At 35.4% G+C, this 72,089-nt stretch overlaps 1 protein-coding gene across 1 annotated transcript; it reads right to left on the minus strand.

The window, feature by feature from the left end:
• Nucleotides 1-13,929: 13,929 nt before the first annotated feature.
• Nucleotides 13,930-46,507, minus strand: LOC131144881 (histone-lysine N-methyltransferase, H3 lysine-9 specific SUVH4-like). The gene is made up of 16 exons (XM_058093809.1): nt 45,726-46,507; nt 44,120-44,179; nt 43,914-43,967; nt 43,159-43,227; nt 37,748-37,802; nt 26,278-26,387; nt 25,530-25,709; nt 24,900-24,998; nt 22,904-23,002; nt 21,613-21,662; nt 21,424-21,512; nt 20,518-20,674; nt 18,648-18,753; nt 18,387-18,569; nt 15,856-16,098; nt 13,930-14,333 (listed from the first exon to the last, which is right to left on the minus strand). Exons 1-16 carry the CDS (start codon nt 46,347-46,349, stop codon nt 14,220-14,222), a joined length of 2,292 nt encoding a protein of 763 aa, XP_057949792.1. The 5' UTR covers nt 46,350-46,507; the 3' UTR covers nt 13,930-14,219.
• Nucleotides 46,508-72,089: the final 25,582 nt, after the last annotated feature.

A 72,089-nucleotide genomic window follows, 5' to 3' on the forward strand; every position in this document is an offset into this window, starting at 1 on the left:
CTAGGAGATTACAACTATTCAAAATTCTCCTAAAACCATTCACATTTTAAAACTAAAAACTCTATCTATCTTACGTTACACTATACAAATAAAAACTACACAATATTTCATTCACTTGATTGGCTAAACTCCACTGAATAAGTGCGGATATCTCTGGCGCATCTGATCCTCTAGTTCCCAAGAAGCCTCCTCAATGGCATGGTTGCGCCACAGAACTTTTACCAGTGGAATCTTCTTCGTACGTAACTCTTGTACCTTCCAGTCAAGAATCTGCACTGGCACTTCCTCATAAACTAAAGTATCACCCAATTCCAGTGCTTCATATCTAATCACATGAGAGGGGTCTGGGACGTATTTCCTCAACATAGAAACATGGAATACGTCATGGATCCTAAATAGGACCGGTGGTAATGCCAAACGATAGGCAACTGGACCCACTCTCTCAAGAATCTCGAATGGTCCAATATACCTAGGGCTCAGCTTACCCTTCCTCCCGAACCTCATAACACCCTTCAGCGGTGCCACCTTCAGGAACACGTGATCTCCTGTGTCAAACTCCAATTCTCGCCGACGAGTATCAGCATAACTCTTCTGCCGGCTCTGCGCTGTCCTAATCCTGTCTCTGATGAGTCTGACTTTATCCTGAGTCTGCTGTATCAACTTTGGCCCCAATACCTGTCTCTCTCCAACCTCATCCCAGTACAACGGGGATCGGCACCTCCTGCCATACAGTGCCTCATACGGTGCCATCCCAATGCTGGCCTGGTAGCTGTTGTTATACGCAAACTCAACCAGTGGCAAATACTGCATCCAACGACCTCCAAAATCCAGCACACATGCTCGTAGCATATCCTCCAAAATCTGTATCGTCCTCTCTGTCTGTCCATCTGTCTGAGGATGAAAAGCTGTGCTGAACGACAACTGAGAACCCATGGTCCCTTGCAGACTTTTCCAAAAACGAGATGTAAACCGTGGGTCTCTATCTGAAACTATGGACACTGGGACGCCGTGGAGTCTAACTATCTCTTGGATGTATAACTCAGCCAATCTGTCCATGGAGTAGCTAACTCTAATCGGCAAAAAGTGGGCAGTCTTCGTCAATCGATCCACCACTACCCAAATAGCGTCCTGTCCATGCAATGCTGGCGGTAATCCTGAGACGAAATCCATCGCTATATGCTCCCACTTCCACTCAGGAATGTGGAGTGGCTGCAACGATCCCGCCGGTCTCTGATGCTCAGCCTTCACTTGCTGGCACGTCAAACACTGACCCACAAACTGAGCTATCTCCCTCTTCATGTTGCTCCACCAGAAGGAATCTCGGAGATCCCTGTACATTTTAGTGCTACCCGGATGTACAGTATATAGGGATCGATGTGCTTCCTCCAGAATGACTTTCTTGATCTCAGGATCGGCAGGAACACATAACCTGGTATGGAACCTCAGGGCTCCATCATCTGAAATGCTGAACTCTGATTCCTGACCATCCTGTACCTTTTCCATAAGCTCTACTAGTTCTGCATCATTCCTCTGAGCTGCTTTAATCCTCTCCTGTAGAGTCGGCTGCAAAACCAAGTCAGCAATGAACACCTGGTGATCGCCCTCTACCAGCTCCACACCAAGCCTCTCCAAATCCATCTGAATCGGATGCTGAATCTCCCTTGCAGATACAGATGATTCCACTGATTTCCGACTCAAAGCATCAGCAACCACATTAGCCTTTCCCGGGTGGTAGCTAATAGTGCAGTCGTAATCCTTTATTAGCTCCAACCATCTCCTCTGCCTCATATTCAATTCCTTCTGCGTGAAGAAATATTTTAAACTCTTATGGTCAGTAAATATCTCACACCTACCCCCATATAGATAATGCCTCCAAATCTTCAGCGCGTAAACAATCGCCGCCAACTCCAGATCGTGGGTAGGGTAGTTCTTCTCATATTCTTTCAACTGTCGTGAGGCATAGGCTATCACTCTCCCCCGCTGCATCAACACGCATCCGAGCCCTTTATGGGACGCATCACTGTAAATTACGAACCCCTCTTCTCCTGAAGGAATCGTCAACACAGGCGTAGTGATGAGTCGCTGCTTCAACTCCTGGAAGCTCTGCTCACATTCATCAGACCACTCAAACTTCGCTCCTTTCCTAGTCAATCTAGTCAACGGACCTGACAATCGAGAAAAGCCCTCAACAAACCTGCGGTAGTACCCAGCCAATCCTAGGAAACTCCTGATCTCGTGCACATTCTTTGGTCGTACCCAGTCAACTACCGCCTCAATCTTACTCGGATCAACAGAAATACCACCCTTGGATACAACGTGTCCAAGGAAGGTAACCTGTTCTAGCCAGAACTCACACTTCTTGAGTTTTGCATATAGCTTCTTCTCTCGCAGCACCTGCAACACTATACTCAAATGCTCCTCATGCTCCTCTGCACTCTTCGAATATACCAGTATATCATCAATAAATACTACCACAAACTGATCCAAATACTGGTGAAAAACCCTGTTCATAAGATCCATAAACACCGCAGGAGCATTCGTCAACCCAAACGGCATAACTAGAAATTCATAGTGACCATACCGTGTTCTAAATGCCGTCTTCAGAACATCTTCCGCCCTGACTTTCACCTGATGGTACCCGGAGCGTAAATCTATCTTCGAAAAGATCTGTGTCCCCTGTAACTGGTCAAACAAATCATCAATACGCGGGAGCGGGTATTTATTCTTGATAGTTACTTTATTTATTTCTCGATAGTCGATGCACAATCTCATCGAGCCATCCTTCTTCCTCACAAACAAAACTGGTGCTCCCCAGGGTGACACACTGGGCCGAATGAATCCCTTATCTAACAGCTCCTGCAACTGCTCTTTCAATTCTTTTAGCATCTACCGGTGCCATTCTATACGGCGCCTTCGAAATCGGTGTTGTCCCCGGAACCAGATCAATAACAAACTCTACCTCACGATCAGGAGTAGTCCCGGCAAATCCTCTGGAAATACATCAGGGAAATCTCTCACCACTGGGATATCCTCCACCCTCAGTTCACCTTCTGATACACAGGCCTTCACATAGGCTAAATATCCCCTGACACCTTCTGATAGCAATCTACACGCCTGGATAGCCGATAATAACTGAGGTGGTGGTGCGCTCATGTGATCCCACAAATCTGTACTCCTGTCCCTCTGGAGGTCTAAACACTACCACTCTCTGACGGCAATCAATGCTAGCATAGTGGGCAGCTAGCCAATCCATGCCCAAGATCACCTCAAACCCCTGCATGGCTAAAATCACCAAATTAGCTAACAATACCTCCCTTGAATATCCACTGGACAGTCCCTGAGTACCTTCCTACATACCCCTACGGTTCCAGTTGGCGTAGCAACAGACAAACTAATTTCTAACTGCTGAGGCTCAAACCACACAATTTAACATAATCCCAGGCGATAAATGAATGCGTCGCCTCAGAATCAAACAAAACAGTAGCTTTAATGACAGTATTGAAACAGTACCTGTCACCACATCTCCTGCCGCCTCAGCATCACCCGGTGTCAAAGCAAAAACTCTAGCTGGGCCGTATTCCTCTTGGCTGGCCTCCTCGTGGTGCCTGGTAACCTCCTCGTGCAGGTCTAGGAACAGTACCAATCTGTGTCGGACACTCCCTCATCATATGTCCCGGCTCCCCGCACCTGTAGCAGACACCACGCCCAGCACGACACTCTCCCAGGTGTTTCTTCCCGCAAGATGGGCAAGCGGGAGATGGCTGTGCACCCTGGAAACCGCGATTCCCGGTCTTCTGTCTCCGGTCCCTATAATAGCCACCTCTCTTCCACGCGGCACGGTCGGCTCCCTGTTGGAAATCAGAAGGTATGGATCTCTTCTTCTGCCTCTGCTCCTCAGCCTTCAATTGCTCACCAATCTCTGCTATAGTGGCTCTATCCACTAGTTCAGCAAAATCCTGTAACTTCAGAATCGATACTTGCTTGTATATTTCTCTCCTCATGCCTCTTTCAAACTGTCGTACCTTCTTTACCTCATTTGGAATAATGTACGGGGCGAAGCGAGATAGTTGATGAACCTCGCTGCGTACTGCTGTTCTGACAGCTGTCCCCGCTTAGATTCAGGAACTTCGCAATTTTAGCCTCCCTAGAAGAGACTGAAAAATACCTATCGAAGAATATTTCTTTAAACCGCTCCCACGTCATCTCCACAGGTATAGTCCTCTGCTGCTCTAACAATCTCACCACCGACCACCATCTCTCGGCCCTCTCCAGTCAATCTGTAGGTGGCGAACAGCACCTTCTGCTCCTCTAAAACACTGCAGCACTGCAAAAAATTTCTCCATCTCCTGCACCCAATTCTCAGCGACTGCAGGATCCGTTCCCCCCCTGAGAAAGCTGGAGGCTTCATCTTTATGAACTTCTCGATCGTCAACCGTGGCCTACAGACGGACCACCTTGTTCTCTCGAACTCCTGGCAATTTCTGCCATAACCTGCTGTTGCTACGCTGCGTAGACGCATCTGAATCACTACCCGCCAGCGCCTGAGGGTCCAGCGCCCTCACTCCCACTAGCGTGGGCACTATTCCCCGTGGTCCCATCCTGAAAAGAAAGAAATAACTTAACTCAAAACCTCTTTTCCTACGTGTATCCCCCAACTCATATAGTATATTCTCCTAATTAACTTCTCACTCCTAATCTCAATTCAAGGTTCAATCCTGCAACCTAGATACCCGACCCGACGATATAGTTTACAATGAATTTCCTGAAATCGTCACCCCAGGAAAATCATACAAACCACCACGGAAGTCCTGCATCTAGACAACAAAACCAGACCTCAATCCTTTTATCCTATACTCTGGTATTATTACTGCCTGCACCTCATAGAGTCTACAGAACCTAGTACCTAGGTTCTGATACCAAATGGAACGTCCCTCAATTTCTTTAAATAAAGATCACAGAATAAATAAAATGGTCAACCCGAACCCGTGGGTAGCGGGGACACCTGTCATACACAGCGGAAAACCTAGCAGCAGTACACATAAAATCTCACAACATCCAGTCATAAAATATAATACCAGAGCTTTCTATAACATTATGATACTTGTACTACTATACATCCTCATGTACATCAAATATCTCTAGGGTCAACACAAAATAATTCTAACCCTAGTACAAAATCTTACCCCTCCTCACAGGGTAATCTCACTAATCTCAACGGCGGTCTTGACCCGCCGTCTCTCAGGGACTCCTGAAAAATGTAATAATATTGGGGGTGAGACACTTCTCAGTAAGGGAAAATAAACTAAATACAGCTGTGTGGCAACATGAATATTTAAAGCATTTATACGTATATAGTACATTTCATAACTCCATAAACATCATCATATCGTACTGGGTAAACATATATTTTCACATCTGTTAATAATTCATATCATACATAAAATCATTTGTTATAACTGTAGTACTAAAAATAAACACAGGATGAATAGCTAGCTTTAGTGTCATGTATACCTACCCCCCATGAACGGGTTGTGCAGCCCGAAGGCGGGACCCGACAATGGCTGCCGACCACTCTCCGAATCAAATCTGTCTGTAAGTACGATGAGCCCGCACAACCCTGTCCCCCACCCCCCCCCCCGTACTGCCAGGGTGGACGCCACACTCTACTTAAATCCACATCGACTATCCATCTCCCATCCCCATTCTGGACACGTTAGCACTAATATCCCTCGTGCCAAAATGAACTCCATAGCTACGGTACCGGGAGCTCCTGGTCTAACTTCAACTACCTCCTGGTTTGAAAACATATATACTGATGCATACATATATCATTACGGGCCTCGTGCCGAAAACATAATATACGGCCTCGCGCCGAAATCATACATATGGCTCGCGCCAAAATCTATTAAATGACGGCCTCGCGCCAATAATATAAATACGCACGCGCCTCGTTCCGATAGCATAGATTCGGTCCCGGCCGATCACATAAATACAATGGCCTCAGCGCAATAACATAATACGGCCTCGTGCCGATAACATAAATATCTGGCCTCGCGACAAAATTTGTTTCGTTTCAGTATATATATAGCTGAAATACATCATTTATCACAAACATAACTCAATTTTCATAAATGCCTGAAATCATGCTTGGTTTCGTAAAATCTGTCAATCCTTCACATCATAATAACTTTTCACAATAAAATAATATTCATGGCACACATATGCTGTTAAAAGTCATACTTCATATTCAAAAACTGTGAATTATTTACATCTCATACATACATATACATTTTAATCATCAATAGCATATTTTTCCCAATCGTACATTTCATGCGTATACACAATATAACATATGCTTTTCTGAAAATAAATTTACTCATAATCAATAATAATTTGTATGAAAAATTACTGCTTTAGTTTATTCCCTTACCTGACTATTAAGAAATTCCTTAGGACCCAAAATTTCACGCCCTTGGCGTCCGAAATTTAATTCCTGCAATTTACATTTTTCCCCAGATTAATTAATCTATTTCTCCAAAATAATATTCATCTAGCCTTCCTTAGGCTCCATATACCTCAAATTAATATTTCAACTATTATTTAATATCCCTACTTAATTTTTCAAATTTTGCTTGCGGGTCCCAAAATTACACCCGCGGCGCTCACCCAAGCCCTAAATTTCGGAAATCCTATTTCAGTCGCAGATGCTTAATATTTTAGCATTTCTAAATTAATGCTAATTAATTAAAAATAAGCCCCTTAATAATCGCCGCACCCCAAATTTGGAGTTTTGGCCCGACACCCCCATGAGAATTCCGTCCCACTAGACTTGTAGAGAATCATCCCTAGATTCTCGTGGTGGTGTCCGTTCGTCAATTGGGCTTATATTTTGCAAGAAATTAAAGAAAAAGGGGGAAATGGCTTACCCCAGGGAATATGCCTACGCCGCTCCTATCACCGATCCGCTTCGGTAGAAATGACGGCAGCAGCGAATGGAGTCCAGTGGTATCTTCGGATTTTCGATCGGGCGAAAATCCGTCACGAAATCGAGGAGAGAGGGAGAGAGAACGTGAGGAGAGAGAGAGAGTGATTGCAGGTTGCAGATCAAAAGATAAATAAATAAATAAAGAAGAAGAAGAAGAAGAAGAAGAAGAATAGTATGAATTAAATTGGCGCGTGAATTAACTTTAGGAATCCACCTGAAGCTTCAAGAAGCTTCAGGTGGTTAACATATATATATATATATATATAAAATAATATTTAATTAATATTAATAATAATAATATATTTTATTAATAAAAATAAAAATAAATTTTAATTAATTAATTAATTTTTTTTTAATTAATTTTTTTTTCTTTTAAATCCGATTAATTAATTAGTTAATTAATTAAATATTTAATCATTTATTTATTTATTTATTTTATTATTTTATTATTTTTATTATTTTTTTTTTAATTTTTTAATTTTTTAATTTTTTTTTTTTTTTTTTTTTTTGGGTTTTTACAAAAACCATATCTTTCACTGTATAATACCATAAAAACCATCAGGTTTAATTATACAAAAATAATAAACATTCTCATGCCACACGATTTGAGTAATATATCATAATATAACAAACTGCCCCTTAGGAAAATATACTTTGCTAAAAATAAAGGTATGATCATCTCTAGGGTTTAGTTTAACTCAGTACATATGTTTTTCAGGAAAAGGAGATGATCACCCCACTCACTTTAGTTTTCCTCAAATATGTATAATAACCAAAACCCTCATTTCATATGTCTGATTCATTTAGAAAATCATATATAATATTCCTGTACCCATATACTTCAGTTTAATCGGTTCAAATTTCAAAAATAACTAACATAATCTAATCCCCTTACCTATTCTAAAAAATTTTCCATACAACTTTTGGAGGAAAACCTAACTTCTTAACCTAGCCGAGGAGTGAGGATGGGCAAGCTGAGAGGAGAGGGATAGGATCGAAGAACATGTGTGGAGTGCCTTTGGGCTAGAGAGAGAGTGAGAGACTCGGTTTAGGGAAAAGGAGAGAGAGAGAGAGAGAGAGAGAGAGAGAGAGAGAGAGAGAGTGAAAGCCCTAGTAGAGAGAGAGAGAGTTAAAATGAAAAGAAATAATAGATTTCCTTTTATAGACCCCCTAGCCCGTAGGAAACTGTTGACGGTTTTCTTGAAATCATTGATGGTTTGGTCTCTTATCAAACCAATTTTCTTATATTCTTATATAAAAACTCTCGGTAGTTTGAAACTGTCGACGGTTTCTTTGAGATTTCTGAAACCATAGACGGTTTGGTCTTATTCCAAACCGTTGCCCCACTAAACCATCGATGGTTTTCCTGCGATTCCTTAAATCATCGACGGTGTGGTCTTATACCAAAATAGGTCCTTACAACTATCCTTCACCACAATCCCTTCACCACAAGCCCTTCATCAAGTGAAATTTCATCAGTGACCATTTTCTTTGATGAAAACCCAGCAATGCACTTGTTACCTCTACCAAATTCAGGGTTTCTTTACCCCATGTTAGAGTCATAAAGTTTTCATACGCGTGAGATATTGGTAGGGAATTCAATAGCATCAGCGTCTTGTCATCTTCTTTGAATTTTACATTGACTCGTATTAAATCACTTATGATTTGATTGAATGCATTAATGTGTTGGTTTAAATCCGAACCTTCATCCATCTTAAGCGAATATAACTTTTGCTTAATTAATAATTTATTCGTAAGATACTTAGACATGTACCGGTTTTCGCGTTTCTGCCAAACGAACGTAAGAGAATCCTCTTCCATGACATGATACAGCACATCATCAGCCAAATACAATCTGATAGTCGCCTTAGCCTTTGCTTCCAATTCCTTCCAATTTGTATCATTCATGCCTTCTAGTTGAACCCCGTATAAGACCTTCACCATACCTTACTGCACTAATAGATCCTTCACCCTCCTCTTCCATAAACCGAGGTTTTTGATTCCATTAAACTTGACAACGTCAAATTTTGCAAACAAAGTTCCTGAAGCCATTACAACAATGCTCTGATACCAATTTTTTTTTTTTTGTGAAAATCAAATGCACAGTGGAATAACATGATCTTACAACGCAGAGCATTTAATAGTGAATAATACAGAAACAACACAATCACGCAAATTATATGAAAGCAATAACAAAGACACAAGGAATTACGTGGTTCGGCAATGCTTACATCCACGGGAGCAATTGATAATGATTTCTTACTATCTTGTGTCAAATACACAAATAACCATCCAAATACAAGGTTTCCCGGAGGCTTTCCCTCCAAACCCTAACCAGCCTAATGTCCCAATTTGAATTTGAAAATATGCATTGGGTTTCGAGCCAAACCGTCGACAGTTTAATACCGAGAGCAAGAACTCTATGAATTCTAGACTGAATCGTCAACGGATACAGGGCAAATTGTCAACAATTTCCTCAGCAAAGGCCAACATACTATTTTCACCATGTTTTCTCTTTATGCAAGCCTTCCACCCACTATATGAGCCACATATCACAACAAAATTAGAGGTAAATGAAAGAGTGAAAAGATGAAAAATATATTTGTGTGTTTTAATAAAGTTAAAAGCTTTTAAAAAATATTTCTCTACTTTTCTCGCAACCTGCTTTATTCGATGCTACAGACAAAATGCTATCACAACTAAAATTGACGGAGAATTTATTATTAAAAATAAAAATAAAAATAAAAAATTATAAAAAATCAAATATTAAGAAATGCAAGGGCCAAAAACTTATACTTTTTTGAGTAATATTAAGAACCAATCATTTGCCATAAACCATGAATTTTTTTTTAAGTGCTTTAAAGGTACTCTTCCATCAATGGTGGAAAGAATCACCAGTCTTCCAATTATTCGAAATTGCAAAAAGCACCCTCTTTTGATTCCTACTTTATCCCTTTGAAGAAAAAATAATTAAACAAAAATGAACATTATCTAGATGGGGAATTGCAAGATTTTGTTTGGGCACCTTGGCAGCTTCTGAATTTGCCTGCACCAAAGGCAACAACCCCTTTGTGAATTGAAGCAGCAAGAATTGACATGACAGCCTTCCATGCCCCTGCAACTTTCTGCGTCTCTGCCTTTCTCATGCACTTTCATGTTCCCTTAATAATTTACCCAAAAAAGGAAAACCTAAACCCAAACACGCCCTTCCTTGGATTTTTTTTAATTTTTTATTTTCATGTTCAATTAGTACATCATCTCCATGTTCTACCTTGTAACTCATAAATTCAACTTATTGAATTTATAGAAATAAAAATAGAAGACACTCACATTTTTAAGATTCGACAAAAAGATAGAAACTTTTCTTAAAATTATAAAATTTTCATAAATCTTTTTTTAAAGTTTCAAAAATATTACAGATCTATTATAAGATTTATCAAAAAGGCATAGATCTTTCTAAATTTTTTTTTTTTTAAGATATAAAAAGAGAGATGTGTCTTTTTTCGCAAATATCTGGGGAGACCTTTAAAATTTTTGAAACCTTAAGGAGAGTTCCTGAAATTTTTGAAATCTCAGTGGAAGTCATTATCCTTTTACTAAACCTCAGGAAAGGTTAGTATCTTTTATACTAAAAATTATATATATTGACTGAGTAACTGGGTCGTGCTAAAATTTTGTTTTCCTTAATATGAGGAGATTCAAGAGTCAAAAAAAAAAAAAAAAGTGAGATAAACACATTTGATCACTTAATTCAAATATTTTTAGCTTAATATTTGACTTGGGCTTTCTTAATTTTATAATTGTTGAATTACAACTCAGCTTGATGTTGATTCTGAAAATTTCATCTAGTTTGATTTTCAAATAATATTAAATATGAGTATATAAAATATATCGTATCTAATACTAAATCTTCATATAAAGTAGATAGCGTACAACATATAAAATATAAAAAATTTAAAAGAAAGAAAATTCAACAAAGGTAGTCTAAGTTTGTTAATTGTATTAAGGAACTTAAATATAGCCAATCAAGTTATTCAAGTAGATCTAATTTGAACTCAAACTCAAATAAAATAAAATCAAATAGAATTATAATGAAGAGATCAGGTAAAATTTGCGTGAGTTAGAAGTCAACTTACTAAACCCCTTGACTATTCCAATGAACATTTCCACACAAATTATGCTCTGGCCTCCTCAAGGGCACCCCTTAATCAATGCTAATGGAGAGCCATCAAATGTGGCCGGGCACTGAGGGAGGACCTTAGGCATAATGGTTTTGACAAATGCTGAATAGTCTCATGCACAAACTGCAATAGTGAAGTCTTCAAGAGAAAAATAATAGAAAAATGAACATCTATGGTTGTGGAAGGATACCCTACACTAAGTACCCTAGGGCTTAGAGTGTGGCTGGGTTCCTTTTTCTTGCACATAATTGCGTTTTGCTTTTGTTTAATCATCCACTTGAGGTTTGGGTCCATGAACTTTAGAATTTCAGTGGCAGACAAAGACTAATGTATCTTCCAAGAATAGATCAATCCATTGATTGTTTTCGATCCTTGACCTTTGCCCACCATGGAAAAACGCCAATGTCCTACTTCTACCATTGTTAGCAGAAACAAACACAGGAACCCCATTTTCTCTTTATTTTTTTTTAAAATTTTTTTTCCCAATTTTAACTATAAATATTGATCCTACTGAGAATGAGAAAAATGCAATGCTTAGTTCATTAGAAGGAATTGGATTGGCACTACAATGAATTGAAAATTTATATGATAAAAATGCAAAAAATATATTGATGCATTCTTGTACACCAAAAAACTTGTAAAAGAACACTTTGTTCCTTGTGTTTTGCTCATTTTATGTTTGGAATTGGGAGTTTAGAGTATAGATCTTTAAGGATTTGAGTGAAAAATATAAAAGAAAATGTGTTTTGTGCGTTTTGCTCATCCTATATTTGGGAATTAGGAGTTTGAAGTTTAGACCTTTGAGGGTTTGATTGAAAATATTAAAGAAAATATATTTGGTGTGTTTTGCTCATTCTATATTTAGTAATGGGGAATCTAGAGTTTAGATCTTCGAGGGTTTGAGTGAAAAATGTAGCATCAAATCATTGCCAGTTTTGTCCAAATCCATAAATTTAAATCCTTTTTAAAATCCATGCTTTCAAAAAACTCAAACGCTGTCTTAGAGAATTCTTTAGTTAGGAGTTTGGTTTAAGAATCATAAATCATTTATGGAAACAAGATACTATGAAACACATGCGACAAAAGAGATATATGGAAATATTTTGTAAAAGTAATAAATTTTCAAGAATACTACATACCATTATATAGGACTTTTGAGTCAAATAAAATGTGAGCATTGAGATTTTCCAGCTCACACTTAAAAAAATTCTCAAAGATCTCCCAATCAAGTCACCAGCGGTAATTTTCAAAAAAATATATTCAAAATTTTTGAAAATCTTTAATGATTTTAAAAAAAATGTGACCAAGGAATCTTTTATGTTTACATTTCAAGAATCATAGGTGGTGGGCATTTATGAATTTCTTAATAATTTAAAATACTCACCAAACATTCTCTTTTTTTTTTTTTTTTGAATTTATTATACTTTAACATGTGATTCCTTAAAAGAATGGCGTCCTAATTATCAAATATACAAATTTTGGATCCATTTTGTAAATCAACATGCACATAATTATACAAGTAAAAGCATATTTGGCAGCAAATTAGAGGCACCTCCTAAATGGGAGGTGTTTCCAGATGCTGCTGCTAGGCAGGATTTGGCTGTTTCCCTTTCCTTTTTCTTGTCTTTAAGATGTGGCTTTTGGTGATCTCATTTGTAGTTTTGTACTTTTCCAAGTAACAAAATGAAATAAATAGAATAAAGATTCCAGCTAGAAGCCATTTAATTCAATATTACACTAAAATTTAAAGTCTTCTCCTCCCTTTTTGGCGGAACTTTCTTTTTTGAGCCTATGCTGCATTCACTACAGGGTGGGTTCTTCAGCTGTACGCATGCAGTTTGAGATTTTAAACGCTCTTTGACTTTGTTAAGAGGTTCTATCGCCTCGTTTTGTAATTTTCCATTGGGCCTTAGGGCCTGACTCCTGCCCCTGGGTTTGGACTTTGAACTTTTTGAAGACTGTAGGATGTGTAGCTTCTAACACAAAGAGGTGGAGTTGTACGACTTTAAAATTTGAGCAAAAGATACGTATCTCTTTTCAAGTTAGTTTGACAAATAAAAACACTGATCTATTCTAAAATTTCAAAAAATTTAAAAACTTCCCCTTGAGTTTCAAAATAACTACAGACACACCTCTCGAATAAGTTTTAGAAAACCCAAGGAAAGATAAATGTTTTCTTGACAAACCTTAGAGAGATTTGTGAAATTCTTAAAATCTCAGAGAGAAGGTTCCTAATCTCTTAAAATTTCAGAAGAGATCATCATCTTTATGCTAAACCTCTAAGAGGTTGGTGTTATTTGCCCTAAAAAAAATTACAAAGTTCAACTTATATGTGCATGTGCATATGTACATGAACATCTATTTAAAAATTTAAACCAAAATTGTATGAATCAAATTATATACAATTTTTTATTGTATAAATCTCACACAACTCCAAATTCAAGATTTTAATCCATCGCAACACAATGTAAGGAAAAAGTCAACCCCAAACTAAAGGTACCTTATTTCAAATGGCTTGAAGCTAATCCACTAAACTTGTCACCTCCCCCAGGCTGCTAGCGTAGCTCCACTGCCAGTCTCCGTAATTGTTTGGGCAACAGACCTGCAGCCATTGCTAGCCCTAGGTTTCCCTCGGCGCACTTGTAATCTTCAAAGGGCATCTTTAAAACTGATGTTAGGACAGATTTTGAAGTTCAACTTGCATATCACACTTCGTAATAACTATTAAGAATTGATTTTAAACAAGACAATACTTACAATAAGTGCCAGATAAAATAACATTTGACATTAATGGTTTCTACATCTGCAATAACAACAGCTTGTGTTTTCACTTGCGACACCTTTTCCATGATACACATCTATTGCGTCCGATACTGTCAGCACACGATAGACAACATTTAAAATACAACACTGAAGATTACAACTAGTAAATTTTATGTAGCTGGATTCTTGTTTTCCAGAATCAAAAAAGGCAAAATTCATTATAAACACTTCTTTTCTCAAGCCGATAGAGTTGCGCTGATGTCGGTTGAAAAACTTGGAACTTCATCTAACTAGTACAGGCGTTTCCGACAGCCTTCTGCACCACAGAAGCATGGCAGCTCTTTTATCTTGCCATCAGGTCCTACTACACTATTGAGGGCGTAGCCATAGTCATATGTAAGTTCCTGTTATAACAAAAGAACAACAGCTTGTTATTCCGAACATGCAGCATGAGCTCAATCTAATCTAATAATTGAAGAAGAAAACGTCAACCTCAGTTAGATACCCGTTCACATGACTTCACTAGTAGCAAATATTGTCAAATTATTAGGAGGCATCAATTGAGAAAACTCAAAATGCAAGGAGAAAAATGAGGCTGAAGGAGAGTTGGGAATCTATTTCAAGAGGGTAGAAGTGATAATCCAGAAATATAGTATTGTATTATACTTCCGGAAAAACCTACCCTCTGTACGAAGCTTTCAATACACCTATAAGTTATACGGGATTAGGAATTGGTGTGATAATAACATAAAAAATCTTGATTTCCAGGGCGTGTGATGACGTTAGGAAAATCTTAAGGCCCATTCTGTGGTCGAAAACATTTTCTGTTTTTTATGTTTTAGTTTTTCAAAAAATTATAAAAGTTTTAGCTTGTTTTTTAGTTTTAAAAAACTTGTATTAAAAGGACAAAAAATAAGGTGCAAAACAATTTTTCATTTTGTATTTTCCAAGTTTCCAAAAATTATATAAGGGTAATACCTAAGATAACGGATTTTGGGGCTTAAATTTTGAATTTATGTGGATTTAAAAGAAACTCTATATCCATGCAAATTAAAGTCTAAGATCCAAATTTCTTACTCTCATATGCAAGTATGAGTTAGAAATCTAAAAAAATAATAAAAATTGTTTTCTAACTTTTCTATAAATTCGAAAATAGGAAAACAAGGTGGGATTGACATAATTATTTGAAAAATTAGAAATGAAAAATAGAACTAATTACACAAGCAAATGGTGTCAAAACTGTTTATTGTTTATCTAAGTCATACAATTTTTGAAAAAATAAAAAAATAGTTGATTTTTTTGCACTTATCAGAACACTAAAATGGAAAGTAAAAATTGTTATCCAGTACTGTGATATAGACCAGGGTTAAATGATTAGATGTGGGGAACTGTTTCAATTTCAATAGTCAACATACAAAAAGTGCATTGCAATATTACATTAAAAAAATTCTTTCTGCAGAACTTGCTATTCTGGTGCTTATAAACAGGCTGCTACATCTTACTACAAGTGGAGACAGCCAGGAAGCACAAAATTGAAAGTTAGCTTATGTAAAATTTTTCTTTCGTAAAATATAAAAATGTTGGTATTAAAGCTTGATATACATTGTTGGCTCACAACCTAACAGTTTAGGCTTTTAGGTGAAGTAATAATATAACATGATATCAAAGCTGATTACCAAGAGGTCCTAGGTTCTAGTCTTGTTGCCCGCATTTACTTTGAGGTGTTTAAAGAAATTATTGTATTCCCTGTAACAGGTGTTATTAATCGAGTTTATCTCGCACACTATCGGGCTTCACGTAGTGGGGAGTGTTAAAAGCTTGATATACATTATTGACCCAACAGTTGGTATAGACTGCTAAAATTAGAAACACATCACAAAGACAAACCAAATCTGAACATGAGAAAAAAGGAGATCAAAACGCTACCTGCATGGGAGGTATATTGTCTGCAGCAAATAGAACCACTCGAGCTAGTCTGATGTCATGGTGAGCGCTCAAAATGCACTGAACAAAGAGATTGGGCTCACAACTGTGATTGATAAATCTAGCAACATTTCCAGTGGAGCCAGCATCTATGCAAAAATCAGATTCAGGAATATTTTCTGATAAATTGTCATCACTTTTCTCCAAATGATTATTTGCAGGTATGGACATATCTTGTGAACGCCTCTGATATTATTTTACAGGGGGGAAACAATAATATCAGATGGTTAAATAGGCAATTTGTGAAATATTGGAAACAATGCAGGAATACAAAGCTAAACACCAAATAAACCTGATAAAGTAAATAAGTGGTGGTAAGTATTACAAACCTAATATGAGTTCTAAGATTTTTCTAAATGCAAAAGCTGACTATTTAAAGAGAACTATTCTACTCTGGCAAATGAATTTTTGAAAGAATGTTGCTTCAACAATTTTATTTTCAATTTAGTAAAGGACATAACAGAACAGAAGTAGGCAACAAGGGGAAGGTATAATGCACTTCACACTAGAGTTATGTTTTGGAAGGAAATTAGGTTGTTGTGATATCAACAACCATGAAGACATCATATTATATAATAACACAAGCATAGTTGTCAAATCAAGATTCGAATTGTGAATCGAAATTCCACTTTTGGGAATCAAGAATCGACATTTGAATCAAATCATAAGATTCAGTAAATTTTCCAAAATCAATTCTAAATGACATGCATATATTGATCTACAAACAAGCAGCAAAATAATTAAATACATTTAAATTATGATAATAAATGAATCATATTTCATGTGTATGCTTTCCCTAAACAAATGAAAGGTAGGAGAATGACTAAGAAAATATTACAAAAATAATGAACTTTCTGCTGTTAAGAGAACGAATCAAGAGAAAATAATATATAAATGAACTTTTGGTGTTTATCAACAATTTAAAAAATAATATTTCATGCATAATATTTCTTGAATTAAAATGAAAAAAAATAATTAACCTAAAAAAATGATTATAATTGAACAAACTACTAAAAGACCTAACTTTTGAATCTTAACAACACAATGAAACATGGATACCACCTTAGCTTGTTAGTGTTCTGCTCCTCAATGGTAGAGCACTATGCCCCTAAAGCGAAGAATGGTTTTGTTACGGCAAGATAAGACCTAAAGTTCTATTTTCTCCTCTTTTTAAGCATAAAACTGACATAGACAAGAAATGGAAGGTAATCGTGTAAAAATAAAAGCAATAAAAAAGCAAGGAATGTTGTTTTTTGGGTTTTAAAACTAGTCGGGTTTGTCAGGATATGATAGGTCTAGAATCGTGTGAATCGATAGAGTCGGATCGATTCGATAGATTCACGAGGTGAATTGATAGATTTGGCAGCGATTCAGTTGATTTCTGATTCTCTAGTAAGATTCAAATCGATTTGGTGCAGAATTGATACGGATCATATGAATCGAATCATGTATCGTAAGATTCTAACAACTATGGATACAAGTGTCAGCATTAGAGATACAGGATTGAAAATATTGACCTATACAAAAATATAAATTTATAAGAAATTCCTGTAGCCCAATGACAAAATCAAGGTTAGCAACAAAGACATCCACAACATGTAGCCTACACGTGCTTCACCTTAGGCATTGGCTTAACCAAGTGTGACTTGGTGGCATCGCAGTGCCAAGGATTGATGAAAAAATTTGCACCTTGTGACAACATCCATGGGTCACGCAAATTGAACTAGTAAAAAAAGATAAAAAATAAGTGGACAATTGTGTACAAAACATGACAAGAACAAGAGAGAAACTCCCAGAAATAGGGTTTGGAAGAGGAAAGAGCCAATAGCCATTGGTGAACAAAAGGAGACAGGAGCCGCAAAAGGGCACATGGCTCTTCAATAGTTTCCACTTACTGAAAAATTCATATCCTCATGTTGTACAACACTAATTTTAGCCTTTATATGGGCTTTAAAATTAATTCTAGAACACTAATTAAACCCTAGAAAATAATCATAATAATTTTAATAATAAAATATACATGTGTGTGTTGATTATAAGATTTATGGATATATTAACAAAAAAGACATATAACTTGAAGTGGCAAATTATGAACATAGAGCATATAAGTAAGTGATCTGGTGAAAATAAAATATAACTAACAGCTCAGTAACAAAATCAGAACTATGAATCCCCTAGCAGAGAGTCCAAGATTTAGATAATGGGGCATTGAGGTTGGAGATCCCAGGATTGGGAAAGGGGATGGCCTACAATCTTTCTGCCGTGCAAGAGTAGTGGGCCTTTAAAGGAACTGAAAGACCAGTAAAAGGAAAAGAGAGAGCGAGAGAGAGAGAGAGAGAGAACAATAAAAGATATAAATATGCATGTATCTACTAATTTGAGGACTCTTTGTTCATAAATCTAGATTGTTCAGCTAGAAGAAACAAGGATGTGTATTCTGAAAATTTTGAATTCCCAAATAACAATAATGGTACCTCTCTGCCCCCAAGTCCATTCATAGTGTGCCAGCAATCAATCTCAAATATGTAGTCATTCTCAGAAACATGATCCAACTCATCATTTCTCTTAAGAACTCCAGTGTACTCACATACTGGAGCACCTGAAGGAATGAAGTCCCAAGACCTAACAGCCCAACCTTTTTTTGGAGTGCGGAAGACCTGATCAAATATAAGAATAGAATGTTAAACCTACAAAATAATGTAACATGGAATTGTAGTGGCTTCCAGCTAATTGACCTCAAGTTGATACTTCAGTTCCCTTTGAGATGTACGATTGACACAACTAGGTCCACAACCACAATTTGGCCCGCATTCGTACACAACATCCTTCGCTTCAATTAATCTGCAAAAAGCAATTACAAGTGAGCGTTCATTGAGCATTGAACTGCTTTCATGGTTATTCTTTGTTTCACTTTGGGGTGTGAAGACTTAAACAAATTATAAACTTGAGATGAGCTATTCTTTTCTTTGGAGAAGCTTCCAATAAAATCCGACCAAAGTGAGTCAATATCCTTGGGAAAAAGGGATGGCATAATTTTATCGCAAGTATTTTTGGCCACCCTTTTCACATTTGGAACTTCTTTGGGAGCAAAAGTAAAGTTGAAAATCACATGGAATATTATGGACAGATTTGACAAGAATCCAGCCATAGAAGAGACATCATTGTTCTAAGGCTGAAATGTCCACACCTATAAAAAGTACCTTGTTCAACCTTCCTATTTATCTTACGTCTAGTTTCCTTACTCACATGGCAAAAAGACTAGAAGATGCTCCAAAAATTAGGGAGGGAATGGATGAGGTATTAATGTTGGTGAGGAGCTCAAATTTTACTTAAACTTTAGCAGCTTAGGCATAAACCCTCCAACTCAGTTTAATAAAGCCCTCCTGGTAAGTGGTTGTGCATCATCTTGGAAAATTATTTTTTTGATAGAAACGTGTTGGAAAATTATCACCTTTGGATGATTATTGTTACAAAACATGCTCACAGGATAGTGGCTGGATTCCTAAAAACAGAAGATCCACTTGAAGTGGTGTATCCGATCATAAATGGGAAGGAAATTTTTTATTTTTTTGGTTGCATGCGCATTCATGAGAGCAATGTGAGTTCTTTTTCAGCATCATCATAGGCAGCATGAGGAATCATCTATGACACTGCAATTTGGAATTTGTTCTTGCTAAGTAGGGACAAGGATGCTTTTGTGCGATACTGTCTGCTCTTTGAAATGGAAGGATGAATTGATGTGTAGCTTTTGTAAGGCATGCACCAGTTCAGGAACCAAAGTCCTCTTGCACTTTTGATATAATATAGATCAAGCTCTTAGAGTTGCCGGAAATAAATAAATTTAAAAATAATAATAATAATAAAAATAAATTAATAAATAATAATATATATATATATATATATATATTTATATAAAAGAGCTCACCTCTTCAGGTTGCTGTTAAGTCATATTCCCACGTGATAGTGAAGGACAATACAAAAGATGGTAAGGCTACAATCCCAACAACTGTTTTTTAAGCCTATAAGATGTGGTAGAAAATTTGACAAATAATAACCTGTAGTGAAAGGGGAATCTCATGGCTGAATAGGCGATATCTTTGTAAAAAGGTGGATGCATCATCCAAGATCTCCTATTCAAGGTCATTGGACTAGGCATCTCTGGCTCTTTTGGTTTCGGGTACTTCTTGGTTTACTTACGATGCTGCTGGAAAAAAAAAATGATGTTTGGGCTTGGATGGATGCAAATGCTTGAATAGGGAATTTCAGGTAGACTAAAGAAAATGAATAGCATGGCCATTGAGGTGAGAAAATATCTCTCGTGATTGTTAAAGATATGTTTGCTTGAAACCAAGACATATATTAAAAATGTAAAAATAAATCATTGCAACAGGCTGGTCATATCATGTCAAACCTACTTCACTTGTTCATGGCTACACAATACAGCTTCCAAAGCAAGAAATGTTGATGAGTCAGCAGATTGAAAATCAATAGCTAAAAAGATATCAAATATATAAACATAGCAGTATTTCATTGATCTCTCTAGCCAAAGGAAAAAAAAAAAACAGTGGATCTCTAAAATCATGTTAGTGAAGAATAGTATCTCACCTGCCACCACCCAGACTCACATATGGAAAGTCACCATTAAGTCTAGCACATGCACAGCTTTTTGGATTTGTACATTTTCCTTTGCATTTACATCCAGGGGCATCAGGAGGAAGCTTCACATCCTTTGCAACTTGAATGGACTTGGTATATATAAAATCTACAAAATTTTTGTTTTGTCACAAAAAGAACAATCCTAGACAGATATTCAACTTAGACAAATTTTGGCATTGGTCTAATCTAACCAATACAAGTATGATACAAAAAGCTTCTATATACTCAAAACATAAAAATCAAGAATCAAGCCAAATCAAGTATAGGATTTGTATTTGAGCCATAAATGATATAACTAAGTTCTAAATAACAAGGTTATTGGAAACACTATGCAAAGACTAAATTAATTGTGCACTGCATGAGCATATTAGCAATAATAAGTCAACACTATTTATTACATGAGCATTCGTACATGATTTCATCAAATGTGTATCTCATAATCTCAAATGGTTGCACCTTGAGCCTAGAGCCCAGGCATCCTTTGCTTCTTAATGCACTTTGCATCTTGGGGTCATTTACCAACAATGCTAGCATGTATTATATTACAATACACTGGCTTATCAGTCTTAGCAAACATCACAGTTCAATGCTTTAAGATAAATATTTTCAAAGCATCCAGTAGAGCTAATTTGAAAATTCTCTTTCCTTGGTTGAAAACATAACAAAATGTTCCCCCAATGTAATACAAGTAATTTTCCTATTGTTGAATCAGATTAGATCATCTTCACCAATTTATTTAGCTTTATCCAACAATTGGAAGTTTGAACAGGAATAACAACTCAGCTGTAGTAACTAAAAACAAGAAAAACAATCTATACAAGTAGCAACAAAACAACAGATTATATGGTAACTTACCTGGAGGAGCTACAGGTGGATCATCAAATAAATTGGTTGCAGGAATACACTTAGCTTCTAGACCTTGACAAATGTCCTTACAGACCAACCTTAGCACATAAAACACTAGCATAAGTTCATAACAAGAGAAGTGCAAAAGAGAAGTGAAAAGCTGCCATTTATGATGCATGCAGTCAAGTCATTTAATACCCAGGTAGTTCAGAGGGAACCTTTGATAGGCGTCCGCGAACAAATTGAACCTGCAATAAATAATAAGTAAAATACAATGAAAATTGTTTCCAGGAAATCCACTCGCTTATTATTACTTTGTAACATCATATATCCAAAAAAGATCCTACTGCAAGTTCAACTCTAAAGAAAAGCTAACAAAAGACCCCCAGCATTTTTTTCGAAACATACAGCATAAAGACGATCTTGGCACATTAAAATGTGAAGAGACAACACTTGTTCATCACAGACTATTAGTTAATTCATAGTAGGCCCATCAATAAAACCTATAAAACCACAATGCCCACTTGCTGGAGTACAAGAACTAGTAAAATCGAGAATACATATGTAGTTTACCCCCGTAAAATAATAACCATTTTTAACCACTCAAGTGAAAAATGAATCAAATGCAACCACCAAGCCTTAAGTTCCACTTGGCAGGGTCAGCCACATGAATCCTTTTCCACTGTTCTGCAACACCTAGGGCAACATCTTCAGAAAGTGAACATAGCAGCAAACCTAAAACACTAGTCCCGACGACTGAACTAAGACAACAATCTTGACATTATATTTATAAATTGCATCATATATCTGTTAGATGGCGAAAAGAATGAAATTTAAGTTAGCATTTAGGTAAATTAGATAAATTCTAGGAATGACTGCAAACCTAATAAGGAAGACCAAATTCAGACAAAATTAATAAATTGATTTCTAACCTCAAGGTCAACAGTATTGAGCAAATATAAACCTTGATTAGCAACAAAATAGACCTCAGTTGTGATTCTTAAACATTTAAATACGCATATTAATTAATATCAAAATTATTTACAGATACCTTTCCAGCATTAGTTATTTGTAACCATAAAAAAAGGTAGGCACTAATCCAGACCACAATGGTTCAGGCCTCTGGGTAGTTAAGGTACAGTGAAGTTATATAAGAATGTATGTTTTTATGCCTTTAAGAACTAGAGATTGCATAAACCTATTTATAGGCATTTAATTGACACTAATGCACAGACATTTCAGGAAAATTATTTACAGCATTCTCTTTTTTAACCCGCCTATTCAGGAATGCTGTTTGAAAGACAAGTGTACAAGACTTTCTGGTATGAGAAAAGAACTCTAATGAGGAATCAGCTCACTGTAAATTTAAATTAGATATTTCAACCATTAATTTTTTTGTTAGAATACTGAAAAAAAAAAAGCATTATAATTTTAAAAAGAAAAAAAGAAATATTGTACTGATCAAAAGAAACATAGAATACATAGTAACCTGATTAGTGGTCAATGCAGGCTGCCCTTCAATTCGTTTTAAGCGGTATTTAAAAACAGTAAATCCAGAAACACCTTTCTCAGCCCAATATTGAACAACCTATAAAAGGAGATTGCGAAATTGATGATAAATTAAATCAAATGCAAAGTTGTCTATGATCTTAGGTAAACTGACATATTTATTAAGTGGCAAAAAGCATTAATATCATACCAAAACTAAAGCAAGGTGGCAATGATTGTGGGTGCAGAACAGTTAATGTCCAAAACAAAAGCAGCAAAGAAAGGAAAGGACAGATAATAACAAGGAATCAGTACAAGAATTTATGAAGAAATAATAACCTGTCACAAATAGATGAGAGAACTAGTCATGGTCAACTTGATGATAAACTAAATGGAATAGCACTTTTATGGAAGTACTCAGCCTACAAACAGCATTGCCCTGACATATTCCAATTGAAGCTGAGCAGTGGCAGACCTCTCATAGTAATTAAGTGAGAGAATGAAAAGTAGCAACTACAGTTTCTTATTTGCTGTTTTTCAGCATTGCTAGTTTTTAGTTTCTGTTGTTGACATTTCGGTTTTCAGCTGTCATGAGAAACACTCAAAACAAGATATTGTGGTTTCAATGGTTTTGACAATCTATTGCCACGATACAAGTACCAAACATATCTGTAGACTAAATCATTCAATACACAATTTTTAGTGAAAAATTAAAATAATTTTCATTTAAATTTGAAATAAATATCAACATTTCTAAAATTGTGAAAAAAATTTACAAGTCCTCCAAAAAAATTATTTTACCGAATTTCAATCTTCATATACAGTGACATATTCTTGGAGCACTAAAAAGTTATTTATCAAAAATATAATGATCAATTAAAATTTTTGTAGTTAAATTTGTATTTTTATTACAACATTTTTAAATTTGGTATTTTCATCATATTAATCTTATTTTCTAATTGTTATTTGATACAAAGACAAAAATGAACATGTGTTCAATTACGCTTTTTGATTGTTTCCATTTGGGGATATCAACCAAACAGGTTGTCAATTTCAGTTTTTTTTTTTATTTTAGTTTTTCTTTTTAATTTTTATTTTCATTACTTTTGACAATGATACCAAATGCCCCCCTTAACCTGTTAGGTCGTGGGCTGGCAATATTACCAAATCTCAAACGCTGCCCCACCAGTGCAGCTATAACATGACATGGGCAAACAAAGAAGCAAAACTTACTCGAGTGGAAATAGTATTCAGATTAATAAAATGGTTGAAAAAAGAAATAGGTCTTGAGTTAACAATGTCTGTCAACCCTTTATAGTCCCAAAAAAGAGAGATGAAAAAAGAAATATTATGTGTGATTTGTGTCTAGTGGAAAATACAAAGCGAATGATATGCTCCATTTATTACTAAAACTAAATGCAGACCAAAAATGACAAGTTACCATTTAGAAATTGCCATCTAATTTCCAGCAAAATTGCTTAACTTTTTAATTCAGAACAAAAGTACATACACACACACAGACATAGATGAGAAGAAAATCCGTGCTATGATTAGGAATACAAACACACAATCATGAGAAGAAATTCTGTGTAACATAAGGAAAACAAATAATTTATCCCTCATGTTGTGACAATATACAATATAAACAATTGATGTACCTACATAACACCACCACATAAACCATAAATAGGAAGGTTATGAGCATTCATATTTCCCAAACACATGCTTCAATTATTTATAAAAAATATCTTTTTAAGAAAATATTTCATGACCACTATGCAACAATAAGGAAAACATTCTCTTGCCCAATCTCAAGAAAATTATAATCAAAGGCACTCTGTAACATCAAACAGACATATGACAGAGATAATATTGAGAATTGTATATAAATATATTTGCTAGCATCAAAGTCCACACAAGCAAATCAAAGAATTCCTTTGACAAAAAATAAATAAATAAATAACAGAAAATTTTCTGAAATATGCTCCAGAATCCACCTTATACAAGCCATCATATGTGTAAACTTTGCCACAATAACTATTATTGCATTCAAGCCCACGAATGACTCTCACAGGTACTGACTGCTCCATATTGTTCTGCAAGAAAAAGATTCAAAACTGTAAAACAAGGTAAAACTCGTATACAAGAAAACTCATTCCAAAAATTGAGGATAAAGTTACAATTTGGAAGTACGTCATATTCCCATTTACTCATTTACTATCAACCATGTAAACCATGCCACACGTACTGCAGATTAATATAACTGGAAACAAGCCTGTGGCATCTCAATCTTTGAAGAGAAGTTGTAAGATAAAAATAAGGGCAAGTGGTTGCTTGTGTAGAAATCCATTGATGATGGTTCAATGTTAGGTACATGAGTCAAAGATTAGGTCTACAAGTTATGTTCTTGTATTCTTCCCAAACTTGTGGTTGAAGCCTCAAAAGGACGGTTTACCAATCCCACAATAGTTCTCATGTGCAAAGCAATAAACTTCAAGGGAGTTCTAACAAGATAAAGCTTTAATAATTATTTTAAATGAAAAAAGACGCACTCGACGGGAAATCCGAATAACGTAATAACACAAAGAATAAATTACTGTAAAGTTGAAAAAAAAAAAAATACACACCTTAAGTGCCAAATTACCACGGCGCATAACTTGGTCTCGAATTTGATGTTTATTACCAAGCAAATCATTTCCACCTTGACCAGTATACACAACATCTTCAGAATTATCAAGATCATCTTCATATTGGCCAGACAGCACAATTGCTACGGCGAGGGGGAAGGTATAGCCACTGTATTCTTTCTACAATATCTCAGATAAAAAATATATTAACAAAACAACTTAAGAATTCATGCTGCACATTTTTTCCATATAACCTATAAAATAGGCATTCACAAACAAAAAATTCTTTTATAAAATTATTTATTAAAAAAAGGAGCAAGATCAATTGATGCAAACATATGGATTAAATAGCTTATTAACAAGACTTAAATCTCAATTCAATATTCAAAAATCATTTAACAGGAGCATATTTACTAACATCCAACATGCCCAACAAATTTATTTAACATGAATTAAAGGGATTATGTTTATACAAATCATCAATGCGTTTTCTTCTTTGTGCAAAAGTTTTTCTCATTTAGCTTTAAATATTGCCCTAATTTTTTATGCATAAAAGCACATTTCTTTAATGCCTTAATTTCCATTGCATAAAAGCACACTTCTTTAAGGTTCAACAAAAGATGTGGGAAACAAAATCAAAGACATTCCTTTAAATGCGGTAGGGGGCCTAGGGAAGAAAGCTACAAACAACAAAAAGGGCACAGTGGAGTATCTCAATATTTTACATTAAATACAACAGAAACATTACCAGCTTGCTGTAAGACTGACCCATGTAATCAATTCCATTCAACCAATGGCTATGAAAACCTACAGCAACCATTTCAGCCCGAGAAAAAAATTGATGCCCAACATCAACACCTGCATTGCAGAAACAAAACTACACCCAGTTAGAAAAAAAAATTTATGAATTACAAGCCGCAATACATTTGGAAGCAACATGAAAATGCACTGAGTATCTGAAAGACAACACTGATAGCACATATGGAAGATTAACTTAAAATTATCTTGATAACAAATTACTAAAAGTATCAACAAGTAAAGGACACAATGACAAGTAAGAAAAAAAAAACATGAATAGAAGAGAGGAGAAATGACATTGTTCCTATCAATATGGACGTAAACAAGCCAAGCTAGTCAAGACTCAACAAGTCAGTTGGTCAAAGTTCAGCCAGACATCAACTATTGTATACTAAAACAGGCAAGCTCAAAGTTGAATTCAAACTCAATTTCACAAAATTTCCAAGCCAAGGCTTTTGTAGGCTTGACTCACTGGCTCTAGAGCTAGGATACCTAGAGTGGTAGTGAGAACAGAAACAAGAGTGTAAGAGAATTCTTTTAGAAATATGATATACCCAATGCATTTGTAGAGCATTCACACGCATGTTTAATGCATTTTATTACTTGCATATAATATATTGTAATATTACATAAAACATACGCACACATTTGATCAACTATTACATGGTGTGAAAATTGATATCTGCCGGTCATTTTTTTGCAGATAGCACGAACAGCGACGAAGTATAGCAGAACTCACAAACAAAACAACACAAGAAAGGGAGTGCTACAGCAGTGTTATAAATTAAATATGATCAATTAGGAGGCTGGCATACACACAAGAGGCAAAAATGCAGGTGGAAAAGAAAGTACTTACTGTCTTAATAAACGTGGGGTTAATGCTACTCATGTACTTCGCTTTAACGGCGAGTTACCCAATTCTGTCAAATAGTTTTGCCCTCATAAAGAGCTTTTGATGCAATTTCCATTTTGCCAAAAGGAAATATCAAAATGTCTAAGGACTTTCCACAAAAGGACTAGCCAAACATGCAATCTTGGTGATTTATACTTACACGTGAGCGAAAATACTAGTAGAGAACTCATGATATGCAAGAAACATAACAAAAAAACAAAAAACAAAACAAAAATGATGTCATCATGTCTGTAATTATTCGGTTAGCTTCAAATTGAAACTTGATATTCTTTTGGCAAAACCCGAGTTAAGCAGACTACAGCTGGCACAAATAAAATATTACTTTATATTTTCTAAGAGTTGTGAATAAGGCATGATCCTTTAACCCTAATTGGTGTAGCAGACTACAGCTGGCACAAATAAAATATTACTTTATATTTTCTAAGAGTTGTGAATAAGGCATGATCCTATAACCCTAATTGGTGTCATGCTGTCTCAACGTATGCAGGTTTTTTCTTGTTTGCAAAACTTAACAAAACGTCTTCACAATTTAACAAAAAATAAGAATATCTTCAAGTGGAAAAGGAGAAAAATTCAAGCAATTAAGAAATAATTAAAATCCTAAAACATTAGTTTGCTTGAATTTTTATTGACGTTAGAGCGCTTGATTAGTTAAACCCAACAGACTTATTTTAAGTTTCTTAATCAAGCAATCCAAAATCATGTTGTATCCATAGAACTAAGTTCAAATCCAATTTATTTTCTTTTATTTAATGACCATATTTGAATGAATGAATATTCACTCAAATTTAGGGGAAATTATTTATGGTCACGAGTTAGACACAAAAAAGTTAGGTGTTTTATAGTAAAGTAAGATATTACATCCCAATAACTAACTTACACTAAGGTAAAAATAAAAGAAAAATATCTTCTATTGCAAGTAAGCAAAGTTCATGATGGAAATAATCCTAAACGTAATCATATATGGTGAAATAAATTAGTATCATATTGGATTTAAGGATGTGATTGTTAGAAGTTTAAATCAAATCAAATTCATTTATAATTAAGTTGGATTTAAACCAATTCAAAATTATGTTACTATATAAAAGCAAATTTCAACTTATTTTAAGATATATAATTAACAATACTGATGTAATGACAACTTGATCTAATCAGGACCAAAGAAACTCCACAACATATAGCCAACATTAGCATTACGCACTGCACAGTTTGAGCTGAGAACAGGCAAAGCCTGAACAAGCTTTGCCCAAAAGTAATAACTTGACCTTAAGTCAGACCAAAAATCATGCATAAAAATATATAAAAATTTAGTAAACATCAAGATTTATCAAACACAAATCATCAATAATAATTATGTGGGAGACCAATAATTTTCATGACCCAAGCTCAACTCGACATTTGGAAGAGTTATCAAAATTTGAGACAATTAACCCTCAATGAAAAAAAAATTTAAAAAAAAAAAACTGCAGTCAAGTACAAGCCAGACTTTTTACTAGCTGAAATAGCTACGCAGACTACCTAGTGTATAGTGAACTTTGATTGGTAATTCATAATAAAATTAATGGTTCATCATATCTATAACATTGTGATTTTAGAAATTTTCAAATATAAAAAATATAGCATTAAATTGATTTTATGAATAATGCATTTAGTTTTTCTAATTTTAGTAAAGCATAAAAAGTGGATTTCGTATTAATTTAAGAAATATTATAGAAAAATTAAAATAAGAAATAAAGAGATTAAAATAGGTATAAAAGGAAACACGGATCTTACTCAAAAAGAAAGCAAGGGGGGAGTTAAATGAATATTAAATTTAAAAGTAATTAAGTGTGCATGTGTCTGTGTGTGTGTGAGAGAGAGAGAGAGAACGTCTGTGTGGAGGCATATTTTTTCAAAATTAATCTGATAATTAACTAAAAAAAAGAACACAAACAAAATGATGGCAAGTGTAGTTGAAAATAAAAAATTATAATATTTTTAAAAATTAGGATTGAGTTTTGGAGGCCAAAGAGACCATATCAATTTATAAAAAATTAAAAAAAAAAAATTTGGTTTGGCGCAGACCAAATTGTCGACGGTTTGCTCAAGAAAACCATCGATAGTTTTGAATTACCGAGAGTTACTAAAGTAAAAATGCGGTAAAAACGGTTTTGTCTGGGACAGCAGCCTATAAATAGGACTTTAGTTCATTTTTTTTGGGGAAATCTTCTCTCTCCTAGGGCTGTGAATCCTCTCTCTCTCTCTCTCTCTCCTCAGTTTCTCTCCATTTCTAGGCCAGATTGAAAAACAAAACCCATTTCAAGATCCTAACTCCGATCCTCAATATTTTAACTAAAGCGGATTCATCATTTGGGCATCCTAGGCACCACTCTAAGGATAAGATGAGGGGAATAGATTATGTCACTTATTTTTAGAAATTTAACCGATTTAAAAGGAGTATGTGATTACATGAATGTTATATATGATTTTTCTGAATATTCAGGCATATGGATATGGTGATTCTGATTATTATATATGTATTTGAGAAAAACTAAAGTGAGTAGGGTAATCATCTCATTTTTCTTACTAAACATATATTTTGAGTTATATAAAATTATGGAGGTGATCATACCCTTGTTTTTCAACAAAATATATTTTTTCCTGAGCAGTTAATTACATTATCACTCAAATTGTGTGGCATGAGGAATAAATACAATATGACAATTATGATATGGCAATTTTAAACTAAAATACGATATGATAGCTATGATATGACAGTTTTATACCGATTATGATATGATAGTTTTATTCTGAGACACGATATGACAGTTATGATATGACGGTTTTATACCGATTATGATATGACAGTTTTATACAGAGATATGTTATAACGGTTTTATACCAAGATATGTTATGGCAATTTTATATTGAATTGTGAAATGAGATCATGCTACGGTTTTATGTTATAAATGGTACTATATGGTATAAGAACCCTGATGGACCAATTATGTTAAGAGCACGGTACTGTTACTAGTATGATATGTTAGTGCAACCACACTATTGTGAAAGTGTAGGCGGTTGAATAGTCGATTGGGCCCAAGAAGAGTAGAGTATCCCCCCGGAGTCCGGACCAGGTTGGGTAGGCTAATCGTACTTACAGACGATTATGTTTGACTTAACTTGGTGGTAGGCCAGCCATGGCTAAGTCCAGTCTTCAGACCGCACAACCTAATCATGTGGGGTTATTACATGATGATATATGAATGTCCATTCAAAGGAATTTTTTTATGTATGTCTATGATGATTTACGTGAACAGAGAAACTATTGAACCAAAGCATGTTTTTGAAAAGAAAGTATGTATTTTCAAGTGTATAAGTGTGAGTACAGTTTTACATGATTTCTCAGTTAAAGTTAATTATTTAATGGATACATTTACTACACTAACACTCATGTTACCACACACTGATGATAATCAATTCCGTCTTACTAAGAAGTGTCTCACCCCAATAACTTTTAACATTTCAGGAAATTTAGGGAGCCGAGCTTAGGGAGCTCCAGGACGGGATTAGATAGTGTTGTTTAAAGTAAGTGTATGGGAGACACCGGCGTGTATATATGTGTATATAGATATGTTTTGTTTATTAGAGATGCCTCAAATAAAATTGTACACCTAGGGCACAAGGCACCCATGTCATTTTAACTATTGAAACACTTTGTTTCCCAATATGCATGAGAAACTAGCCCAACTCGAAATGGGAAGGGCTAGGTGAAGGTACACAATTCCATGTCAACCTAGCCCTATCAGAGTAGAATGAGTAAGCATTCACGCGCACATGTATATATGTACATATACAAAAATAATATATATGCATTCTTTTCCTATATATTATATCATGTGTATAATCATTTTTATAGTTTAAATACATTAATTGTATATATTTTATACATTTAAAATAAAAGGATGAACTTGGACAAAGCATGCTCAAGCCAATCTAGACTTTGCCAATGCTTTTACGTCATAATCACAATGAAATTTTCAAAAAAAAATTGAAACAAAAATTGAAGACTAGCAATTTGTTTCATCAATAATTTCAAAACTAAAACAACTTAAAAACCTGCCTGTTCCTTTTGTACTTCATTCAAATAACAATTAAAAAGTGTGATTGAAATAATAAAATACAAAAGACTATAAATTAGTAAATATTATAATAAAAATATAAACTAAATACAATTATTTAATTTAATTATCATTTTTTTAAACTTGCTTTTTAGAGCTCCAAGAACAATCATATAGAACATGAAAATTGAATAAAGGTAAAAAATAAAATAAATAAATAAATGATTTTTCTTATTTTTTTGAAATCTATAGAAAATTTATGGATATTCATTTTAGTTATATTTTTAATTCATATGATCATTTATTTATATTTAAATTAAAAACTTTGTACAAAATGAACAATTAATCCAAAAAAGTCAATTGTGGTTATTAAAGTGCAAGAGCAACAAGTTATCATACAATCATAGCAACTGAGGGGGCACTTGGTTGCGGCATCAAAATTATTCCCATAGAATGACATTCCCAAGAATCTCATTCTTGGGAATAGGATGTCTACCTCATGGGAATATTTTTATTTGGTGCACATGGTAAGATTCCTAGGAATGTACATTGAATTCTCATGTCAATGTTTGATTCAACATAGGAATCCTGATAGATATTTTAAGAATATAACCATTATACCCTTGTCATGTGTATAAAAATATATGAAGAAAAATTGTATTTTTCAACACAAAAACCGACTAAGAAGATATACTTAACTAAATCTATACCCAAAAATTTTTGAAAATTATAAATTTAAAAAAATTAACATTTAATAATCAATTAACCAAAATAATAAAGGGCAATATAGTGTCTAATCATTAATTATCATACTAAATGAGAATCCTTTCAATCCCAAGAATGTGAACATGCTTGCCACGTCAAATTCCCATAAACAAACATGGGAATGAATGTCATAGGAATCACATTCCCTGGAATCTTGAAAGATGTCACAAAACACCTCCTAAAAACAAAATTTAGCTTACTACAATTCATTGCTAACTCTTCTATAGCATGAGTACTAGCTGCCCTCCATTTCAATCAGTTGTAAGCTATTCACCTGTTGTTGTTTTTACTTTATTGTGTGAATTGATGAAAAAGGATCCATGTAGTTGACACCACGGCGGTACGCTCTGCTCTCTCGCAAGCCCTACTTTAGACTAAAGGCCCCTACAGAAGATTCAAAAGGCAAGCACTGAATGGGACTTAAGGGTTGTTTTGTAATTATTGTTGTTGTTGTAGTTGTTTGTAACTATGAGTTGCAAATTAAAAATTTTCAACATGAGAATTAGTAATATGTGCATGCTCAATCCCAGGAACCCTTTTATAGACTGAGTATTCTAGCTCTAGAGCATATTATTTTCATATGCTTTACATTCCATAACAACAGATGTTCTATTATTTAAAAAAAAAAATACTAAAGACTGATTTTTTTAGCTCATTTAATAAAAGAGTCTAGAACTTTATACTTAGCTTGTAACATCTGAGCCAAACCCAGCAAAAATGCTTGGTACTGCCCAAGCTTATAGCTGCACTAATATTCCCTCTACAAGCAATATGAGATCAAGAATTTCGGTATCATACAACTCATCTAGTAGAAGACTCAAGCCAAAGCCAGATGTTTAGGCTTGTTGAATAAATTATCTAAGTTAGTCTTGCAAAGCTTGCCTAGCTTGCTTAACTTGTTTAGACTCCAATTCAAAGAATTCAATAAATGACATAGCACTGGATAGAGAGGAATGATAACACAACAAAAAAGAAAAAGAATTCATGCAACAATTCAAAGTGGTGGGAATATGAATGACAATTTAGAGATTTAATTAAACAAAAAAGATATTATTAAATGAGAACAGAATGTACAAAGGATAAGAAATCCTTCTACGATGAAATAAAATTCAAAAAGGAAAAAGTAAAATATAAAATTCAGTTAATGGCTGCCAATCCCGCTGAGGATCCAAAAAGCAAGTTCCCTTAAAACATCCAACTGCAAAAGCCCAAAGAAAATCCATATATTGTATTGAGTCCCAAAGCAAAGATAAACTCACTGCCTGTCTAGTGAAAATATGCATATTCAGTTCCAACCAAATCACGAAACAGCGAAAACTGCACATTTCTAAAACAAATAGCATGCTTAGCATTCTCAAAACCTCTAAAGAGATATCCAAAAGATCTCCCACCTTCTCTAGACAAACCAAATTCTCTCCAAATACTCCAAACAGGGAATTCCACAAATCCCAAGCAATGAACAGTGTGGAAAGATGAAAACCAGTTTCTAAACTGTTAAAACATAAGATTCAAACATCTGAGAGCAATGCATTGCAGCAATTGTTGGTGTTAACTCCACTAGGAACCACTAGCCAAATGAATGCCTTAATCTAAGAGGGACCTTTGGCCCTCCAAACACTTCAATGAAGCAGAAAAGACATAATGGCCCCAATCAAATGGTCAAAGAAAGATATTCGAGAATAAAATTCACTATTGTTGGCCTAACATGGCTTTCAAATCTCATTTTGATGATACCAAATAAAAGTTAATTTAACATATGTTGTTAAAGTGATGATGTTTTAGGAATGCTTAAAGACAAAGTTCCAAAGAAAGAATAGCTATGAGAGTTCAAAGATCACTAAAACCCATATTCATATTTAAAGAGATTCAAAGGTAGCTCAAGCAACACCAAGATGATTAAAGTATGTGGAAATCTAAAGCTGACTCAAGCTCAAGTCAAAGGGGATCCAAAGCAAAAATACCATGGAAGACTTCAAGCTTAGAGTGCTTCAGGCTTTAAGACAAATGATGTAAGTACTTCATATTGAAATGTCACATGGAAATATGTTGAAGCTCTTTAGGGGTTATTGTGACTTAGAGACTTTATTTTAAAAACCCTAGAAAAAGTTTATATAAGAAATCAAAGCAAGAGAGTAAAGAGTTTTTGAAAGCCACACTGAAAAACCAGTTTTTTTAACTGCCCAAACGACTGAAGTGTAATTTCAGAAGACTGAAGAATTCCCTTAGAAGACTGAAGATTAAGTTTAGTCTACTGAAGAATTTCCTCAGATAACTAAAGATTAAGTTCAATCTACTGAAGAATTTCCTGTTGAAATCCTAAAGAGGCGGTATAGCCTCAAAAGACTGAACCATGTCAGCCCAGTCGACTAACCCTATTTCCAATTAGCTTTTCAGTGTTTTAAAGAACTTCAGAAGACTGAACCCGATACTTCAGTCTACTGAACACTGTTAACAGCTATAATTTTTAAATGTTTTAAAATTCAAACTTAAGTTTCTTGTGCCCCAAATTTCATAAAAACTTGGGAAATACTCCAAGTAATCTTGGGCAACACGAAAATACCTTTATGAACCTATAAATACATGTTTTAGCAAATCACTCCAAACCAAGAAATTGAAAATCTGTTTTAAAGCTGAAAGCCCTCTTGCTCTCTCAAAGATCTCTCTTCCTCACTCTTGCAACTCTAAATTGCTGAAGAATTCTAAAGTACTGAGTCATCCTTCTTGGAGTTCTAAACTTCTGAATCGCTAATTCTCATCTAGAGAAGAAATTTGGTGAAATCACTCTTGAGTTTCAATTAAATTTCCTTGATATTTTATGTTAAAGTATAAAGTGCTTTCAATTGTACTAATATGCTCTTTTGAGAGTGTCTTTGTACACCAGATTGTCTATTGTCTTTCTTGTAGTTGTTGACGATTCAAGAATTGTTTGGATCGTTAGACCAAGCGTGGGGTATCACTTGGAGAGGGGGCTCTACCCTTAAGGAGGGATTTGTAAAGATTTGCTCCGCCCGAAAAGGAGTGTTATAGTGGAATCCTTAGGTGGTATTGGCCTAAGGCGAGGACGTAGGCTGGGGATAAGCCGAACCTCGTAAAAATTTCGGTCTCACTCTTACCCTTCTCTTTACTTTCAGCATATATATATATATATTGTGTGGTGTGTATGCAAAGTATAGGTTGCTGAAAATTAAAAACCGAGATTAAGAAGACTCTTAACTTAAGAAAATACGTTTGATTAAACTTTTGCGGAAACCCAAAAGGGAGTACGTTGTTCAATCATTTGCAGAAATCTTAGTTGAAAGAGAGCAAGCAAATTTCATTCATATACACAGGGCTACAAACAAATACCTTGAGTTCTTGCAAAAGCTGAAAATTGCCAAAGAGCTGCATATCATATCTTGATTGGGTATTTTGTAGTTGATTGGTTTAGTTGTCAATTGGTTATTTTGATTGATTGAATATTGGTTTGTGGATTGATTATTCAATTAATTTTTTGTTGTGTGATTGCTAAATTAAGAAAAGGTTAAGAATTCATAAAGAGAATTAAAATAAAATTTTAATAACCCAATTCACCCCCCCTCTTGGAATAACTCCTTGACTTTCAGCTATGAATCCAAAATTTGGACCCAAATATCCCTCCTATAAGGAAAATAAGAGTCCCCCAACAGTAAAACAAAGAACAAAGCTCCTCCACCTCCCTATAAGTTAAATTTGTACAAAAATGAAGATCCCAAGTGAAAGTATTACCAACAAAGAACATTAAACGAAAAAATGATAGCATTATGGACCATAGAAATGTGAAAGAGACTGGGAAATTCATAGATAAAACTGGATCCCCCAACCCATCTCCCAAAACCAAATAAGGGAACCATCACCCATTTTATATTTGGTAAAAGGAATGAACAAAGGGTAAAATTTGCAAAACAAACCTCCAAAGGCTCTCAAAAGAACATCTAGTCCCCCAAAAAAAACAATCATATTTCCTGCATATGCTTTCTCTAACTAAAAGGCAAGAAAAAATTTAAATGAAACTGATAAAAAATTCAAAAAACAAAAAATAAATCCAGCTTTTGGCTCTTGAAAACACACCAAACAATTAATGACACCTTAGCCAACCCATATTCTGCCCCTTTTTCTCAATGACAGAACACTAAACTCCTCGAAGGGCAAAGTACTGTAAATCCATCTTTTCCAGAACAGAGCTAACTTAGAGTGGGGAGGGAAAGCAATCATGTAAAAAGAAAGAAAAGCCATTAAAAAAAGTCTAACAGTTCAGTCTGGCTGGATCTGATAGGTTCAGAATTGTGTGAATCAATCAATTTAGACTGATTTGTTAGATTTTGAAGGTGAATCATCTATGGTTCAGCTGCTTAGCCTGTTTTTCGATTCAAAACAAAATCTGATTGGTTCAGAATTGTGTGGATCAATCAATTCATTTTGATTTGTTCAATTTAGAAGTTTAATAGATCAGCAATGGTTAAGCTGTTTTCAATTCAACAAATAATTTTGAATAGTTTGGTGTGGAGTTGATACGAATCATTAAAAAATTTGAATCTCAAACTATTTAGGATCCATTTGGTATCATTGTCCAAAATTATAGAAACAAAAACTAAAAAACAAAAACCAGCAACATGCCCGGTTAATATTTATCAAAATTAAAACAAATTAAAAGCTTAATTAAAAAATTCTCATTTTCGTCTTTAAATCAAATAATAATATAAAAATATGATTAAAATAATAAAAATTCAAATAATACACATTAAAAAAAATACTATAATAAAAATAAAAACGATTATAGTTATTTTACTTAGTTGTTATAATTTTAAATTTTACTTTACAATAAAAATTTAATTGGACATGACAAGTGAAACAGAAAAAATATTTTGTAATTGGCTTTATTATTATTTTTTAAAATTTAGGAATATTTTTATTTTAATTATATTTAAATTCATATGATCATTTTAGTTTTTATTTTAAAAGTGTATAAAATGAATGCTTTAGTCCAAAAGAACTATTTCTGGATATTAAAATTTATGGCAACAAGTTGACAAAACAACCGAAAATCATAAAATCTGATTTTCAATTTTTTCACAAGAAGCTGTAAACCGACAATAGAAATAGAAAACTGGCAACATAAACTAACATGTTTTTATAATATGTTTCTTCCCTATGCAGAAAGAAAAACAGGAAATAGAAACCAGCGATAATTCAAAATATAAACAACTAATAAAGCTGAGTTGTAAAGAAACACGCCAAGATTAGAGTGATATGAGACCTAGAGAGAATAGTCCCTCCAACCATCCAGCCATTTAGCCACCAGAGGACCCCAAAAGGCTACAGATCTAGGATTATGACCCAAAACAGCTAAATAGGTCAGAAGCCAATCTAAAATACCACATCCAAGTATTGAAGCCCACTCCAAGACCTGTCAGCCTTCCTCAAATTAATTCTTAACCCAGTATCTGCTCAAAACCTGAATAATCGTTGGATTATTCAAGGAATACCCATTATCAACAAGGAAAAACTGTAAATGAGACATTACCACTACCATCCCCCACTGCCAGCCCCACACCCTCTCACAATTCTTTTGTCCACATTCATGTCCAGAAATCTATTTAAAGCATATACAGGAAGTAAAATTCACCAACCTGGTAGACTACCAAATCTTTTTTCAGGGTACAAAACTTCATTGGACTCCAACATCTGCCACAAAATCAAAAGAAAATAGAAATGAGTATCAATATGCTATGAATAAAAACAATGAAAGAAAAATAATACACCAGAAATATCAAATACCCCATATCATAAATCACAAATGGTTCCAAATTTGATAGTATTTAAAAATTTAAAAAAAAAAAAGTAGAAACCAATGGAGAAGGAGAAAAAGAAGGAAATTGTAAAGAGGCAGAAAAAGATTAATAAAAATATAAAACCATATTGTGAGACCTAAGACAAAAAAAACAATTTTTTGAATCTTAACAACTCAAGGAAGCACGAGTACCACCTAAACTGATGAGTGTTCTGCCTTTTCTTCCTAATGGTAGAACACTATACTCCTCCAAAAGTGAAGAATGGTTTTGTCAAGGCAACATAAGAAATAAAGTTCTATTTTCTCCTCTTTTTTAGCACAAAACTGACATAGACAAGGAATGGAAGGTACACGTCTAAAAATAAAAGCAATAAAAAAAATGTTATTTTTGGGCTTTTAAGCCAGACCAGTCAATTAGGAGATGATTGGCCTAAAATCATGTGAATCAATATTCAGATCGAATCAATTGATTCATGAGGAGAATCCATAGACTCGTCATCAATCCAATTGCTTTTAGATTCACTAGTAAGATTAGAGTCAATTGGCATGGCATTAATATGAATTTTATGAATTAAATCTTGAATTTTAAGATTCTAACAACTATTGCTCTTAACGATAACAAGAAGTATGCTCACAACTCAAAAATACCAAAAATAAAAGTGTAAAGAGCCCTCAAATTTTGCCACATTTTCCTCCTCAACCTACCAATTAGACAATGGGGATTGAAGACCTCAAGCTTTTTCATGTTAAAGTGCTCAAGCTTCAAATTTTGTGTTATGGAGGCATGAAAAAATCAACTTAAATTTAGAACCACCAAAGACAATGTCAAAGGCCCCATTTTTCCATCAAAATGCATCAAATCTAAACTAATGGTCAAAATAATGTCTAGAATAAAAGCATCCTTCCAATAAAATCATAAACTATTTGTCCCTCCATTTACTACTTTTTAACTTCCATAATTCATAATTTCACTTAATTTACTGTAAACATAACCCATGTTTTTTAGCATCATTTTTTGTATGATGACATTGAATTATAAGTAAATTATACTTGGAGGAGCCAACATTGACAATTCGTTAACTCCTCACAAGCTAAAATTCATGTTAAACGCATATGACATGCTTTTTTATGTATCTTGGTGGAATAGAAGTATCATAAGTTCAAGGTTCGACACACCCCACCCCTAGCACTTTGCGCTCCCTTGAAGCCAGAAAAAGGGGAAATTTTTGCCTACGCCATAATATAGTATTCGTTCTATGGAATGTCAATCGAATTGGAGTTGTCAACACTCAAAATGGGAGAACAAATAAAATTTCAAGACTGTATGTAGCCTTTTTTCAATTAGTCAACTACTATAGACAAACTACATCCATGACAATTTCCTATTCGAAACTTCACAATTGTTCCCAAGTTATATTGCCCATTGACCCAAAACAAATCAAACATACTTGCAAGTTGCCACTCAATCATACATGTATTTAATTTCTTTTAAAAGAATCATATGCGCCACCAATACTAGCGACTTTATTATAAAACATGTTCTATTTCAATAAAGAATCAAAGATCTTATATGACTTTCTTTTCTTCAATCTATATAGTTCCATCAATAACCAAACAAACAAATAACCTCCATAGTTATGCCTCACTGATTTCTAAATACCCTTGCTCCTTGTATCAATCTTTGCACAGTTACTCTCTTCCATAATTTCATAGCATGACTGATAAGCTTCCACAAAAAGCAAAATCTCTTAGAATTACAATGTTTTATTTCTTATTTGCATCATGGAGCTTCAATTTGAGTTAACAAATCGCATATCTTATACTGTGTTGCTACTACGTGGAACACTTTGCAAGATGAAGACCTCGCAAGATTACATATTTCCATATTTTTACAACAACAACAACAAAAAACCAACTGTTAATTCCAACCAGGTGGGGTCTACTACATGAATTCTTTTCTACCAATTTACAAACAAAGGCAACTTCCTCGGACGAATTAAAGTCTATGAAATCCTTACAATCTTATTCATGTAGTGGACCCACCTAGTGGGAGTCAACACTTGGTTTTTTTTTTTTGTTGTTGTTAAAGGTTATTAAAATCCTTACAATGTTATTCCAAGTTCTTTAGGACTGCCCCTATCCTTCAACAGAATAGTGACTAACTCACGCCTCCTAAGTGGTGCACAAATTTGGCCTACATTGCAGATTCCCAAACCATATGAGCTGCCCCTCCTGTATCTTATCTTCTAAAAAGTGTTATGTAACTTACAAAAAATGCATTCATTCCTTAATTTATCATTTAATGTTATACCACTCATCTACTGTAGAGACCTGGAAAATAGAAATGATAAGAAAAATAGAAGAAAAGAGGAAAATGGTTTGGTGAGGAGAAAACCGGCGACATGTTCTGGAGTACTAAGAAAACCATCAACGGTTTTGTATTTACCGCTGGCCGGTTATAGGTAAAACAGTAAAAAGGGTGGGTTAAAACCCAAACCGTCGACAGTTTTGTGAGGGGTGCAGAAAACCATTGACGGTTTTCTCACCAGTGCTGAAATTAAAGAAGTCCCGCGAGCTTCATTTGTTAAATCAAAACCAAAGTCTCTCTCTCTCTCTAAACCCTATGGCCCTAAACCCCTTCTTTCTTCGCTTTCGCTCCAATTATAGCCCGTTTTGACAATCAGAAGCTACCACGAGGTTCGTGGGGTGATTCTCTGCAAATTAACCGGAGCGGATCGTTGAGTTGAGTTGGAGTTTCAGGGCACCACTCCAAAACCAGGATAAGTAAGGTATTTTAGAGTTTAATTGTTAATTTGGAGTATATGGGGCTTAGGAAATGCTAAATGAGAAATATTGTGGGGGTTGAGTTGATTAATTTGGGAAAAATGTAATTTCAGGGTTTTGAGCTTCGAACGCCGTGGGGTGTGGATTTAGGGTTGTCAGCAGGCTTCTCAGTAAGCAAGGTAAGGGAATAGATTAAATCAGGTATTTTCAGAAAATTAATTATTGAATATACAGTATTTGATTTAGAAATTTATATATATGATTTAGTATAGCTTTTGGGAATACTGATGTTGAACTGAGGAAACTTTGAAAACAGATTTAATATTATTTTGTCAGCAAAATATGTTTTCCCAGGCCAGATAATTTATTACAAGGTAGTACTCACTTGTGTGTGGCATGAGTATAAATTTTACTGTAAATAATGATACGACAGAATATTTTATGAATTCACAGTACAAACCTGAATTGATGACAGTTTTTAGAAAAACTATAAATAGTACAGAAATTATATTTTTAGTATATTATGATATTCAGCCAGCCCAGATGCCATGATTATTCAACCAACCCAAATGCCGTGAACATATTTATATATGTAACAGTTTAGTCAAAAATTATGATATGACAGATTTTATGCAGAAATATGAAATGAGATATGTTTCAGTTATATATTATATGAAATGTACTATATGATATCAGAATCCCTAATGGACTAAGTATGTTATGAGCACGGTACCATAGCTAGCTAGCCAGATCAGACAGTGTAACTCCTGTGTGCCGACCCGAGAAGTATTGTGAAGGGTAGGATGAGTGGACCAGGTTGGTGTTAGCTGACAGAGTAACCCCTATGTGCCGACCCGAGAAGTGTTGCGGAAAGTAGGATGGTCCAACCAAGTTGGCATTAGCTGACAGAGTAACCCCTGTGTGCCGACCCGAGAAGTGTTGCAGAGAGTAGGATGGGCGGACTAGGTTGGTGTTAGCTGATAGAGTAACCCCTATGTGCCAACCCGAGAAGTGTTGCGAAGAATAGGATGGGCAGACCAGGTTGGTGATAGCCGACAGTGCAACCACACTATTTAGAAAGTGTTGGGTCGGAGGCCGATTAGCCCCGAAGTGTTGAGGAGAGTAATACCCACTGTGTGCCGACCTGAGAAGTGTTGTGGAGAGTAGGATGGGCGGACCAGGTTGGGTGGGCAATCGTGCGTAGTTATGTCATGTTTGACTTAACTTGATAGGCCAGCCAAAGTGAAGTCCAACCCACGAACCGCATAACCCGAATCATGCGGCGTTAATTCATGATATACAGTTATCCATCTAGGGCATAATTTCAGTAATAAACAGATATAGCAGATGTTTTACATGTATACAGAAATTTAGTATGATACAGTATGTTATGTTGATTTACGATTTATTCAGATCTTCCTTACTTATCTGATACAGTTTATCACGAACAACAGATGTTATAACACAATAATACTCATGTTGTCATACATTGATATTAGTCTATTTCCCTTACTAAGAGGTGTCTCGCCCTAATAATACAAACATTTCAGGAAACCCCGATAGACGAGTGGATTGAGCTCCGAAATAGAGGAGGCTGATAGTGCTACCCTGGCTGAAGGGTAAATAGTTGGGTTGAAATCGGGATAGATTTTTTGGGGTATGACCCAAAGTATTTATGGTTCTTTTTGGGATGTATATGTGTATTTTGGTTATAGTAAAACTCTGGTATTGTATAAAAGGTTGAATAAATCATGGTTTCCGCTGCTTAGTTGTCATGTATATATGGATAGGTATATCCCCGGTTACCTTTGGGGTCCGGGTTGATTTAGTGTATGTTTTATGGTATCAGAGTTATTAATATTAATATTAGTATTATTATTATTATTATTATTATTATTATTATTATTATTATTATGTGAGAAAAAAAAAATATAGCATAAATTTTGAGGCGTTACATCTACCTTAGCATTCTCATCCCCGCAACTAAAACTTTTCGAATATGTTGTTTCTTAGTTACCCAAAATTCTTATCCATATAGCATGGTTAGTCTTGTAGACATCCTATAAAAATTTTCTTTTAATTTTATGGGTATTCTCCAATCACACAACACCCCTAAAATACTTCTCCATTTTACCTAAACCACTTTAACTCTAGGTACTACATCTTCTTCAATTTCTCCTTTACCTTACACAATGTGTAATTTTAAATTTAAAATTAGCAAAATCACAATAGCAAAAAAAATATTCAAGAGAAAATTCCATGCTGCACATTATGTAAACAAGCATTGCATTACACACAAAAATGAAAGATAAAAATAAATAGCAAACATATAACATGACAGTTAGATCCTTTTTCTATACAAGCTTCGCGTAGCAGGCACCTTTGACATCCAATTGACCTATAGCACATAAATAGTGTCACAAGGCGCAAGCCTTACATTTAATTCTAGTTTAACTAGCTACTTACCTTTGAAACTGCCTTCAAATCAGGTCGCTTGTGAGATCGCTTCACATCCACCTCACTTGCATCCTCTTTCTACAAAGAGACAAGGCTCAAACCATCCAAAATCCAAGTTTCTTTTTAAGGAAAAGAAAAAAATAAAGGGCTAATACTAACAAGGAAACTGTGTACAACACTGGAGTTGATGATAAAGGCAAAAATGAAGAATTAAAATGCATAAATGAAAATATAGGTCAAATCTAACGATATTATATTGTAATAGCAAAAGCTATGACTATAGATGGCACTAAACTTTGAAGGAGATATTGAAAATTATCCTAAAGTATGTTACACAAGAAAAGCTAGAATATAAAATCTTCAAGGGAAACAAAATGAAAAATAATGCAAGCATTAACATTCATGAACTAAAATATCTAATATAAATAAAAATATTCAAAAATTGAACATAAAGAAGAAATTAGAAAACTTTGAACTTTAGAAAAGAGGAACTGGACTGTATGATCAAAAATAAAACAACACCAATAGTGAATAGTGCTACTATATTAATAGTGTGGCATTAAGCAAAACCAATGTGAAGAAATATCACAAGTGAGAACCCAAACAATGAAATGAAAGGTAAAATAAAGCAAAGGCAATGTAAAAATCCAAAAACTTCTTCAACAAAAGGATTGAATATATTTGATAATCATAAACAGCTGTTGAGCACAAATATCAGCATGACGAACAAATAGACAAAAACTTGCATTGATCAGGGTCCTCACTTTTGACTTGGAGCCCTTCATGGCTTTAGTCTCCACCTTCTTGCATTTCTTCTCCTAAAACAATGCAAAACACAATGCAAAATCCAAAAATTTCTCAACATAAGAATTAATATATGCATTTAAAAGACTAAAACCATGGTTAAGCAATAATAAAACCTCCATTAAGAGAAAGAGGGGAGAATAATTTTGGGGGTTAAGGTGCTCACTTTAGCCTTGGAACCCTTCATTGGCTCACCATCCACCTTTGTGCATCTATTCTCTTCTTCCTGTGAAAAATCATAGAAAAGCTATGTCACACAATTGCATTTTGATCATTTATCCAAGGAAAGGCATTTACAAACATCCCATATCCACACCCATGTAACACGTAATTGGCACAAAATACAAGTTTGTAGCATAAAAAATGCACTATAATTCTACAACATCTGTCTACAACAACAATATTCTCCTATAGCTATAAGGCCAAATTCCATTTTATAGCAAGCAAGCTATATACTTGCAAAAAATTATAGTGAATGCATACTTACTATGCATCAAGAAATATAATTCAATAACTACTAGAGCTTATTCTTTTGACTACAATTGGTGTCTAGCTAACTAGCCAACAAAAAAAAATTATGACTCAATGCAAAAACAGTTAACAAGAAGTTGTGATGTACTAAATAAAGCTTATTCCTGGGATTATCCATGGCAAAAAACTAGTTCCTTCTCATAGGTTCAAAATTTTGCGTTGCCATAGTGCACCTTATCTCAAAAATGTCATCTATGTCACAATATTGTTAGGATTAGGGGATTCCTCATCGGTAGACTTGATATACATGGTAGAGCACCAACTTGACCCAAAAGCTTAAGCTCTTAGATCTTGGGCCCAACCATGTGTACAAGCACTCGTCCTCCACTATATTTTTTTAATGTGAGACAAACTCAGAAGTGGAAGTCTCAATAATCTCCCCGCACTTGTGAGTACCAACCACTCCCCCTTGAATGGAAGTTATTATTACTTGTCATGCAACCAACTAGGAGTCATAATTCAACCATGGGAAAGAGCACGAAATCATGGGAGTCCACTCATCTATGGGATTAGCATCCGTAGGGTCCACCATTACTTTTCTACGAGATCAACATTCACAAGAACATGTGATGAACACTTGAGCCCAATTAAAAAAGTTAGCTCTCATACCACTTGTTAGAATTAAGGGAGTCTTTCTGGGCAAGTTTGATATACATAGATGTGAACCAACTTGACCCAAAAGCTTAAGCATTTAGGTCTTGAGTCCAACCATGTATATAAGCACCCATCCTCCACCATATATTTTTCAATTTGAGACAAACTCACAAATCGAATAATCAAAATATACAGTCCATATTTAATTCACATTTTGAGCACTTTATTATTAATGTGTGCAAATGGAAATCTATTTAATACTACAATTATCTTTGTGAAGCACGTCATGCGACATAACAACATTGAAATAGGCCACAAATTTGAAGAGATCTTCTCACAATAAATTGTAACCTAAAATTCAAAACATTCATTTAAAAAGCATGTGAATAGTGCAGTTCAAAAAAAATAAAATAAAATAAAATGTCAATGAGAAATGGTTGTAATCATCAACAAACATTATACTCAAATAATGGCAATCTATTGCTACAATTGTAAACTTGCTTAATTATTTTTTTCCTTTTCAAAAAACTCAAGTATTAGTTAGCCATCTTTCCCTGCCGTCATTTTTTTTTTTTTTTCGTGGAAAAAGTACAAACAATTTCCCAGTACAACTTATTTCCACGGGGAATTCCCGGAAACCCAAGTACCTGAACCAACTGAAGGAAGTGTGTATTGAAAACCCGTATGGCCTCTTTCACCCTCGCATGTGCACTCTTTCCAGCACCATCCACACCATTCGCTGCATTCACTGCTGGACCTGTATTTCCCGCATCATCCATCTTAGTGTCAGCGGTAACACTCTTCCCGTTTGAGCAATGGTGATCTGGACTACTTCTAGACTTTTTCTTTCCTGTCCTGTCTCTGTTGCCACTCTTTTTTGCTGGGCTATCTCCTTTGCCACTTGGTACTTCGATTCTCTTACCATTTTCTGTACTCTTTTCACTTGAACGGTTCAATTTTGGTTTTTTCTTAGGGTTGGGCGAACTCCCTTGGATTGAATCGTCTTCTGCGGGTTCGAATGACCTTTTCTTCATATTGCCATAAAAAGGTTTCTTGCTTTCAGGTATGCTCTTGAGCCGAGCGCTTGACCTTCGTTGCTCCGAGACAATCTTCTGCACTCGCCGACCGAAGTTCTTCGTCACCGTGACGGCGAGTGCTTTAGTTTTGATTTGCTGGTGGTCGACATTCGCACTCTCGCCGATGATTTCAATGTCGGAATCTGAACTCATGGTTCTCTCGCCGATGATTTCAATGTCGGAATCTGAACTCATGGTAATCGGAGAAGGTAAATGCGAAAATTTCACAGAAAATGAGAGGGACTGATTTCTAAAAGCATCGACGGAGAGAGCGTGCGAGAGTGAGAACGAGAGTGAGATTTTGGATTAGGGTTAAAAAAAGAAAAAAGAAAAAATGGAAAATGTCGAGACGTTTGAACGACACGGAAAAGGCGGGAAGAGAAATAGTGAGGAGTGGGATCCAGTTGGAGAAATCATCATCGTGACTAACGTCAAACTTTGTTGTGTTCACATAAATTTAAATTTTAAAAGAAGGTGCATTTAATTTTAAATTTTTTAAATGAAAACATTTAATATTTTGAACTTTATAAGGTGACAACTGTCCCAAATAAATATATGTATAATAGAGTGGGCTTCATTATTTTCTTGATAAATATAAAAGTAAGCCCCACAATTGTCACGAGAGATAAGAATAGACGTTGCAACCGTCTCAAAGAAATGTAAGAATGAGCCCCACTTGTGGCCCTATTCTTGTTTTACTCGAATAACTATTAAAATGCGATTTTTTGAAAGGTAAACATAAGAAAATAGAACTAATTTTCCGATTGATGGTCCAATTGGTTTTCATTGGTTTGGATCAGCCGGATTACATTAGCTGCTTAGGATGATGATATAACTATTTTCTTTTTTTTCTTTTTTTTTTTTTTAAACCAAAATTAATAATGTCTATTATTTAAAAAAAATGAGATAATTGTGATACTGCAAGTTATAAATACACCCTCCATGTAAATTAAATGGGTGCATGCAACTTAAAATAAATAAAACATCGTTTAATATTTTGAAATTTAAATAGCCTGCCAAATATAGTGTTTAAAAGATAAAGCATAGATTAAAATTTTAAACTGATTACATGATAAATTGAAATCACACAGATGAATATCAATTTTTTGTATCAAAATTATGTGAATTTGTAAGTAGACAAAAATTAAAACAACTACTATTTATATTAATTGATGACTTCGATTCAAGAGTTCACCATCTAAGTCAACAAGTTTTATCCCATTTTATCTATGTTGATATGGTATGAGTTAAAGCGAATCCAAAAATCAAATCAATCCCTGATTCAAGGGATTGAACCAAATTGGTTAATGGTATGTGAAGCAGAATGTATCACGAAAAATATAGAAATTTGTGCACTTATATTTAAATTTGTTAATTTATGAGTTGACTTTATATTTAAAATTTTATTTTATTATTAACATGTATGTGAAAATAAATAGTTTTCTAGAAATAATATAAAAAAAACACCTAAAAGTAGGTGAGCGTTCATTGTACTACCGTGCAAATTACAAAGTAGTAAATATCTTAATTATTTTAAAAAAGGTATTGGGTTGAACACAAGATAATCGGCCTAATTACATTAGAGAAGATAGTCTATTTTTATTTAAAAACCATTCATCCCAAAAAGTTAGTATTACATTTATTTAGGTTGCGTTTGGGATTATGGATTTGGATTTTGAATTTGGATTTGAATATTTTTAAATAAATTTCAATACAATTTTATATCATAACTTAAATCAAATCTAATACAATTTCAAATCCAATGTCTCACCAAACACAAGATTAGGATATTGTAATGTAAAAATCAAGTATTTTTCGTTCTAATATTTTTTTTTCCAACTTCCGAACGGCATAATTGAATATAAGAAAAAATAAAACACAAAGCGTGGAGCCAAATAACTAGGTACTTAGCATTACAATTATAGTGCTATATCTAAAATTAACTACAAATAAGGAATCTATTCAAATTTAATGATGTATAACATTATAAAATTTCCCATTATTTTGAGTGGCGCAAATATGTAAATTACTTATTTAACCCACTTTGCAATTTTACCAATAAAATAAATATTTTTATGAAAAATATTATTATTTATTTTTCAATTTTAATTTTTAACACTGTAAAAATTATGCTTGTTAAGTACAAACTTTTTAAAGCATTGCGACTAAACAACTTAAAAAATAATCATATATTCATTTCAACAAAGAAAAGTTTCATGTATATACAAATTTTTTTTTAAAAATATATTTTTTTCTTTGCGCAAACTAAATAATGTAGTTAATGTAACAATAAACTTTTAATAATAACTTCATTCATATGGTTTTGAATATGATTCTTATTCAAAATTATTAGTAATGACTCCTTTAAACTATAGTGCTAAAGATTTCATGTTCTGCCCCCCAAAAAAAAAAAATTGACAATCAACCAATTGACAACACATAGAAAAGAATACTACTTGTTGGCTTGGAGCAATGCATTCGTATAGGTATATGAATTTCTTATAAGCTTGGACTTTCAAGCCTACTCCAAAATACACGTGTAACATGAGCCACTTATATTACTATGCTCATTTGCATCACTATAGTTAGTTATATATATCATTTAAGTGTTTTTTAAGTTTATGGATTTTACTAGAGACATGAATGAATCAATTCTGTACGTGAGTTACTCATGCTTGAATGACTCTACAACTCGGCGGCTTTATTCAACTTAACCTGACTTAATTTTGCTTGAATTCGAGTTTAATTTAAGTTACTCGAATATTTTAATGAGTTGAGTTTGAATTTTTAATACTCACTAACCTAATTGAGCTTCCATAACTCTGTTAGGGAAACATCAAGGAAAAGCAATCCCTTAGCTTATAATTGTTGAGATTTTTCCCACACCAATTGTGGAAGGGACCGGTGGTGAGTTGTTAAATATATCTCACCCCATAAGCTAGCTTTTGGGGTTGAGAAGTTCTTGAACCACCCAACACGGGTCTCAGAGCCATGGTTCAACATTCTCCCTGGGATGTCGGGTGGTGCCTGTCGATTTCAAGCCCGATGTGTGAGGGGGAGATTATTGGGGTTTTTCCCATATCAATTGTGAAAGGGGCTGGTGGTTAGTTGTTAAATGCGAAGGAAAGTGTCACTCCATGAGCTAACTTTTGGGATTGAAAATGTCCTAGACCACCCAACAGTAACTTATGTTTTTATCTCGTAATTGAACCCCTTATGTAAAGCAGTTCATACCCAGTAACATGTTTTAAGCAAAGGTTACTTTCTATTAATTGGACTTGTCATTGGGTTTTGTTTTGAGAGTTTAGTAGATAAAGTAGTGATTTTACAAAACTGTAATATTGAATTATTCAATTATAATTATATTATATTACATTAACTTAATCAAATCAAGGTTATTCAAATTAGACTCGAGATTTAATAATTGGCAGTCGCATCAAGTTCAAGTTTAATAATTTTATGATCGATCAAGTTCAAATTAAGTTTTAAACTCAATATTTTCAAGTCAAGTCAAATTATTATTATTTTTTTTACTAAAAGACGACGGCACCTCCATTTGTTTATTAATAAGCCATCACTTTTGGTAGAAGAATACCATGGTTATAAGATAAGTAAAAGGGAAATTATAGAAAAATAAAATAAAATCCTCCCAGAAAAAAATACTAGCAACCAACCAAATAAGGACAACAAAACTAAACAAAGTTAATAAATAAGAGAGAGATACAAAAATAACCATAAACAAATCAAAATTCTCCAAACAAAATTTGAGAGTTGAACTAATGATGAACGGAAGTAAGATCTCACTTATCCATCCGAAAAACATCTTTCAAATAATGAAAGTTAAATCAAATTGAATATCCCATTATATCAATTCGACTTAATAAATATACTCTTAAAGTTTGCTAACAAAGTCTGTGAATCTATCCATAGCCTTTAGGATTTTCAAGAGCCTTTGGTTTTTCAAAGCCTCTAGATTCTCAAGTGTCAATATCTTTTATATGTTTCTAAATTCTTCAAGCTACTCCCAATTTTCAATTTTGGTCGTGTACAATCCCTTCTCACTTGATTCCCTTTATTGCGCAATATTTTATAAGAAAGTGTAGGAATCAAATAATTGAAACCATTATTGTGGAAATGCCTTTTCTTTTTTCCAAGCAAACAGATAGAAATGAAAAAGAAAATAACAAAGGAAGAAGAATTAATTTGTATTCCCACAATATTATATTTTGCAAACAAAGTACACGATCAAAAAGGTTATTATATTAGACAATTTAAGTTAGGACAATTAATCCTTTTTATGCTTATAAATAATTATAAAAGAATTTAACTAAAATAAATTGGACAAACTTTGATAAAATGAATTGGATTAGCTGTCATTTATTATCGAAAACATCATTCAACTTTTATGAGTGCAAAAATATTAGATATATGTTTTTTTGTTGCGTCAGTCAGAAAAATAAATGGTGTTTCGAACTTATCCAAAAAAATGTACTTTTGAAAATAAATTTGTGAACATTATTTGCTTTTAAGGTATTATAATAAAGTTTATGCAATCTTTTGAGAATTTCAAATGTAATCTTATACAAAATTTACATATAAGGTAATATTTTTATTGAATTAATTAGGGGAATACATTCAATGAATGTAGACTGAAGAGAACTCTTGCAGGATGTAGGATGTGTGTTTCTTGAAATTAGCAATGAAGCCTGCCATTCAAGGTTCATGTGTGAGTATAAAATTGGGCATTGAATAGTTTTTGAGTTTTTCTAATATGACATGGTGCAAGAGTCTAAATAAATGCATTAAATGTAAACTATTTGCATGAAATGATTAATTTAATAATGTTTTTTTAATGATGGAGAGATTTGGGTGTAATTAATTACAAATTAAGAATGCTTACTAATCCTGTGTTTGAATCGGTCTTGAATTTTGAGTTGTATTGGATTTGGATAAAATGTAATATAAAATTGTATTGAAATTTGTACAAATCCTTCCAAACCTAAATCTAAAATTTGAAATCCGTGCTTCCAAACGCAGCATAAGTTCATTATTTTTGAAAAATATTTTTCCAATGCAAAAGATGTATATTTATCCAAAAAAAACTATGGAAAATAACAACAAAATGATAACAATTGACATTATGTTTTGGAGCATGAATTCCGGAGTTTAGATTTGGATTTGAGTGGACTTGAAAATGTTTCGATACAATTTTATATTAAACAAAAATCATTTTATGAAAGCAAACCATTAACCTCTTGTGAAATACTAGTCAAGGCACGTGGGTTGCATGTGGACTCACATTTTATTTGTAATGAAAATAATAATAATTATCAAAATGAAAGAAATTGCGATAATAACTATGTAGGTATACAAAAGAATCCCTTTCTTATAATTCCTATAATGCAATCGGAACTTATCAGTATAAGAGAATCAATTTAGATGGTTCTTCATGGCTTCGGTGGTGGCTAGATCAATGTGTTATTGTTTTAAAAATAAGAACCCACAAGAGAAACTTTTTTTTTTTTTGCGATGGTTTCATTAACCCTCCATGAAATATAATGTAATGGAAATTTGGTAGTCTGCCTCGGCTATTTTTTATTGTGTACTCTTCATGTTCTTATGTTGTTTCTCCTATACTTTTGAATTTAATGGTTTGATTTATATCTGCGCGTATTAGATTTTTTTTTTTTTCAAAACATGTTTTCCATTATCATTTTTTTTCATTTCATTCTTCGCAAGCAGATCCATTAAGAGATGAAATTTTAATCTTACGATTAACACAGCAACAATGAGTATAACCAATTGAAATTTTAATCTTACGATTAACACACTCGAAGAAGGACGCTCTGTGGCCGTAGTGGGTACACCAGATTTATCTAAACAATGCTTCCATTTGGGAAACTACAACAAAGAAAGAGGATTCAAATCTATTCAAAAACCTACTGCATATTAGAGATCAACTAGTGTCCAGTTGTGGAGGTATGGAAAGTGCAGAAGAAAATATGAAGTTGTGGGAAGAGAACTCTCATCAGTGTTATGAATATTGGAGGATTAAAAAACACAGAGTCCCGTGGGCTAAAGTTGTTTGGTTTGGAGACATCCTCCCCAAACATGTTTTTTGTCTATGGCTGGGTGTGAAGGGAAAATTACCCACTTGTGAAAATGTGATGGCAGATGGCATGGATCCAATGTGTGTATTCTGTAGGGTGGAACCCGAGAGCTTTGACCACCTGTTCTTTAAGTGCAATTATTCAGCCGAGGTATGGCAGGGAATTAGAAGATGGTTGAGATCGAAAAGGGAAATGTTTACAATTAAAGCTGCAGTGAAATGGCTGTTCAAAAAAGAAAAATGGAAGAATTTCCAAGCTGCAAGAAGGAGAATTGGATTAGCTGCCTTGGTGTACTTTTTGTGGCACTTCAGAAATAGAGCTAAATTTGAGGGACACTACATATCCTCTCCAAATATGATTAATGTAATACAAAAATTCACATACATGGGGTCCTTTGAAAAATTTAACTTGTATTCCATTGATTAAGTTTTGGAATATTGTATCACACGATATCTGCATCATTGGAGTATTTGATAAGTGTTTGAATGGCTATATATAGCCTGTGGGTATGCCCAGGTTATGATGTATTTCTTTTGAATGTAATTGGATGGGGAACAATGTTCCAAACAACCTGAGAATGCCCAGAGGACCTGTAAATATGCATTTTGATGCATTTTGATCAATATACATTTACCATTTGATCAAAAAATAATAATAACTAAAAATAATACAATTAAAATTTTTTAAATATTATCATAGTTTTACATCAATTATGTTCTTTGGTAATTTCCAATAAATTTCTACGGCATTATCTATAATGTTTTGTTATTTTTTTCATGGCAATAGTTGAATTGTATTTTTAAATCATTACTCTTGTAGATGAAATATCAATTGAACATCAATTTATAGCCGAATGAAGCAAACGCATCATCAGGGATGTAGTTGTATTGCACTTCATTGAATCATTTATTTTATAAAATTGGAAGATTTGAGGAGAATTGAAGGTTATGTGACAGATCAAGTATCCTTGATATAGATAAGATTGGAATTAAATGACAAAAGTATAACATGGGCATTTTGGATAGAATATAATTAGTTTGGGCATAATACATATCAACAATTGAAAGGAAAATTGCTCAAGGGCGTTTTGGCTATTTTAAAACTTGTCACCTAAGAACTACCAAAAATTAGAATTTTGCCTTTTAAAAGTAGTTTAATTTTTGGTAGTTTTGGGTGGAAATATTTGATCAAAACAAAAGTAGTGACGACAGCTTATTCAATTTGAAGAAGAATGACAACTAACAAATGCAATAATAACAATAACCCAGAGATAAAAGGTGTAGAATCACCATTAACAAATATGAAAAGTAAGAATTAGAGACAACATAAGAATATAAAATAGTCTCTATATATAAAGAAATAAAGAAATTCAAACAAATCCTCAAAACATTTTCAGTTAAAAAACTTCGATCTACCAATCTGTTAAACCATTAGAAGTTAAGATGTCAACCATCTCTATTGAGCATCCAATTTGCACAAAACCACAATCATTACCTTTGTTTTCTCACCTATAATGGTGAATTTTAGACCACTAACCTAAAAGTTATCACGACTCAAAATACCTAATGGCCAAAAAAACCATCTAAAATTATGAAGAGAGAAAAAGCCACAAATTTTCAACCAAAAATTCATTAAATAATTACACGTAACAATTTTTTAAAGTCTGCATATTTAGATCTCTAAAAACTCCCTCTTTAAATATTTGGCTTGCAAATAAAAACATAAAGAATGAGGTTTAAGCAAACATTGTTTATAATTTATCTAGATACTTTGTGATACAAAAGAAAATGTAACTATTGCTTTCATGTTCCCTTTGTCTGAATAAAAACTATAAATTGTAGTTGGCTATTTATAAAATTGTTTTGGAAATATTTTGTAATTTGGTTTAATAAGAGTGAATTATGTTGTTGTTTGATATTTTACTTTGGTAGATTAATAATATCAAAGAACAAATGTCTGTGGCTAATTCACTACATGTACTAGCTTAACTGCCAAAGTGCTCTTCTTCTTTTTTGTCTTCTTTAGCATTGTTTATTGTTTGTATATGTATTTTTCTATTTAAATCTAAAACAAAGTATTTTTTTTTTTCAAGGCAAGAGATTACAAAAAGCCAAAGAAACCAACAAAGATAGCATGATAGACCTAAAAAGGCAAAAACAACGGAGTTATAAAATTTTACCAGAGAAATAAAGAATAGTTACTTGACCTCACCCTCCTTCGGAATGCCACCACATCTCACCCTAGCCTCACCCTCCTTCAGAAAGCCATTAGATCTCACCTTAGTTTCCACTAGAGGTGGGAGGAGACGAGGAGGGAAGGATAATTCCTAATGTAGACCCTTGTCAAATGTCTACATAGTTATTAGTTGACGAGTTCGACTCTTTGAAGACAAGACATGAATTGGATGAGAAGTTTTAAGATTGTTGATTTCTTTCAGGATGAGACAAATCTTCCAAGCTCCTTCATGGCTTAGGATGTCGATTTTATCAATGACCAATTTTGCATCCCCTTCAATTTGAGAGTGATGCACGAACATAAATATAGCCTTCTTTATTACCAATAAGATTACAAAAAGCTTCTCCCACTAAATAGATGGCATGGAAGTTCCCACCTGGAAACTCTATTCTATGCTTATATGCTTGGAGATTCAAATATAAGATTTAGAGAATGTAAATATTCTAGTAATGTAGATTTCATTCATTTAGCACTGAATCATTGGTTGGTAATGTAAGATATTATATTGATATTTACATTTCTTTTTATTTTTCTTTTCATGCCATAATAATCAATAATTACCTCTTTCAAGTTTAAACTATTTCAACTTTGGCCACTGTAGTTTTTGACATTCCAACAGGATAATTCATTCCAGATTAATTATATTGTGAACCCATTTATCCTGCAAATGCAAAATGATAGAATTAGTCAAACATCATACTATTTGGTGGTTGCAGCATTTTTTTTTTTTATTTTTAATTCATATGATAGAATCAAAGCTGGATGCATGTCTAATTTAGTAATTTAAAAAATCAAAATTCTCTTTCGTCAATTTTATCCCTTCTAAAAAATGAGAATTACAAAAAAAAAAAACATCCAAGTTGTTAAAGTTAAAATAATAGAATTATTTTTTTGTAAAAACAAAATATATTATTTTATTTATAAAAGTAAATACATGACAAGAAAATATTACTCATCTTAAATTAAAAACTTTAATTTGTGCAACTATTTGTTAATTTTATCAAATATGTATGCTCATGAAAATTTAGAAGGTTAAAATTTAAAAATGACACATATTCGTATATTAAATATTAAATAGTTAAAATGTAACACCCCAAATCCCTCGTGCGTCTGGTGTGTTACTTTAGTTACGTTTGTGTACCTAATACCATCTCATAATATAAAACATGCAGTGGAATAAGTAAAACATTCTCCATAGTCTATTACCAGAGTCTAACCATCAACATACAACAAAGTCTTTCCATTCTCATGTTACATCTCAAACTAAAAAGTCAACTAACTCAGTCCATACGACCATAATACACGCCCTAAGGCGTATAACATAAACTACTCACATCCGAGTTCTTGCAAACACTCACAAAAAGACACTATACTAGTCTCCACCCCCTGGTCCTACTAAGCTCGATCTCTGGGATTCCCTAAAAAGACATGTTGTATACGGGGTGAGACACCTCTCGGTAAGGAAGATTAAGTTAATGACAGTGTGTGGTCAGCATGCGTTTTAGTGTATACAAAATCATACATCTCTCTTTTACTGAAAATAGTATGTATACTCATTTCTCATTTCTCATAGTATAAAACAGTATTGAAAACAATTACATCATTTACATAAATATACAGATATGCATGAAAGACTCTCCTTGGAACTAAACACCATGTATAAACCTTTGTTGTCAAAGTTGTGCTGCCCAAAAGCTAGACCAAAATGTGGGGGATCAACCCAAACCAAGTTACTCCCTGCTAACTACGTCTGCAGGCTTCCACTAGCTCGCTTGCGGGTCTGATTGCCTTACCACTTCCTGATACATACTCCTAGGGAAGGTAACACATCTACCTGAGTCAATTGGCTAGGACCACCCAACACCACTCTGGAGTACAGTGTGGGTGCACACGATCAATTGGTGAAACTCTCTATAGCAATAGTACCGTGCTCATAACAACTAGGTCCTCAAGGTTCCTAGAGCATATCATGCAATTTAAGTAATTAGAACTATGCTTTAAACTCATTTCACATAAAATATGTCATTTTATAAATCCCGACTTCGCGCCGTATAATACAAACTCAGGCCTCGGCCCTCTGTTACAATTCAGCTCTCAACTGTTGAATAAAAATCTGTCCTTTTATAAACCTTGGCCTTGTGCCATTTAATACAAACTCAGGCCTCGGCCCTCTCATAAAGTCCTTGCATTTCTCAAACAGTTCTAGTATGTTCGCAAACAGTTTAGTATTACACAAACATTCTCATTTCCGGTATTACCATAACTCTTAAAATAATATTCACCTGTCACACAATTTTTCATAACTAAAACATAGCCTATAGGCAACCATGAAAAACACTATATAAATGGTTTGTAGGATCAAACCGAGCTTTCCACCGTTCATTTCTACTCAAAATATCATATCATACATCCTAAGTTTAAAAAAGGGAATTTTGAACGCTCGATTTTCAAAAGAATAACTGAAAACATAAATATACTCACTCAAACCATATTTCCATTGATTCAAAATCATTAAAATGTTGTATTAACATAATCCCCTTACATGTTTTTGAAAAATAAATCGAAACGAACTGAAAACAGAAAAACCTAGCTTTTCGAACCGGTGAAACTATGAGATATGGAGAGCCGGAAGAAAAAAGATTGATCCTGGAGCACTAGGGGGGCTGTAGGAATCTTTTAGCGAAGAAAACTCGAAACCCTAGTAGAGCTCAAAAGAGGAGTTTTTTTAGATTTCCTAAAAAAAATGAGCTCATTCCTATTTATATGAGAGCAACCCAGGGGAAAATTAGTGCCGGTTTCCCTTGCTTCCACAAAACCGTCGCCGATTTTGTGGTTGATTGGCCCGGTTGACCCAAAATCGGCACCGATTTTCTTCCAGCTTGCAAAACCGTTGCTGGTTTGGGCCCTAACTTGCCAAATTCCTTCTTTTTCTTTTATTTTCCTTTATTTTTCTCTTTTATATTTATTTTCCTTTTTTTTTTTTAGTTTGGGTTTCTACATAAAATAATTTAGTATTTTGATTTAGTGATCGATTCAAGTTAATTTAGGGCTAATTCACAAAATCACATTTGAATTCAGTGATCAACAACACTTTAACTTTACCAATGCCTCTGATGCTATTAAAAATTATATTTTATTTTAATGTGATTAAAAGTATGAAAAATAAAATGCTAATGATATGTAAAATCATTTTTTATTAATTAATTTCATAAAATTTTTAATTTTCTTTTTTGGTTTGTCATAATAATTAATGTAGACACCCTAATTTTAACTAGACTTTTCTTAGGAGATCTCATGTCAAACCCTCTCCCACATTGCTTGTGGACCCCACACATATTTGTAGGTCCTACCCTGCTTATGGACCCCACACATTTTAATGGGCCCCACATGAATTGGGTCGTACTTGACATATATTTGTAGTCATAGACACCCAAATTCTGACCAGGACTGTCCGAGGAGACCCTGTGTAATAAGAAAGACGACTTTGTGAACTGGGGGTAGAAGGTTCCAATTGAGTCTTGATTTATTTCAAAATTGAGTCCATTTGACGCTAGTTTAGATTACTACATCTGGTGCACGTTAGCTCGGGTTCCTATAACCCTCACACGGCTTGTAGGCCCCATATTGCTTGTGGGCCCCACATATCACCATTGGGCCCCACATGGCTTGTGGGCCCCATTTTTCCTGGTACGTTAGCTCAGACTCCTACATTCGGTGCATGTTACCCCCATTTTGGTACGCTAGCTTGAATTCCTACATCCGATGCACATTACCCTCCCTGACGCTAGCTCGGATTACTACATCTGGTGCACACTAGCTCGGGTTCCTATAACCCTCACGCGGCTTGTGGGCCCCCCACATACCCACATTGCTTATGGACCCCACATCCCTTTGGTACACTAGGTCAGATTCCCACATCCGGCGCACGTTACCCCCTTTTGGTACGCTAGCTCAAATTCTGACATTTGATGTACATTACCCTCCCTGAAGCTAGCTTGAATTCCTACATCCGGTGCACGTTACCTCCTTTAGTACGCTAGCTCGGATTCCTACATCTGGTGCAAGCTAACTCGGGTTCCTATAACCCTCACGAGGACCATTGGGTCCCATATGGTTTATGGGCCCCACATCTCCTGGTATGTTAGCTCGAACACCTACATTCGGTGCACGTTACCTCCCTTTGGTACGCTAACTCGAATCCCTACATCCGGTATACGTTACCCTCTTTTGGTACGCTAGCTCGAATTCCTACATCTGATGCACGTTACCCTCATTAACACTAGCTCAGATTCCTACATCTGATGCACATTACTTCCTTTAGTACGCTAACTTGGTAAGGAGACTGACAATGGGATTCTTTTTGGATGGAAAAGTGCTCTACAAGAAGAACCAGTATACTATCCTTTTACAATGCGCAGAGGTGTGGGAAGTGAAGCAAATTATGCAGGAAGTCCATGAGGGTGTTTGTGGTGCCCATGCCGGAGGCCACTCATTGGTCCGGAAAATCCTCACAAACGGGTACTATTGGATGACCATGGAAAGGGATTGCATAGAATATGCTCGGAAATGCCATAAGTGCCAGATTTACGGAAACCAAGTACTAGTTCCACCAGCCCCACTCCACGTTCTGTCCACACCTTGGCCCTTTTCAACATGGGGAATGGATGTGATCGGGTCGATAACCCCAAAGGCTAGCAACGGGCATCGGTTCATTTTCGTGGCAATGGACTATTTCACTAAATGGCTAGAAGCAACGTCATACGCAAATGTCACTCAGAACGTCATTAGCTACTTCATAAGGAGAGAATTAATCTGCAGGTATGGGATCCTAGAGAAAATAATCTTGGACAATGCCAAGAACATGAATAATGAAGTGATGGCTAGGTTGTGTACTCAGTTCAAGGTTAGGCATCATAACTCAGCTCCTTACAGACCGCAAAGGAACGGGGCAGTTGAAGCGGCCAATAAAAATATCAAAAATATTTTAGAGAAGATGACTAACACTTATAAAGATTGGCATGAGAAGCTCCCATTCACTTTGATGGCCTACCAAACCACAGTTCGAACCTCCACAGGGGCCACTCCTTTTTCTTTGGTGTATCGAATGGAGGTAGTAATCCCGGTTGAAATTGAGATTCCTTCCTTAAGGGTCCTGAAAGATGCAGAATTGACCAACGCCGAATGGGTATAGTCCAGATACGATCAATTGAACCTAATTGAGGAAAAGAGAATGACCACCATATCTCATGGGTAATTATACCAGAGAATGATGATGAAGGCATTCAATAAGAAGGTGTGACCCTGACAATTTTAGGAGGGGGACTTAGTGTTATAAAATATTACCAATCCATACAGACTCGCGCGAAAAGTGGACACCCAACTATGAAGGGCCTTACGCAGTGAAAAAAGTATTTTCCGGAGGCGCCTTGTTGTTGGCTGACATGGACGGGATCGATCTCTTGCACCCCCACTAACTTAGATGCTGTAAAAAAATATTTTGCTTAAAGGCCTTTGTAAACTCTCAAAGAATGCAATGAAATATGATGTTTATTCCACTCGGAAAACCCTTGAGAATTAGGCCATTTTCTTTAATAAGTCATTTCCAAAAATTAAACTAGGATGGGGTTCTTCAAGGGTCCGACAAATCATGCAAAACGACAACAAAATGTCAAAGTGACGATCTCTCTACCTGTGAGCCTGATCTGCGAGCCTAGCTGGATCACCTGAAAAATATTAAATCACTGGGATGAGACAAAGCTCAGTAAGAGGAAATATATTATTACTAGTGTGTGGTGAATGAGTTACATTGTAAGAACCCGAACTGTGAAATATGGAATAAATAAATAAGAGAAAGGTAAAATAGTAATTGAGCAGGCTTCGTCGACGAAGCTAGAGTTCGTCAACGAGGGCCCTTCTATTTCTCAGCGACGAAATGCAGGTGCTCCTTGACGAGGAGAAGCCAAGAGGTTTCTGAAATTCGAAAATCTCAGGCTCGTCGACGAAGCCACCGCTTCATTGACGAACTGTCTTCATTGGCTTGTCGACAAAGATGCCAATTCGTCAACGAGGTTGGACGAGTCAAAGGGCTATAAATATCTATTTCCACTGCTTCTAAGCTAAGAAATCAAAAATCCTCTCTCCCTCTCTCTCTCTCTCTCTCTCTCTCTCTCTCTCTCTCTCTCTCTCTAAGAACTTGAATTCCACTTTCTCTCTAGATTTCTTCATCATACGTTGTTGGAATTGTTGATCTAACGTTACCACGAGGATCAGGGAAGGATTCTCTTCAAGATTTATGGAACGGATCTTCATTCCGAGCATTTTTGGGTTTTGGCTTAAAATCGAGGTAAGGCTCGGTTTTCAATTCTGTTTTGGTGGTTATGTAGGGAATAAAATTGTGAGTATGTTCTGTACTGTGGTTTATAGGTTTTGGGAGCTTGGTTCACGATTTAAGGGCCGTAGAGTTCGAGTTTGGATTTTCGGGAAAAGGTAAGGGGATTCTGTTTATGTCAGTTATTTTCGAAATTAGACTTGGTAGAACTGTAGTTCACGGTCCTATGTGTATTTTGGGTACTCATTTGGGGATATTTAATGGGTAAAATTATAGGTTTTTCATGTTACAATTTTGGGAAAAAGGGGGCATTGGGTTACATCTCTAGTTTCATTGGAAAACCGTGAATATATTGTGATATATATTATGTTATGGGGATGGTCGTGCCTTGACTTGTTTAAACTGTATATTTTTGAAAAATCATGATTTTGAATTACCAAATGGGTGTGGATTGTTTGGTTATATGAACATGCATGAGTTGTGTTTTATTGCAATGAAATAGGAACTAGGTTCCAAATTATTCCAGGTTATGAAAAAGTATCCGACTTTATATCCAAGGGTGTGAAATATCACCTGCCATGTTTGGCAAGAGTGTCCGGCTCTATATCTAAGGATGTGAGCCTTACCGGTTGATCACCGAAGGGTGTGGATCCACCAGTTGTACCGGTATGATGCAATGGGAGCCTGGGTCTACGCCATGTTCCGTGGATGCCGTGTAATGCGGGCTGACTTCGGGTCGAAGGGTGTGACGACACTGGGTTACTTGATCACGTGTGTGTGCTTGTGATGCACTATACTAGAACTGTTTTGTGAGAATACTGGAATTGCATTGAACTGTGTATGTTTTATGTCATGATAACACTTATATGCCACACACCGTTATAACTTGGATCTGCCTTACTCAGAAGTGTCTCACCCCTATTGTACGTACATGTTTTTTAGGTCCTTCGAGTAACCAAAACTAGCGTTCTTGTGTTGGGAGCGTAGTGGTCGGTGTACTGTGGTTAGTGCTTGTGTAAGTACTAGGACTCTATCAGGTTGTCATTTTGGGGTTTTGGTTAGCACCCGTGTTTATGTTTTGTATTATGGAGCCTAGACTCCTTTTGTATAGACTCTGGTATGGTACAATGTATGTATAGAAATAACAGTTTTCACTGCCTATTTATCATCTTTGTGAATGTGTATAGGGTGTACGGGAACCGCACAGGGTCAGACCCTCATTCATTATGGTGTATCATTGGTGTTTTGTATGGTACAGGGATAGGTTAGGTTACTAATTCACTCTTGGGTCCCATTACCGGGTTCGGGGCGTGACACACGTAAATACTATACTGACAATATATGAAACTGTAAAAGCTGGTAAATTAATATATAGTATAATTTGCATTTATCATAGTTTAAAGTATAACTGTAATATCTGAGTTTTCTACTTTTTCATACTTCTAGTGTCGTACTATATTTGCTGATGTTCTGTAAATCTGTTTACATATACATAGTTGAGGTGTTTACCTTGGAAAACTGAACGTCATGATTTAACCCCTCATGACAAGGTTATGCGGCCCGTAGGCAGGACTTAATCGTGGTTGGCCTACTAGGTAAGTCAACTATACTCTACCAATCCTCAGTCCGGCCAAATTGCAACCTCTCCCAGGTTCGGAACTGGTAACTACCTCGTCAAACCGGCCACTTCAACTCAGTCTTCTAGGGAGTCTGCAATCCCTCTAGGCACAGTTGACGGAAACCATCCACACACTATCTAAGATGTGTGGTTGCACACTGATCTATACTAGCAACAGTATCGTGCTCTGCTAATTGAACATAACTTGATTCATCAGGGTCAGATACTGTATATACTATTTTTATAGATATCCTACTGTTTTCATCATGTTTCCAAAATAACCATAACACTACAAATCTGATCTGAAAATACCCCCAAAATAACTGTAATATCTTACTGTAATAACTGTAATATCTTACTGTCATATCTGTAATGTCTGAGTGTTATGGTTTTGGAAAACATGACATTCTATAAATACTGTAAAACACTTGTCTATATAATATTTGTAAAATATGTGTCTGGTAAATATCTGTCTGTAAAATATATCTGTCTATATATACACTGTAAATCATGATATTCTGAAAACCTATATAAATTTTGTACTAAACAAATACCTACTCAGGCTACACAATTAATAAAAACTCATGTTTTGAAATCTGTAAAACTATATAATTTATATCCTATACCTTAATAAAAGAATACTATAATTTATTGATAATATTTCTGAATTTACTAGCGTAGCACATTTCCCTTACCTAATTGGCTGAGAGGTTTGCCTCCAATTTTATCCTTATGCTCACGGTGTGACAACCCGAATAATAATGGGATTTAAATAATAAAAAGGAAGGGAAATGGAAATAGTAACAGAAGTTTGTCGACGACTTTGCACTTTGTGAAGGAACAACTGAGGGAAATCATCAGGGCTTCGTCGACGAATACAGGGGATTCATCGATGAAGGTATAAGAAAATTCGTCGACGAAGACAGGATTCATCGACGAGAAAATACCGAGAGAAGTTTTAAGCCGATTGAATTTCGTCGACGAGGACTGAATTTCGTCGATGAAATTATTGAAGGATTCGTCGACGAATCCAGTTCTATAAATATAGAAAAATCTGGATTTTACTTCACAATTAAGCAAACTTTCATTCCTCTCTCCTCCCTTCGATTTTGGGCTAGATTTACGCCAGATTGACAATCCGAAGTCATCACGATGCTCCTGGAAAAGTTCTCTCCAAATTTGCCGGAATAGATCGTTGGTGAAAGCAAGTTAGAAATCATCCTTAAGTTGAGGTAAGACTTTTTAAGTCAAATTTGGTCTTACGAAAGTTATAGGAAATGATATACATGTATAAATACTGAAGTTTAATACTGGGAGTTTTCAGTTTCAGGGTATTGATCAGGAAATCCTATGGGGGTTAGATCAAGATATTTTAGGGCTTTCTCAGTAGTCAGGTAAGAGAATAAACTAAAGCAGTTACTTTTCACGCAAACTATTATTATTTATGGGTAACTTGATTTCCTGAAAGTATTTACAGTATTTGAATATTATAGAATAAATGTACATTTGAGAAAAATACTGCTAATGTGATGAAATGTATATATATGTATGAGATGCCAGAAATTAAGATTTTTAGAATAAAATGTATGGTTTTATACAGCAAATGTGTGGCATGAACGTTATTTTCCATGAAAGAATATCATGATACGATGATGATATGAATGAAATATGTTTTGAGAAATTATGAAAGAGTACGGTACATAACAATGTTGAATTACATGATAAATGATTTATTTTCATAATGATATGTATGATATGTTCGGCACGAGGCCGTAATCACGATATGTTTGGCACGAGGCCGTAATTATGATATGTTTGGCACGAGGCCATAATTATGAAATGTTCGGCACGAGGCCGTAATTATGAAAGATGCTGTATAATCATGTACTACATGTTATTAGAACCCGGATGTTAGTTTAGTTCAGGTGAGGAGCACGATATCTTAGCTTATAGACCAGATGATTATGATCAAATTAGTGCTAACCACCCCACGAGGGGGTGGGAGATGGATAGTCGATGTGGCTTTTAGTAGAGTGTGGACGTCTACCTGGCAGTCCGGACCAGGGTGTGGCGGGCTCATCGTACTTGCAGACATATTTGAATCGGCAGTGGTCGACCAGGCATTGTCGGGTCCCACCTTCGGGTTGCACAACCCGTCATGAGGAGTAATATTTGACATTAGCTAACTATTCATCCTGGGTATGTTTTCAGTATTATCAGTTACAACAAATGTTTATGTGCCTTATGATTTATTAATAAATATGAAAGTTTATGAGAATTTAGTATGCTATGATAAATGTTTACCGATATATGAAATGTACTGTATATGTATAATTGTACTAAATGTTCATGTTGCCACACAACTATATTTAGTTTATTTTCTTTTACCAAGAAATGTCTCACCCCCAAACTAAATGTATTTTTCAGGAGACCCTGAGTGACTGGTGGGTCATGGCCACCATTGTGTCAGTGCGATTACCTCGCTAGGAGGGTGAGATTTTGTACTAGGGTCATAATTATTTTGTGTTTGATCCTAGAGTTATTTTGAGGTTTACGAGGATGTATATAAAATACAAAATTATGGTTTTGTAGTAAACTCTGGTATTATACTTATGGATGAATGATTTAGATTTTATACTTGCTGCTGCTTAAGCTTCCGCTGTGATTGACAGGTGTCCCTGTTACCCACGGGTTCGGGTCGACTTTTCCATTTATTATGTTACATTTCATATAAAGAAATTGAGGTCGTTACATTTGGTATAAGAGCCTAGGATACTAGGTTCTGTAGACTTTAGAGTGCAGCAGTAATAATACCAAAGTATAGGATAAAGGGATTTGAGGTCTAGTTTTGTAGTCTAGATGCAGGACCTCCGTGTGGTTTGTGTGATTTTCCTGGGGTGACGATTTCAGGAAAGTCATGGTAAACTATCATCGGGTTGGGTATCTAGGTTGCAGGATTGAACCTTGAATTAAGATTAGGAGTGACAAGTTAATTAGGAAAAGTATACTATATGAGTTGAGTGACATGTATAGTAAAGGGGTTTTGAGTCAAGTTACATGTTTTTCAGGATGGACCTTGGGGGCAATAGTGCCCACGCCAATGGGAGTGAGGGTGCTGGATCCTCAGGCGCTGTGGGTAGTGATTTAGATGTCGTTTTACGCAGCGTGGCACAGCAGGTTATGACAAAAATTACCAGGAGTTCGAAGGAATCGAGTGGTCCATCGGCAGGCCACGGTAGTTCGATTGCGAAGTTTATTAAGATGAGTCCTCTGACTTTATTAGGAGGGACAGATCCTGCAGTTGCTAAAAATTGGGTGTAAGAGATAAAGAAAATATTTGTAATGTTGCAGTATTCAGAAGAGCAGAAGGTGTTGTTCGCCACCTATAGACTGACTAGGGAGGCCAAGAGATGGTGGTCAGCAGTGAGACTTTTAGAGCAGCAGAGGACTATACCTGTGGAGATGACGTGGGAGCGGTTTAAAGAAATATTCTTTGACAAGTAGTTTCCAGCCTCTTCTAGGGAGGCTAAGATTGAGGAGTTCCTGAATTTGAAGCAGGGTCAGCTATCAGTGCAACAGTACGCGGCGAGGTTCATCGAGCTATCCCGCTTTGCCCCGTACATCATTCCAGATGAGGTAAATAAGGTACGATAGTTTGAGAGAGGCCTGAGGAGAGAAATATACAAGCAAGTATCGATTCTAAAGTTGCAAGAGTTTGCCGAGCTGGTTGATAGGGCCACTATAGCAGAGATTGGTGAGTTGTTGGAAGCTGAGGAACAGAGACAGAAGAAGAGAGGTGGCTATTATAGGGACCAAAGACAGGAGATCGAGAATCGCAGTTTCTAGGGTGTGTAGCCATCTCCAGCTTGCCCATCTTGCGGGAAGAGACACTTGGGGGAGTGTCGTGCCAGGTGAGGTGTCTGCTGCAAGTGCGGGGAGCCACGACATATGATGAGGGAGTGTCCGACGCAGTTTGGTACTGCTCCTGCTCCTAGACCTGCACAAGGAGGTTACCAAGCTTCACGTGGAGGCCAGTAGAGGAATATGGCCCTAGCCAGGGTTTTCGCTTTGACGCTGTGTGATACCCCGTGAAAGAAAGATTTAAAAAGGATTAGATGTTACTACCCATATCAATAAGGTGAATGTTTTGGAGATATATGTAATTATGGAAATGCAGGTGTTGGGTGGTTTATTATGGATTATAGTTAGAATTAGTAAACTCTGGTATTATGTTATATGGAGATTTTGTTTATGTTTTCCGCTGCTTATGTTATGGATCATGGTTTATCAGGATATTATCAGGTATAACGCGCCGGACCCGGGATTAAGTGTCACGACCTGCTCATTTTTCACATTTTTTTTAATATTATCAACATCATAAGATTAATACTACATATCCCACAATCCAGCTCAGCAGGTCACCATCCACCTGAACCCGTGGATACTAGGGATATAATAAAACATACAGCAAAAGCCTACGTAGCAGAAAGTATAAAACTATATACATCTCGTCATAATGTACAATACATCATACCAGAGTACTACAAACACTATCTCTCAACATGTATACATCCCAAAAATAAATCTAAGGATAATTCCCACAAAAATCCTAACTGTCCCTACCAAAAACTTACCCTTCCAAAGAGAGCAAACACTGCTCTAGATCAGCGAGACTTTTCCCGCTCTCCTATCAGGGGCTCTTGAAAAATGTATAAGATTTAGGGGTGAGACACCTCTCAGTAAGGGAAATAAACTAATACTAGTGTGTGGCAACATGAGTAATTCGTGTTCAACATATATCATATATAACACATTTAGTACTATTTCATCAAATTTGGGAAAACATATGTATATATATATAAATCAACATGGCAGAACATACGGCATTTTCATAACATATCTCATCTCATATCATAATAATAATAACATAAAACCATTCCTGGTAGGTTAGTTGGCTGTTGTCATGTATTACCCCCACATGACTGGGTTGTGTGGCCCGAAGGCAGGACCTGACAATAGTTGGCTGACCACTGCCAAGTCAATAGTCTAATCTGTAGGTCCGATGAGTTTACCCAGACTGGTCTGTACACTAGGGGTGATAACAGCACACTTCTTGAAAATAACCACATCGACCATCCAATCTCATACCACTCCGTACAGCGGCGTTAACACAGATATCATGATCACGAAGACCATGGACACATAGCAACGGTACCGTGCAAGTGCTAGCCTAAACCAAACCAACCAGGTTCTGATATCATATACATATATTGAAATCGTGATACATAAATATCTCATTTCACTTATTTTCACATCAATCATATCATTTCACATATATACATGTATCATAAAAATCATTGGCCTGTACGTCGGTATTTCACATTTTAACATAGCACGGCCTGTACGCCGGCAAATCACATAGCTCGGCTCGTACGCCGGCAAATCACATAGCCCAGCCTGTACGCTGGCAAATCACATAGCTCGGCCCATACGCCGGCAAATCACATAGCGCGGCCCGTACGCCGACAAACATATCCACATATATATATATATAAACATTTCGGCCCGTACGCCAGTTTTCCATCATAAAAATCCATATCATCCACATTCCTAGAAAACAACATTTCACAACATTTTTACTCATGCCACACAGTAGATTTTCCACATATTCAACGTACGATCATTTTTCACAGTATTTTGCAAATATAAAACATACATATATAAACATATACATTTTCCATAAATCAAATGATAACTATATATATATATATAAGCATTTTTCAAAACAGTACTAGCTTAGTTTATCCCCTTACCTGATTCTTGGAAAGCCCCTAATAAAACTGCCCCGCACCCGCAGGGTTCCTAACTCAACACCCTGAAAATAAAAAATCCCAAAATTAAAGTTTAGTATTTCTAAGCATACAATATTTTCCTCAACTGCAAAAACTCAAATATTGGGTAGAAAGTTTTCACCCAAAAGCATTAATGTTTAACACCTGAGGGGTTCCCTGACCAATACTTCGAAACTGAAAACTCTCAGTATTAAACTTCAGTATTTTCATGCGTAGAACATTTTTCTCAACTGTCAAGACTCCAAAAATTGAGTAAAAAGGCTTACCCTGGATTTGGGATGGAATCCAACTTCGTTTCCCTGACGATCCGCCCCGGCAGACTTGTAGAGAACTCTACCAGGATCGTCGTGGTAGCTTCGGATCATCGATCTGATGACTGGTGGGGCCGAAAACATAGAGAGAAGGGAGAGAGAACCGTAGAGAGAGAGAGAGAGAGAGGCTTCGTACGAAATGATATTTCTCCTGGATTTTTCATTCTTATAAAACAGGATTTTGACGAGCCTGACCTTCGTCGACGAGTCCTTCACAAATTTCGTCGACGAATAGAGAGAGAGAGAGAGAGAGAGAGAGAGAGGCTTCGTACGAAATGATATTTCTCCCGGATTTTTCGTTCTTATAAAACAGGATTTTGTTGACGAGCCCGACCTTCGTTGATGAGTCCTTCACAAATTTCGTCGACGAGACCCTATATTCGTCGATGAAATTTAGGCTGCCTCAGAACCTCTCTCGGTATTTTCTCGTCGACGAAGCCATGTGTTCGTCAACGAAGTCTACGGCCTCCTTCTGTTTCCGGTTTCCATTTCTCTTTCCTCATTATTTAAATTTCATTTTAAATTTGGGTCGTTACATTAAGGGTTCAGGGCGTTACAAATGGTATCAGAGCCAACACCCAGTCGAAAGTGTGATGAGATTCACATCACTTAGGTTTGGAAATGTGGGTTCTCAATGAGGACGTTGTGTTCTATAAGTGGGGGAGAATGTGATACCCCATGAAAGAAAGACTTAAAAAGGTTTAGATGCTACTACCCATATCAACAAGGTGCACCTTTCTTTTCGGGAGTCTTCTCATAAGAACTCCACGATTAAGCGTGCTTGGCTTGGAGCAATCTTGGGATGGGTGACCTCCTGGGAATTTTTCTCAGGAAGTGTGTAAGTGAGGACAAAACACATTGAAAAGGACACGTGTTGGTATGTGGGGTCAGTTATTAGTCCGATAAGGCTCACCCCCTATTGTCTGGTCCAGGTGGAGGAGAAAGACGCAGTGCTCCCTGGCATACCAGTTTGGGACGTTACATGTCGGGTGATGCTGAGGCAGCCAGTGACGTGGTGACAGGTACTGTTAATATGTTTTCATTTAAAGTTATTGCACTTTTCGATTTTGGTGTCACACACTCGTTTATGTCCTTGGGGTATGTTAAGTTATGTGGGGCTGAAACGCAATCATTAGATGTTGAAATGTTAGTGGCGACACCGACCAGGTCAACAATGAGATGTAGTAGGATGCTCTGTGGTTGTTCAGTTGATGTTCAAGGGAGAATTGTATCTGCTGATTTGGTGGTGCTGGATATGCACGGGTTCGACATTATCTTTGGCATGGATTGACTAACAGCTAATTCTACTATTATAGACTGTCGTGCAAGAGAAGTGATATTCAGACCTCCAGGGAAACCAGAATTCAGATTTACTGGTTAGCGAGTGCAATCTTTACCTCAGATGGTCTCCACAGTTTAGGTGAGGAGACTACTTCAGAGTGGCTGTCAGGGATTTGTGGCTTTTGTGAAGGAGATGTCAGAAAATGAATTAAAGCTTATCAATACGCTTATGGTGAAAGAATTTACAGACGTGTTCCCAGATGAATTACTAGGTTGGCCACCTGATCGTGAAGTATATTTTCCCATCGATATACTTCCAGGTATAGCGCCAATTTCTAAAGCACCGTATCGAATGGCGCCGGCAGAGTTGGCATAATTGAAATACTAGTTGCAGGATTTGCTTGATAAGAGCTTCATACGACCTAGTGTATCGCCGTGGGGAGCTCCTGTGCTATTTGTGAAACAGATGGACAGGTCTATGAGGATGTGCATAGACTACAGAGAAATTAATAAAGTAACAATCAATAACAAGTATCCTTTACCCCGTATTGATGAATTGTTTGACCAGCTCAAGGGTACACGGGTGTATTTCAAGATCGATCTCAAGTCAGGCTATCATCAAGTAAAGGTGAGAGCGGAAGATGTATCGAAGACGGCTTTCAGGACCAGGTATGGGCATTATGAGTTTCTTGTTATGCCATTTAGTCTGACGAATGCTCCTGTGATATTTATGGATTTGATGAATAGGATTTTTCATTCATATTTAGATCAGTTTGTGGTTGTTTTTATTGATGACGTACTGGTCTATTCGAGGAGCTATGAGGAGCATGTGATACATTTGAGGCAGGTTTTGCAGATGTTTAGAGAGAAGAAGATGTATGCAAAATTTAGTAAATGTGACTTCTGGCTCGAGAAAGTTGTGTTTTTGGGGCATGTTATTTCAGGAGACGGAATTTCTGTAGATCCCAGTAAGATTAAGGCTGTAGTGAATTGGGCTAGATCGAGGAACGTCTAGGAGATCAGGAGTTTCTCAGGGTTAGCTGGTTATTATCGTCATTTCGTTGAGGGGTTCTCAGCTTTATCAGGGCCTTTGACACGATTGACAAGAAAGAATGCCGGATTTGAATGGGACGACAGCTATAGGCAAAGTTTTCAGGAACTGAAGCAGAGGTTAGTCACAGTGTAACGACCCAAATTTAGAATGGTATTTAAATAATAAAGAGAGGGAAATGGAGACTAGAAATAGAAGGAGGCCGTCAACTTCATCAATGAACACGAAGCGTTCATCGATGACATTGAAATTTGGGAGGAAAAATGAAAAAAAAGGGGATCAGCAGGACTTCGTCAACGAACACAGGGTTTCGTCGATGAAGGCTTAAGAGAATTCGTCGACGAACACAGGGCGCTCGTCGACGAGAAAATACCGGGAGGGGTTTTTTAGCCTACTGAATTTCGTTGACGAGGAGTGGATTTCGTTGACGAAATTTGTGAAGGACTCGTCGACAAAATTCCCTATTCTATAAATATGGGAAATCCGAATTTAACTTCCTAATTAAGCTATTCTTCTTCTCTCTCTCTTCCTTTCGGTCCTCTCCCTTTCTTTCGTCGATTTCGGGCCAGATTTTCATCGGATCGACAATCCAAAGTCACCACAACACTCCTGGGAAAGTTCTCCCCAAGTCTACTGGAGCGGATCGTTGGTGAAAGCAAGTTGGAAACCATCCCAAATCCAGGGTAAGACTTTTTACTCATTATTGGGACTTTTGACAGTTGAGAAAAGTGTTATACACGTAGAAATATCAAAGTTTAATATTGAGAATTTTCATTTCCAGGGGTATTGAATTGGGAACGTTGGGAATCATCCCTAAGTTGAGGTAAGGCTTTTAAGCCGAATTTGACTTAACGGTAGTTATAAGAAATGTTATGCACGTAGAAATATTAAACTTTAATACTGGGAGTTTTCTTAGGGGCTTTGCAGGAATTGGGTAAGGGGATAAACTAAGCTAGTTTTTTTTTGAGAAAATGTATGTATATATATTTAGCATCTGATTTGCGGAAAATGTATATATATTTATATATATGTTTTATATTTGCAAAATACTGTGAAAATGATTGTATGATTGAATATGTGAAAATCCGCTTGTGTGGCACGAGCATAAAATGTTGTGAAATACTGTTTTCTGGGAATATGAATGATATG

Source organism: Malania oleifera, chromosome 12, assembly GCF_029873635.1.
Source record: "Malania oleifera isolate guangnan ecotype guangnan chromosome 12, ASM2987363v1, whole genome shotgun sequence".
NCBI lineage: Eukaryota > Viridiplantae > Streptophyta > Magnoliopsida > Santalales > Ximeniaceae > Malania > Malania oleifera.

Bases quoted from the DNA above. Each gene is read 5' to 3' on its own strand.
- LOC131144881 (XM_058093809.1), bottom strand. From the start codon at position 46,349: ATGAGTTCAGATTCCGACATTGAAATCATCGGCGAGAGAACCATGAGT. The intron at 24,999-25,529 runs GTGTGTATTTTT...TTTTTCTTGCAG, and splicing joins GTGGTAATTTGGCACTTAAG to AACAATATGGAGCAGTCAGT. The intron at 21,513-21,612 runs GTATTAAATGAC...TTATGTGCTAAG, and splicing joins GTTCCCTCTGAACTACCTGG to GTTGGTCTGTAAGGACATTT.